Here is a 72,089-nt window from a genome sequence, read left to right on the forward strand (position 1 = left end):
GTGGAAACAAAGCTGCTTTCACACCTGCCTCATTTAGTTCAGTTGAATTGCACTAGACTCTTTCCCCGTTTGTTGCAGTTCAAGAAAATTTATAATTTGTTTGAAGTAATGCATACAAATTAACTCCCAACTAACAAGTGTTGTGTTGTCTGCTGGCTTTTCCTCTCTTTGTTTACTTTTGAGAGTTCTGTGGGAATATTTGCTCAGGTTAATTCTGACCAACTGAAAGGCAGTTTAGGAAATGACATATCTGGCCAACAAACGATGTGGATGTCGTCACATGATTGCATTCTGTTGGTTTCAACTGATTTGGACCAGAGCAATTATCAGCGTGGTGTGAAAAGAAACCAAAACTGCAGAAAACGCTACAATATATCAGTTGTTGCCCTTGGAACTAAATGAACCGAAACACAGATGTGAAAGCACATACTGCACTAACTGCCTGCTGACAACTTTCATTTTCCGACTGAAGATTGAGATGTTCTCAGGAGATTAGATGGACTTAGAAACTCGCAGTGAAACAGGCAGAACAAGTGAATATGTTATAGGATGGTACCACCAGGGGCATTGCAAATGAAAAAAAAAAAACGGTTATGGCTTGCATAGGGCCCAACTCCACAGTTAATGTGCATAAGAATCCATATCAATGCCACTGGGCACCCAAAGGCATCCAAATCACTAATCGACAAAGAATATTGGAAGAAACAATTACCAAGCTAAAAAACTCCAGAGAACTACTGGAATAATTTTTGAATTTAGGGGTTCGTTTTCAGACTACAGTGTAGATCAAGCTATATTTTCATACATTTTGATGTCACTTTTCTTAAAAAAAAAACATGCTTCATGAGTATATTGAGCACAGAATAAAAATAATTAAATGCTTTTTTATATATAATTTAAAAGAGAACATAATTACTAAATATATGAGAGAACAGACAACAAAGAGAATCTCGTATTTAATCTGTTCAGCATTTCAGCTGGAATCGCTCTCCACTTCAGCACTGAACAGAGTAAGGATATATATTTCACATACAGTGTCCCAACAGTGGACTGAAAGCCTTGCAGTAACCAAAGCTCTCATAAGCTGAAAGATTCAAGAGTTCAGTTCATTAGACTCCAACGGGAAACATTATGTTCATCATCAAACTAGGAAAGACTGAATCTAAAGTGTGTAAACAAGTCTGGAGGAGGATTAGTCATGGTTTGCTGGTGTTTTCTGCAGCAGGGATTTCCTTTACTGCTACATGGTAGTGTGTATGCAAATGTCTATCTGAAGCGACGTTCGTTTTCCTTCTCTGCATTCATCTCATTCAATCAGCCAGAATTTTTCACACAGGACAATGAAACTTTTTGATCACTGTTTTTCCACAATATAAAGGGTTTTTGTTGAAGTGACTTTGCTGCCATACTGTGGCTGCAGCAGGCACAATGATGTTACACAAATTGTAACTGGTGGTGCAAGTGTAGAGCTTGGCGCTTGGGACTATTTCAGGCGCAGTGTAATATCATGCAGCCGTGGTACAGCAGCAAACGTCATTGACTATTACATTAGAATGAGAGTATAGTTCCTAGCCATGCTGGAATTCTGCAAGTTTTAATTTTGCATCATTCTCAATACACAAAAAACATTTTCTTCTATCATGACAAATTGTTCCAAGAACAGTCAGACATGGATCCAGTTGTGTTTTCACGTGAGCCTGGAATTGCCCGGGACACACACAAACCGTTCTCAGCCTAGAATTATAGGCACGATTAGAGATGTATTTATGCAGTTAATTTTTGTTATTCAATGATGTAGATATAAGAAAAAAGCTGTCCCTAAAACTGAAATATCAGGGTATTCCCTGAGTTTTTTATATTGCTGAGTTACGTTATTAGTTATGTTTATGAAGAAAGCAAACAATAAATGTATTAGTGGTGTATACAGTGATAAAACACTGGTGTAGGGTACATATAGCTACAGAAATACTAAAGTAAAATAAAAAAAGTTTGTTATGCATTAGGTATTATGAACAAAGCATTTATAAAGTATTAATAAATATATATTTTTCTATATACAGACATGGAACATATTAAAAGATCACATTTAAGAACATTTACTAAATGACAAGATTTTTATTTTAATGTTTTAAATAATTAATTTCTTAAAATTTTAATACAGAATTTTAAGATGGTCTCTTGGTCTTTTTACAGTACGTACAGTGGTGTGAAAAAATGCTTGCCCCCTTACTGATTTCTTTTTTTTTTTTTGCATGCACTTTAATGTTTCAGATTGTCAAACAAATATAAATATAACTCAAAGATAAAACAAGTAAACATATTACATTATTTTTGTTATTCAATGATGTAGACATAAGAAAAAAGAGTCACAAAAACAGACATATCATCGTCTATATTGCTGTTAAGACTACACTTATGTTACCAAGGCAGCAACTGGCACATTTGTATTGCATTCCACAGAGTTACGTTATCAGTGACACAGCGAAAAATGAAACTGCTTCCACTGACTTTACTGATTGGACAGGATTGGTATGAAACAGAATCGTTAAGCAAACAAAACTGTTCGGCCCAACAGTGGGAAAGTGGCTAAAGCTACTAAAGTCAAGCTTTAAAAAAACGAGTATCGAAAACTCTGGAAATTTTTGAGTGAGATGCTAATGGCCCAATGCGATTGAATGGTTTATGATGAGTTAATCTAAAAGTACCCCTGCCACAGACCTTATTTTACTTATTAATTGAAGTTGCTAAAATCCTATAAGAAAATCTTAAAGGAATCGACAACATCATTCAAAACACGCATTTCAAGCTTAGCTTTGTGTATCAAGCTGAGGTGAGGAGATTTTGAGCACCGGCTGGTTATATACTTATTCAAAAATAGATTTTAAATAGTTTTAAACCAAAAAAAGTCTACCCAGGCTCATTATTGATACGTACCCCTATATACATTTCTGGAGATTGCAAAATATGTCCCAGGAGCTACATTTTTTTTTTGTAGTTTCTGTGTTCGCGAATCTACCAGAGACCGCTGTGTATGCTTTTTCAGATCTCAAATTTCTGTTGCGAGTGCCATTCGTGCCTGCTGTTCTTATGTAAATCCATCAGAGGCCGCTGTCAACTGACTGACTGACTGATCCCCCCCACCCCTTCTCTAAATCCAACTGACAGTTTTCAAAACCAATCCAAAAATGAAAAACCCTCGCAGCTGCTTCATATTTACTATGTTTTCAGATCTTACCACATTCTCACCCTGTTATTTGCATGTTTATTTTATTTTTTGCTTTTTGTCTTTGTTTTACCTTCTTACTGGAACCATTCTTCACCAGACTCGAACTCTGTTGTTGCAGTCAACTCGTTTCTGTGTCTCAAGAGCTACTAGGCAAACTGGTAACAGCAGAAAAGCCGCCCACACGGAGGTAAGCAATCAGCCAGTAGCGCAAAAGATTCAGAAGCTGTCGTCGGCATCTTACCCCCATGTAGTGTTCATTTTAAAGACGTAGCTCTGGCTACATAATTCAAGCTCTCTAAAAATGTATACGGTGGTACATTTTCACAACGAGCCTGTGTTGCAAAAAGTTACTGATTGCAGCTTGGAATATTTTTATAACCAACTGGGCAAACCCTGGCTTTGTCAGTGAAAAAGTATTAAAGTTGTGAATGCTGTGAACAACAGTATGTTGCTAATCCTGTCTTGGTCGTCTGTGACTTTGGCAGTAGAAACGGAAGAGAAAGAAGAAAAAAATGGACTGGTGCTTCTACCTTAAACCATGCATCCTAGACATTAGGAATATCTTTCTATTAACCCTCTATTAGGTGAATAGAAGACTGTGCTGCCATGGCAACATGCAGCTGGTTTTACCCAAACCTGGATAAGACTGGTGTCAGTTTTGTGCCTATGAAGAAAGTGAACAATAAATGTATTAGTGGTGCATACAGTGATAAAACACTGGTGAAGGGTAGATACATAGTTACAGAAATACTAAAGTAAAATACAAAGTTTGTTATGCATTAGGAACATTACAGGTTTTTATTATTGAGGGAAAACCAAATTTAAAACTACACAGCCCTGTGTGAAAAAAAGTGTTCCTGTGTGAAAAAAGATCCAAAGAAATTCAAAAATTGAGAAATTGAGAAAAAAAAAATTGAGATCTATCAGTCTGGAAAATGCTATAAACCCATGTGAGAGCCATTATCTACAAATGCTGAAAGCATGGAACAGTGAAGAAGCTTCCCAGTGGTCCCAACTGACCAAAATTACCCCAAAAGTGTAGCGACAACTAATCCAAAACGTCAAAGAAGACCCCACAACAATATCCAAAGAATGGCAGGCCTCACTTGCCTCACTTAAGGTGAGTGTTCATGACTCCACCATAAGAAAGAGACTAGACAAAAAGGGTTTGCATGAGTTCCAAGAAAACCACTGCTGAGCAAAAAATAACATAAAGGCTCTTCTCAGTTTTGCCAGAAAACATCTTGGTGATCCTCAAGACTGAGGATGAGACAAAAGTTGAGCTTTTTGTAAGGTGTGAGACCCATTTTGTGAGGCATAAAAGTAACACCGTATACGCTTGTTGTAGTTGATGCTGCCAAGGATGGCATGACCAGTTATAAGGTTTAGGGAGCAAAGACTTTTTGCACACAAGGCTATGTAGTTTTGTATTTTGTGTTCCCTTAATAATAAAAACCTTAATTTCAAAAGTGCATGATGTGTTTACTTGTGTTATCTTTAATTAATATTTAAATTAGTTTGATCATCTGAAACCTAAAGTGTCACAAGCATGCAAAAAAATAAGAAATCAGTGAGGAGGCGAACACTTTACTGTAGATGTATATTAATTATAAATCAATGAAAACAAGACTTTTACATAGTTTTTAAAACATTTTGAACAACAGTGTCATCTCCGTAGTGTGTAGTCAATAATTTTGCAGTTTTCTAAAAAGAAAAATGAAACCGCAGCCTTCTATTACACTACCTTAAGAGGAATATTTGCTCTGTTTCAGTCTTGAGGACCATTAATTCTTGCAGAAGAAACTCGCAAGCGCATATTCATAATCAAAACCATTTACACAATGATACCTCTGGAAGATTTGCTCAGATGTGAGGGGAAAAAAGACAATTTACACGGCGGATGCTGTTCAGAAAAGAAGACTGCGAGACAGGACTAAGAGAGAGATCTTTTTCTTCTCTTTCTCCTCTTTCAGAACAGGTCTGACACTCTAATGCACAAAAATGGGCTCTTTTCCCTCTTACTATGATATTTCATTCTCTGCACTGTTTGGATCCAGCCTCTCTGACAATACGAGTAAAACCAGTAAGCCAAGGGTCTCAGATACTGGGATGAGCTTCTATTGTTTTCCCATGATATTCTCAGTGTATTCTTCCTTTCTTTTTTTTTACAGTCTCATTCAATGCGTTTGTGTGGACCCGCTGAGAGCTTCAGAGGCCAGATGTTGTGGAAACTGAATTCTGGGACAAAATCGTAAATTTTCTTTGAGCATTGGAAGGGGAAAGGGCGTTGAATGCTGAAGGTTTTTTTTTTTTTTTTTTTTGTCCAAGCCACAGTCTCATTTTCAGGGATAAAGCTGTAATATGGCTCTTTCACAACAAGTTCCTCGAGGTCACTGACACAAAAGAATGTCTTTACAGCATAATTGTTTCTGATACTTAAAAAAAAAGGTTCAGGCAAAACTATAAACTTTTTATACAAATTATTACACAAAAAAAGGGGTTTGAGAGACTTTAAGTGAAAAGTGAAAACCATTTGAAGAAAAATTGCATAACCTAACCTAAAGTGGGTTTTCTGTATAAAAAGGAGTCTTTTTTCTGAAATAAAAACACTTTCATGAATTTTGAAAGCTCTTTGTGGAACCAAAAAACTTTTTATTTTTAACTTTTTTATTTTTAAGACATTCATAAGGGACATTCTAAGACATAAGACATAAGGGACATTCTACCAGAAACGTATATTTTTACATATAAAAAATGTGACAGGGCCTGACTTAAGCTTGTCATCCTCAAATAAATCATACAAAAACACGCATAAAATCATACAATTCAATTATAGAACGCATCATTGATAACTGTCATCTTCTCCACAGCCTCAAGCCTTAATGCTGTATTGAACGCATGTTATGTTAAATTTAATGCAAATGTGACAGGACTGACAGAAACATGAGGACAATTGTAAATTTATTTGTATTATATACAACTATTGTATTTGCATTATATTTATTTGTAGAATTTATTTATCATTTCATGTATTTAATTACAAGGACACGGACAATGACAGGGTTTGTACATTTGTAAAGGGTTTTTAATAAAGATCAAAAATCTGAGAATGAAATGAATGACATACTCCTTTACACAACAACTCACAGAAATCAATCATCAGCCCATTTTAGAAATGTTTGGGATGAATAATTTTTATTCACTGTATTTATGTTTTAATTTCAGGGCCAGATAATGTACGTTTCTGGTAGAATGTGCCTTTAGCTCAGGAGTGTCCAAACTCGGTCCTGGAGGGCCGGTGTCCTGCATATTTCAGTTCCAACCCCAATTAAACACACCTGAACTAGCGAATCAAGCTCTTTCTAGGTATACTAGAAGCTTCCAGGGAGGTGTGTTGAAGGAAGTTGGAGCTAAACTATGCAGAACACCGGCTCTCAGGACCGAGTTTGGACACCACCGCTTTAGCTGAAGATCAACAAAACATTCACAGAATGATCTAAACTCAATATAACAAAAATCATCAGTAAGTAAATGAATAAATTGTATTCCAATAAAAGTGAGTGATTTCACTTCAAACGGCCTCAATCCTTCATCAGGAACCACTGGTATTATTATAGTTTTCCCAGTACAAGTATAATTTGCTGTTGACTTGCATTTTATGAACCATCAAGGATCATGGCTGCAACTAAAAATATTTTTAATGTTCTACTGGAGGAAAAAAAGGCATATTGGAAGGACTGAGGGCGAGTAAATTAACAGCACATTTTCATTTTTCAGTGAACCATTTAAGGGAGCCCACCCAAAAATATTTGAAAATGACCTCATCCTTGATTCTCCCTCATGTGGTTTAAAACCTTTAAGAGTATCTTTCCTCCGTTGAACTCAATAGAAGATATTTTGAAGAATGCTGGTAGCTGGCGCCCATCAACTTCCATAGTAGGAAAGAAATACTGTGGAAGTCAAAGATTCTCAGCAAGCATTCATTCATTTTCCTTCGGCTTAGTCCCTTACTTATCAGAAATCGCCACAGTAGAATGAACTACCAACTATTCCAGCATGTTTTACACAGCGACGCAGTACTGGGAAACACCCATACACTCTCGCATACACACATGCACTCACTCATACAGTATGGCCAATTTAGTTTGTCCAATTCACCTATAGCACATGTGTTTTGACTGTGGGGAAAACCGGAGCACCCGAAGGAAACCCACGCAAACATGGGGAGAACATGCAAACTCCACACAGAAACATTGTATTTGAATGGCTCTGAGGTTGAGATTAGAGATTAGGTAGGTCCGGATGATATTACGGCTTCATACCACACTACTTCACATTAAAATTTACACTGCAGCAGTTCTGATGGGTAGCATACTGCGGCATCAAAATGTGCTACCTACTTTTTTAATTGAAAGGTATAGGACAACCTGACAAGGTAGGACAAATCAACACAACATCTGGACTTGTCAAGATGGACTGGTCAATTTACTATGACCTTTTATGTGAAGCTGCTTTGACGTCATCTACATTGTAAAAGCACTATACAAATAAAGGTGAATTGAACTGAATTGAACCAGCGACCTTCTTTCTGTGAGGCAACAGTGCCAACCACAGAGCCACAGTGTCACCCTCCCAGCAACGAGCATTTTTCAAAATGCCTTATTTTTTGTTCAACAAAAGAAAGAAACTAAAACAAGTGAAGTGTGAGTGGCCTAAATGACCGTCTTTTAATTGCTTTTTGGTGGACTATCATTTTAAGAGCGGTTTGACGAAAAGTTTTCTGAGGAACACAAAATAGTTCTTATATGGTACTGCTGTGAAACAACTTTAAATAGAGCATGTTTGTGTATTCTGTGCTAATCTTGCTTTCATGTTAATTCAGTAAACAAACTGAGAGATTAATTGATCATCCGAATAACAACAGAACGCCACCGCCACCTGCTGGAGCATTAAAGCATTACTACAGTATCTTTAAGAACATCGCGCTAATGTTTCGAGACGAGGGCAGCTTCCAGGAACCACTTAAAAGGGCAGATAGCTACAAACATGCTCACAGAACATAACATGTGCTGATTAACACACACACACACTCACACACACACACACACACACACACACACACACACACACACACACACACGCACACACACACACACACACACGCACACACACAAGCAGGTGCCCTTTGTTGATCAAATATCAGTGTGCTATATTTTGACGCTGCCTTGGAAATGATAATATTCGGTATTTTGATAAAGGGTATACGTTTTGGAAACTTTAAATGAACTTCAGAAAAGGTGATTAAACTTTTGGTTTCAAATACCAGAGTAGCTGAGAAAATATGAGGGAGAAATCTTTGTTGAATAAGATTATTTCATTTTCATAAGGCTAATTACATGCTTTGTTTTTTGTTCAGATTTAATAAGGTTTAAGCAAATAGACTTTAAGCCCGAGAATCTGCTAAACTAAAAAACTCATTATCAGAAATCTGTTTGCATTGCTGAAACAAAAAGTTATTAAAAATGCTAGATTTTTCTCTTTTCTTTAATTCCTGTCACATTACATTTTACCCATAACTTAACAAGTTACTTTCCATACACCACAACATTCAAAGAGTGTATTTATTTATTTATACAAATGCATTTGTCATTTTTTACATGGTGTTAAACTTTCATTCAAGTAATCCTATAGGAAAATCCATAAAAATAATAATCAGCACAAATCTTTTTAGCTTTGGTCCTCAAGAACCATTTCTTTTCTTATCGGTGTATCATCCTAAAAATGTGTGACATAAATTTCTGAGTAATGCCTCTGAATTTTAAATAATAATAATGTTGTGTTAGTCTGGTCATTCTCAGCTGGCATCTGGTATTGATGAAGCATTTTCACTCACAGAATGATAACCAAAGGATATTTTCTCTTTTTCTGATCATTGTCTGTAACCTTTAGAGATTGTGTATGAAAATCCCTGCAAATCAGCAGTTTCAGAAACACTCATGACCAATGGCAAGCTCAAATACTCTTAATGGGGTAGTTTGCCCTACAAATAAAAATGTACTCACCATTTACTCACTCTCACGTGCTTCCAAATCTTCACGAGTGTCTTTTTTCTGTTGAACACAAAAGAAGATATTTAGAAGAATGTTGGAATTCAAAAAGCAATGACACCAATAGTAGGAAAAATAAAAGTTTGTGTTAAAGGGAAAAAAGAAACTCAAAACGGTTTGTGAACACTGAGCAAATAGCAAATTTTTTTTAATTATCACTCTAAATCAACTTTTTTTTCCTATTCGCTTGTTAAGTGTGACGTCATGCGAAGCGGCTTCTGGGTTTAAGTGCTCTATCAAACTGTATGGAGAGACTCATCAAATGGTAAAAATAAACATTTACAAAGCGATGTTATACTTTCGAAAATCACACATTTCTATACGTATATCTATGCCTAATATCAGAGGACCAAAAAGTGATGTTTTCTTTTTTAATTGTTAAAATTTAGTTATTTGTGATGCAGCAACTCCAGAGATTGTTGTGTACACCATGATTTCATAAAAAAAAAATGTACTTTCATATGTGATAGGACTAAAAAGGGGCCATAAACTAATATTTTCTCAATTCAAATGAGTAGCGGCTTGGACCCGGAAACAATATTCCATATGTCACCAATACGTCACAACTTAACAAGTGGATTCTGATGCCCATTTTAAACTTTTGACATGCCTGAATTGAGTTGCATGTAATTGGCTAATTAAAATATTATTTAAACAAACATTTAATTTAGTGAACAATCTTTTTTAAATAATATATCTCAAATTTGAATCTGGGAGAAGTCAAGTAAAATAATGTTATTTTGTTATTTGTTGGTGTCATTATTATCAATAGAGTACATTTACCGATCCTACTAAGACGAAGGCCAGTCCACTGTGTCCTGTGTGACCTGAAAACCAAAAGACAAGAATGTGAAGGAAAGCTCGTACAACTACTACAGCTAAAATGTTGAGCAATTAATCTGATAAGTACCATCTAAAAGAAGAAGCCTTCTGTTTCTGTCTCAGATGGAGGCATGTTCACATATAGGACAACAGCTATAAACAAAACAATAAACATAATGCGTTTAAAATTGTTCTAAACTTAAAAGAGTAGCAGGGTTTAATGAAAAATATTGAAAAACAGCACATCTATCCTGCTTTACATTTACATTTAGTCATTTAGCAGACACTTTTATCCAAAGCGACTTACAAATGAGGACAAGGAAACAATTTACACAACTATAAGTGCAACAGTGAACAAGTGCTATAGGCAAGTTTCAGGTGTGTAAAGTCTAAGAAGCAAAGCATTAGTAATGTAATTTTTTTTTGAGTTTTTTTTTTCTTAAAAAGAATGTAAACAAATACAACAGATAGCTAATACATTGTAGGCTGCACTAATATTTATGGTAATATAGCTTAAAATGTATAATACAACAGATTATTGTTTTGTTTTTAACAGTGCCTCCATGTATGCACACATAGTACAGCTATCTTTATGGAAACATCTCATAAACGTAGAACTGTATGACTTTTATAATATAAAAACAAATTCAAAGGTACCCAGGTAGCAAAGAATCCTGGCCCAGAATTGGCATGAAGCTGGTACAGCAGGCATTCATCTGGCACTGGCATACAGCATGTGGGCCAAACATGATCTGGGTTTGGCAGAGGTGGCACTGTCTTTAAGGTGGCACACAAGATTTGGGCCAGATGTAAAATGTAGTATTTGGTCCAGATGTTAAAACTGAAATGTGGGCCACGTAAGTTTGGTCTGTCTTGACCCACAAAAAAATTCTACCAATCAAGCATGCCCATAGTGTGCTTAAAGCACAATGCTTCATAGGTTTATCAATTTTATTGCAATTGTGACACACCAGCCTATCTGGCCCAGTTTAGACCCAGTTATGTGTTATTACCTTGGTTGAGACTTGACGCAGATACTGTATGGTCCATGTTTGACCCTTGTCTGGAAGCCAGACTTGGTCCAGTCATGTACCGTAATTCACTGCGGCATGTGGGCCAGCAAAAGCTGATCGTGTGGGCCAGAGAAATTTAGCCATGTGGGTCATGCTTTACTTGTGAGAACATTTGGTCCCCACAACACACATGGATAGGAGCTAATCAACAGTAGACCTGTGTTATAAGCATTACATTTATTTAACATTAGAAATACAACATCATTAATGTCCCGCATAGCAAAATATCTCTGGCCCACACAATCAGATTTTGCTTGGCCCACACTCCGCAGTGAATTATAGTACATGACTGGACAAAGTCTGGCTTCCAAACACGGACCATATCTGAGCCAAGTCTCAGCCAAGTTAATAACCCATAACTGAGCTTGAACTGGGCCAGATATGTTGGTGTGTCACGACTGCAATGAAATTGATAAACCCATGAATCATTGCACTTTAGGCGTGCTATGAGCGTGCTTTTTCTCAAAGTGAGCTGATTGAATTTTTCTTTATTTGAAAACAATAAAAATGTATTTTAAATGTGGGTTAAAACAGGCCAAACTTACATGGCCTACATACATAATCGTTTTAACATCTGGGCCAAGTATTGTGCGCCACCTTAAAGACGGTGCCACCTCTGCTAAACTAGGGCCATGTTTAGCTCACATGCTGTATGACAGCGCTGGATGAATGTCTGCTGTACCAGATTTATGCCAAATCTGAGCCAGAATTATTTGCTACCTGGGGTTTTGCCATCATAATAAAATAAAATTCTAGTACAAAAAAAAACCCAAATAGCCCTACAAGGCAAGACAACAGAAAATTCATCAATCTTCATCGATAAATTGTTCATTTTGCAGCAATGTAAATTTATTAAATGAGAAAACACACACAGGTGGACTGCAGTATAAAACAGGGCTCACTGTTTGTCGTTTGAGCGACTTTATGATATATGTCGCCCTCTGCTGGAAAAAAGAAAAACATCAATTTAATATCTGTGAAAAAGATAGAGCTGGAATATTCTTATTTTCTAGTCAGCAGCGTTTTTGCAATCTATTATTCTTAGCTTGTAAATATTTCTCTGCCTCTTTCCAAGGTCTGAATTCCTGGAAGATGATAATCTCCAAATGTTTTGTGTCTCTAGAACAGAGAGGCCTTGAGAAGACGTTCCCAACCTTGGCGGAGCGCTGTTTTCTGTCTCTTTATCAGTTTACACGTAAAGAAATATGATGGCTCTGAAGAGACCTGGAAATCAAAATGTGAGCCACCTCTGTTATTTATAAACTACTGGTAAACTACTACAATCATGACAACAATAACATTGTAACATACATTTCTATTACATTTATCTAATAATCCATTAAGCACTTTAAATGGCATAAAGCTTTTTCCTCTATACTTACTGTGCCATTATTTGCATTTAAATAACTTTCCTTAAGATTTTAAGTACAAATTCCCACTATTAACTATTGGCTTATTACCTTCTTATTATTAAGATATTGACTGATTATTAAAGGGCACCTATGATGCAAAATCAACTTTTGGAAGCTGTTTGGACAGAATTGTGTAGGTATAAGACAATTCTAAGGGCCCCAGTACATTTAGCCATGCCTCTGTCCACAGTCATGATGGAGTGATATAAATACAAGTTATTATTTTATTTCTTCATGTTCAAACAGGATTTAAATCCCAGCCATTTGAAGAGCCAGAGCAATGTGACAAAGCAGTGTGGTTTCCCCCACCCAACTGATATTGATTGACGTGCGGAATACCATGTCTCAGTATTAACGCATGTTAAACTATTCCACAAGACAGGATTTTGCAAAGAAACTGGGATTAAAAGATCTGTTACAACTATCTGTGATCCAACTGCACTTCAAGCAATAGTAGCGCTACACTTGGTATTTTTTTATAGGATTTTGAAATCCTTTTTGAGCTACATAATTCACAAATGAAGCCAGCACAGCTGCATAGTGCACAACTCTAAACAAGAATGCCTCAATCACACAAGAGGAGTCCCGTGAAGTGGATGTTTAATTACACATCCTGTTTAATTACAGTAATTAGCTATAATGTATCTTTGAAGTTACCTATATGGTCGGTATCTTGTCACATTTTCCACAAGTTGATGAAAAAAAAACAGCATAACACGTTAATACATGAGTGTGTTGCTTTTGTTTATGTGAATGTTGTAACAGCATTTGTGTGTTGCTCATTAATCTTACAGTGGTATTTGTGACTCTGGGTCTCCGTTTCATTGTGTCATCATTTCATCCAGTTGCGGTCTGTCATTTTCTGCATTTATCCTGACAGTTAAAGAGCAAAAGAGTGGGTGGGGAGAGCCATCTCATTTTCATTTCAAGGCACAGGGGCCAAAACAGCTACAATTACACCCGACCAAGAAATGTACCTTTTTAACAGGGTAAAATAAATGATCTGATGGGTATTTTAACCTTAAACTTCACAGACACATTCTGGAGACCTGATCTTGTAAAAAGCCAACATTAGAGCGCTTTAATACTTTTAAAGTATGATCTTATTCCTACCCAAGACCTAAACCCAACCACTACCTAACTAACTATTAATTTATTGAGCTTAAAGAATTGTACCTTTAAAAAAAAGTGACTTGAAAAAGTGGTTAATGGAAACTGAAATTACAGAGATTGATTAAATTATCTGAACAATTTTTGCATTAAAATGAATAGAAAAAAATTTGTAACTGAAATATCGGACTACTTAAATAGTATATTGTTAGAAAAGTGGCTAATTCATATGATTTCCTTCGAATGAAAAGCTATGAGAGTAAAGAAAAACGTGACCCCAAACCTACCACCTACCCCCCATTGAGGAATGTGCTAAAGTTCAACTAAAATGTATAACAACAACAAAAAAGACTGAATAAATACAAATTAGCCACCAAATCAAAAAGTTACCAATTGCTGCTGATTTAACACAAGATCTCAAGTCTCAAAACGTGTTTAAATAAAAAAAAAAAGACAACACAATTACAAATGAAGGTACCTTTTATTGCAAACATTTGAGGACTTTGGCACCTGCAAGGCACAGAATACACTTCCATGAGCGTACAGAGTCGAATGGGTCTGCAAAGGAACTGGGGAAAATAATTATTTCACTTTCACATAGGGAATTCCTTTCACAGAAAGGACAAAGTCTAGCTGCAGACAAAGAGTTAACAGTACGTGGAGCCCAAGTATGATGGGTTATCATCCGACACAAGCGTTTAGTCTCCATGAACTCCAGCAGCAACCAAAATTACTGTTAAGACGGCCATTTCGAACCCACTGCTGCTTTTCAAAGGGGCAGGGATGAATGTGAAGACTGATCAGGACATCTACAGGTAATAAAGTCATGCACCTATGCAAAGAAGAGCAAAACTGCACTCATCTACTTCATGTTTAGGGTCTACCTTCCTTTGAATGGAGTGCGCACACGCTTTCTTGCTTAGATGAAAGAATAGAATGTTGCAACCTTTATATAAGGCTTCTAATACTGTCTCCCATTAACAGCTTAATACTGACAGGCAACACACCATTAAAACACACACACACACGCAGCAGTCATTCTTTAGAAAACTACATAATAAAGAAATATTAACTTCCAGTTTGACATAAAGGCAAAAGACAGATTAAGATACTGGGGAAGCCTATGAAAGACTTGATTTAGATTTTCTTTTCCCCCCTTGATTAGGCGGTTTGTGCGCAAACGTCTCTACATCAAGAGAATGAAATTCCCATCAGTCTTTCGACACACCCGGCACCAGGCCCTCTGATTATGATGCACACATGATTCAGTACCACAATCCCAAAAAGCTCATTAGGTTTAGTGTTATTCTTGGAGACGGGACTGGGGCGTTTCGTCGACAAGGCTGCTGGAAGTACAAGGGAGTGCAGAAACTTTAGTTTTATATTCAGAAAAACTGCATAGTGAATTCAAGGCACTGAGGGTTTACACACAAACACACACACTTTGGTAAGGCAGCTTTTTTCTTGGTTTTGAGCATTTTCATGATGCAAATTCCCTTGATTTTTTTTTTAATACCGATGCAAACTAAATGACCTTAAAGGGATAGTTCAACCAAAAATGAAAGATTCTGTCATCATTTATTCACTGTAATGTCATTCCAAAATCCATACCTGTATGACTTGTTTCCTTGTGGAACACAGGAGATATTTAGCAGCATGTACCTGTTGCTCTTTTCTGTAAACTACAATTAAATAGTAACTAGAACTTGTGTAAGTGTTCTCATAAAACCTATCATATCAGTGTTAAGTAGCACCTGAAATCCATAAAAGTGCTTATATGGCTTTAAAGGATTTGAATAACGATATAAAGTTTATCATGAAAAAAGATTTGAAATAATAGTCAAGAGTTGATGCCATATTGAATTTAAAGGTATAGTCAACTCAAAAATGTAAATTCAATGGGATAGTTTACCCAAAAATATTAAATCTGCCATCATTTATTCATCCTTGGCTCGTTCAAAAGCTTTTTTGTTTGATTTCTTTCTTTCTTTATACAGATATTTTGAAAGATGAAGGTAGTTGGTACCCACTGACTTTCATAGAGAAAAAAACTTGTAAAAGTTTAAAACAGGTCTCAAACTTGATTCCTGGAGAGCCGCAGCACTGCACAGTTTTGCTAATCCACCCTAATCAAACACAACTGATCCAACTAATCAAGGTGTTCAAGACTACTAAAGACTATTAAGCAGGTGCGAGTAGGGGGTGGTTGGAGCTAAACTATGCAGAGCTGCGGCCTTTCAGGAATTCCATTGGTTAAGGATGTAAGTAAAGGATGAGGTAATGTTTGTTTTTGGAAGAACTATTTCATTCAGTCATCATGTGCTCACCCTGCATGTCTTTGCTCTGTAGAACAGAAAAAGAAATACTTTGAGGAATGTTGACAACTTGAGTTTCGGTTTCCACTTGATGGACAAAAAGACACAGGAAATCAATGGTAACCAAACTATTTGGAAATCAACATTCTTCAAAAATGTATTTTTTTTTGTGCTCTGCAGACAAAAATGCCTTAATGTCTGAAAAAAACAAGGTGGCAAGTAAATGATAACAATTTTAAATATATAATGGACACACAAACTTCATAACTTAAGATTTTATAGATTCTTTTGTGCTGAAATTGCTTTTAGATGTTAATAAAACAAGAATATAATTGTATCCACATAAATAGTACATCGAGTACACACTCGTTATGTTTTAAAGCTTGTCATAAATTGACATCTTTAAAGATGATGCCACACAAGATTACGTTTATGATAGCTTTTGCATCCTTTTTTATTGTAACAGCATTGAAAAATGCAACCAGCACAGCCATCAGAATTTCTGTTCCACAAAAAGAAATTTAGGAAGGTCTCTGGAATGACATAAGAGTGAGCAGATAATCACACGATTTCCGTATTTTCCCATCCCTTCATTTGTTCTCGGGCACTTTTACAATTCTATCTGCCTTACACCACAAATTCTGGTTCTGCTTCTGTGGTCAGGTGGCCGGTGGTCAGATCTTCTCGGTCTAGATCCAGAGAGAAATACTTGCTGGTTCTCTTGATGGGGAATGCGTGCTGGTTATTCCGGATGCCAGCACACTGATCGGCAAGTCCCTGATATCCACAGCCGACCGTTCCTCCGAGGTCTGGCTCGCAGCCGAATGTATAGCTGTGTGCGGTGTCCTGGCAGAGCTCCGCCCACTGCTGACAGTCCCTCTGGAAGAGGCGAACATCATCCAGTGATTGGCTGTGCCGGTCTGTGGAGCTCTGACCCTTCCTGCCCATCGCCGTCTAATAAAACGAGACAAGAAAACAAACATCAGCACAGGGGAAATTAAAAAAGCTGCATGAAAACACAGAAACCACACTGTTGAGAAACAAAAATAATAAAAGTCAATCATAGAAATTTTAATGGAACTACATTGGCTTTATTGGACTCCTCTACTGATCATTTATTTAGTGACCTGTAAAAAAACAATAAATCCTAATGCAATGTTTACCAAAACACATTAGAAACTAGGGCTGCGCTATATTGGACATTGCAATATTTAGTTTGTCTGTGATATATATTGCGATATAAATATAATATCACAAGATGACTTACAACTGTTATATAACTTATAACATTTTACATTGATTAGAATGATTTTGTGGAGGAGGATCTGTGTCACAATCAGAAGTGATCAAGGCCTTGCAGATCGCTGGAAAACTTGCACTATCACCCGGACTACAATTCTTCCAATGAAATAAACTACGAATCCCATCATTCCCTGCACTCACACACCTGGCCCAGATCCGCTTTGATTACCCAAACTGTAAACACAGCACACATACACACATGTTTGCAGAGTCTTGTTGTTTGTAAAATTTCTAAGCGTCATTCTTGCCTTGCCCTTCTGTGTTTTGACCCAAGTTTTGTTTATCCTTCCTGTTGTTGTTGTTGTTGTTTGTTTGCTTGCTTGCTTGCCTGCTTTTGACTACGCTCTTGGATTTCCTGTATTCTCCTGTTTACCCCTGTTTTGACCATTGCTTGCCTGACTAATCTCTTAAATCAGGGGTTCTCAAACTTTTGAGCCTGCGACCCCCAAAATAACAATTCCAGTGTCTCGGGACTATCCTCCCACTATCCTCGATGGTGGTTATAAACATACAAACGTTGCACACACAGCAATAAAATCTCGGAGAGTGTTGAGCTGTACTCTCAAATGAATTTACAGATGAGAAAGGACAATGCGGTGTGGTGTAGGGTAAGTCTGCCCTAAACAAATACTGTTAAGAAAAGTGGGGTTGCCAGCGCTGTTAAAAGAGATTACAGCATTACTGGAAAAACAATGATACAGCTCGAAATGTCCTCGCTTTCACTTCAGTGGTCATGTAACAGATATAAAGTGTGTGCATGCGCATATGTGTAGGTGCACCTGAGGGAGACATTCAATGCTCTGGCCTCTCATTCTCACTACAGTCTCTGATGAGCTGGATGTGGAGGAGCTGACTTCCTTCACCACTAACCCTGAAAAAGAGAGAGCAAACACAAAATGCAACACGCAATTAAAATAGTCATTCATGAGATATTTGAAAGTTACTGATAAGTAAAAATACCAATGCTGGCTTAATATGAATTTTGGGCGATTAAAACAGTCCACATAGGGCCATGTACACTTGCACTAAATGGAGGAAAAATCCTGGAATGTTTTCCTCCAAAATCTTGATTTCTCTATGACTAAAGAAATCTACTTGGATGACCCGAGGGTGATTGCTGTTCATTATTAACAGGCAAAGAGCAACAAGCATTTTTGTAAACCATTAAAAAGACCAATTTCAAGCTATTTAATTATTCTAGAGGAAGGCTAAGGTAGAAAAAAAATCTTAATGTATTACAATCATTTCCTCAACCTTTGAAAATCCCTTTACAAATTTAAATAGTGGTACTAGACTCTAAGTTTGGAGTAAAAGGTAAGCTACAGTGCTAATCCCTGTCTGCACAGATGAAACAGCGCTAATTTACACACCTGTCAGCAACAGGCGTGGTGGATACACCTGTCCTGAACCCACTAATTAAAGGTGTATGCTGTGTATTTTAATCTTGGCACTATAAATAAACGCACACTTCACCCATCAAAACATCTATTTTTTGCTACGTAACAATATTGAACATTTTATTATGTCATACATTACAATAATAGTAATTTATTACAATAATATTTCTAATAACTGATTTATTTATCTTTGCCATGATGACAGTGCATTATATTTTACTAGATATTTTTCAAGATACTAGTATTCAGCTTACACGTGCAATTTAAAGGCTTGACATGGTTAATTAGGCAAGTCATTGCATAACGATGGTTTGTTCTGTAGACAATCTACAAAACTGCTTAAGGGTACTAATAATCTAGACCTGAAAATGGTCTGGCTTTTATTCTAGCTGAAATAAAACAAATAAAACCTTCTCCAGAAGAACAAATATTATAGGAAATTCTGTGAAAAATTCCTTGCTCTGTTAAACATCAGTTGGGAAATATAAAAAAAAAAGAAATTTACAGGAGGGCTTATAATTATGACTTCCACTGTACACACACACACACACACACACACACACACACTTCTGTGATAATACTATATTTCAACATCATTAATCCAGTCCTTAATTCCCTTGAAATCTAAATCCAATCCCCAAGCTATTATTAGGATTTTAAGAGGAGCAGCGTTTTTATTAACACATTGTTATCATTAAACAAATTCTGTCACTTTTTACCAATTGAATGAATAAATTAAATATTATTGATTTCTATTTTGTAATAATATGATATAATCCTACCGGAGCATCCGTTGTTCTGTGCAGACAGCATGTCCTCTGTGATGTGGATGCACAATTCCTGGCTGAGCTCTAAATCATCAAGATCTTCACAACTTTTAGGATCATCAACCAACATCTCGATCTCTAAAGAAACACAAACACACACAGACTCTTAATGCTGATTGCTACTGCCTGAAAATTTACTTTTCTATTCAGGAGAATCCTACACTACCAGACAAAAGTCTTGTTGCCTATCCAAGTTTTAGGAACCACAAATAATAACTTGACTTCTAGTTGATCACTTGGTATCAGAAGTGGCTTATATGAAAGGCAAAGGCCTCTAGATTATGCTTATTTTACAAAAATAAAATATGATCATGCTTTAGTTTTTTTAATGATTTAATTAGGACAGTAAGGTCTGACTTTGCTTAGACACAAGTCTTGTCACTTAATATAAATAATGTACAGTATAGAATATAAAGTCAAGGTGTAGTGTAAAAAGAATGTATATTGTGTTTGATTTTCATGAACTTGGAGCACTGCATCCATACATCTCTGTAATGACTCAAATAACTTTGATTAATAGTCATCTGGAATGGCAAAGAAAGCGTTCTTGCAGAACTCCCAGAGTTCATCAAGATTCATTGGATTCATCTTCAATGCTTCCTCCATCTTACGCCGGAAATGCTCAATAATGTTCATGTCTAGTGACTGGGCTGGCCAATCCTGAAGCACCTTGACCTTCTTTGCTTTCAGGAACTTTGATGTGGAGGCTGAAGTATGAGAAGCGCTATCCTGCCTATTCTGTGAGAATCTTGAGTCCATGCGGGTTCCAATATGTCTTCTGTAGTATTTGTGATGATTCATCAGAAAAATCAACCTTCTTCCACTTACAACTGTGATCGACGACAAGACTTTTGTCAGGTAGTGTATGTAGAACTGACTTTATATATTTATTAGATTGGTTTTTACTTTTAACTTATAAAAATGTATAAGTTGGCACCCCTAACCAGTCAGTCCATTAAAACATCACCACAACAAGATTTGATGAATGTACACACTTAAATCACATGGCATTTATTGTTCATACTGGTATTACCAATATAATAAGTAACACATTCATGCACGAGTCTCCTACCGTCTTCATCCAGGCAGTGCTCTTTGCTGCTGCTCTCGATGCCAGACGTGTGTGTGCTGGCATGACTGGTGTTGGAAGACGAGTGTGTCCTCAGCGGACGGTGGGGTGTGTTTGTAGGGGTCCGGAAACTGTCTGTGTCGACGCCGGATGTGCGGGAGCTGCCATGACTTGTGGTGGAGTGCCGTGAAAAGGGATTGGGTCGCGATGTGCTTCCCGCACTGCTGCCGCTGGCACGTGAACGCTGCTCCAAATGATCCATGTCCGCCTCCAGAGCATCACTGATATACGACTCCCGGTACTGCTTCTTTTCTGAGAACACACACACAGAGATTAATGTCAACCATATGCTTCAAGTCCTATGTGAAGCAAAACATGAAACATGAACCTTTTCTCTCTTTTTTGTTGTTGTTGTCGTTCAGTTGTTATGGTAGTAGTACAACCAAAAAAAAAAAAAAGAAAGCGAGAGAGAGCGAAGGTTCATTGTGTCATGTGTGTGAAGCTGTTAGTTGATATTTTCATGCCAAATCATTATACATTTATGCTCTGAATTAATTAGAAAATTTACTTGTACACATAGTGAATGTGTCAGCAAAACAAATTGCAAAAGTTTAAAAAATAATAATAATTTTCACTCAGAAATACAAGAAAATTTCTTAAATAACTGCACAAAATGAAAGCCAACACATCAAATTAAACTAATGCTTAATCATGAAACATTCATGCTCTGTGTTCTGTGTCAGCAATAAGTTGCATAGTTAAGTATTATTATTATTAATAATAATTAATTAATTAATTAATTAAATAATTAATTAATAATTACAATGGAAAGTAACAAATTGAACTAAATGACATTTGAATAGAAAAACCCAATAGTATTTAATTGTAAAACTGCACTAAAATGAGCTGTTTCATCCACAATTCTAACACTTAGAGTATTTTTTAGAGTGATTATGCAACTAATAGATGGTTATTTGTTTATTTTGTCTCCAATATATCAGGTGCACTTAACTAATGTGTACTTAATCATCTGATACAATTCAATATATATAACATACATGTTGATGCACTGCAATTACATGTTAACATCTTACATTTAAGTAGCACTGGTTACACAATTTTACAGTGCACATGCATAAGATATTATTTGGGTTTTATATGGCATCTACATGTGGCAGCGGGTAGCACTGTTGCCTCACAGCAAGAAGGTCGCTAGTTTGAGCCAGTTGGAATTTGTGTGCGGAGTTTGCATGTTCTCCCCATGTTCGCGTGGGTTTCCTCCACAGTCCAAAGACATGCGGTATAGGTGAATTGGGCTAGCCAAATTGTCCATAGTATATGTGTTAATTAGAGTGTATGGGTGTTTCCCAGTGATGGGTTTCAACTGGAAGGGCATCCGCTGCGTAAAACATATGCTGGATAAGTTGGCGGTTCATTCCGCTGTGGCAACCCCAGATTAATAAAGGGACGAAACTGAAAAGAAAACGAATGAATGAATAAACGGCATCTACATGGATTAAGGTAAGTTTTATTGAAATGTGACGCGTCTCAGATAACCATTTGCAGATGAACACGGCTATTATAGCATGTCAATAACAGTAAATAACACTGACTCAGCAGTAAATGTTTCAGAACAATGTGGTTACAGGAAACTCAAGGTTTTAATGTTAGTACATAGTAGTTAAGGACATATAATATAAATTGTGACCACTAGTTTTAACACCTTGCTTGATTTAAAGGAGTAGTTCACCCAAAAATAAAAATTATCCCATGATTTTCTCACCCACGAACCATCCAGCAAACACAGTCAGAATAGTTTTGAATTTTACCATAGCTCTTTCATGCTGTATAATGGTGTTGGGTAGTGGCTTTAATTTTTGAAAAATATAAAAATCAATCATAAAACTAACCTATAATCCGACAGGGGGTTGACGCATATCTTATGAATCAGACCGATGTGTTTTTGTAACAAAAATGTTTATATTTTTGAAAGTATAAACAAATCACAGACTTCCGGCTGCTGCCAAATCCACATTCTCGACTTTCTGACTCGACACATGACGTAAATCGCATTCATAGAAGAAAATTTGGTGAGAGCAGACAAATGAGGACAACTACATGCTTGTAAATAACTGAAAGTGGAAAAATGTCAGAAGATATTCTTCTGTGGTAAGCGATTCAAACAGAATGTGTCTATTGCCAGAACTTTCACTACAAATGCATCATGCACCGTGTCAAGAAGTGGGTTAGTTTGACAACAGATTTATAATTATTTCTAATTATTTCTATTTCTGTCTGAAAGAAGAAAGTCATATACACCAAGGATGGCTTGAAGGTGTGTAAATAATTGGGAAATCATCATTTATGGGTGAACTATTCCTTTAAAGATGGGTCTTAACCGTCTCTCATGTGCATTATTTCAATTATTAGCTGTTACAACAAATATGTTATGACTATTCTCCAAATACCTTCATTTTCTTCCAGCCGCCGCACCTGTTTGAGCACAGGCTGCAGGTTCATGTACAGTCGATGGCTGTTGCTGAGCAGCTGGAGGAGGTGTCGAGAGCGCAGAGGACAGCCTGTGTAGTACATCAGCTTCCTGGCAGATGGCAAACCATCAGGGAGAATCTCAAACCTTTTACCCTGTGGAAACAACATGGGGTCAACAGTTCATTCCTTTGAAAACTCTATGGGTCTCATTTATAAATGTGGTGTACACACTAAACGGGGGCGGAAATGTGAGTAAGTCACTTCCCAAAAAAGGTTGTGCTTTATAAAAAGTAAAGTTTATGGGAGAATGTGCGCAGTGGTAAGTAAATAAATTTAACCTAAATATTGACTTAATTGAACCATTTAAAGTCATTATATGAGTCATAATTATTAATAAAACAAATAATTTATTCTGGTATACACTTTTAGGAAGCTTTCTATGAAAATGTTTCATAAATGAGACCCTATAACCCTAGTAATCCCAATGACACAGAATTATACACAGCCATATCACCCTGGAGCCTGAGACCAGTTACTCACTGAAGCTAAGCAGGGCTGATCCTGGTCAGTATCTGGATGGGAGACCACATGGGAAAACTAGGCTGCTGTTGGAAGTGGTGTTAGTGAGGCCAGCAGGGGGCGCTCAACTGTGGTCATAAAAAATCCCATAGCACTTCTCGTAAAGAGTAGGGGTGTAACCCCCGTGTGTCCTGGCCAAATCCCCTCCATTGGCCCTTACCCATCATGGCCTCCCAATCATCCCTATCCACCGAATTGACTCTATCACTGTCTCTTCACTCCACCAGTAGCTGGTGTGTGGTGAGCACACTGGCGCCGTTGTCCTGTGGCTGCCGTCGCATCATCCAAGTGGATGCTGCACACTGGTGGTGGTGTGGAGAGACCCCTCTCATGATTGTGAAGTGCTTTGGGTGTATGGCTATACACAATAAGTGCGCTATATAAATACACACATTACATTACTTCTGTTCATTTACAGAAATAGTTCACCCAAAAACTAAAATTGTCCATTATACATATTCTTTACTTGTTTCATACCGGTTTGAGTTTTTTTTTTTGTTCTGTCAAACACAAAAGAAGATATTTTAAAGAATGTTGTAAACCTGCAACCATTTACTTCCATTGTAGGAAAAAACAAATGCTATGGAAGTCAATGGTAACAGCGTTTAGCATTCTTCAAAATATCTTCTTTTGTGGTCATCAGAACAAAAAAAAAACCTCACACTGGTTTAGAGCAAGTAAATGATGACAGTTTTTTTATTTTAGGGTGAACTATCCATTTAAATTCATGCCTCTAAAAAGCACCGTAATACTGACCACAAACACCAGCTTTCCTACATTGGTCCAGGGAAAATCGTACAAGAGTTGCCTGACTGTTCCCACATTCTGGAAAAAAAATATTAAGAAAAAAAGTAATTATAATCAAAAATATAAATAATAAAATATTTATACAATATATAAAAGCTGTATTTTATACATTTTCTCCACTAAATAAGTGTTCTAAAGAGCAAACCTGAAAAATCTGAATCCCACGTAAGGTCAGTCCCAGAGTTAAAGAGGCATCCAGCTCTTTCTTATCCTGACAGAAAGAAAATATCACATGTATTTTAAAACTGTCTGAATGAGCACTCTCAAATACAGTCAAAAGTTCTTCACTGACCTTGTAAAGGCGGTAATAATGAACAGCCACATCATCTAAGAGTGCTGCTTCCTTTATGTACTTAAGCTGAGCCTCTGAGGCTGTACAGGCAAACTGTTCCTTGTGCATGTTGGGAATATGGCGAAGAATATAGTCACATCCTCTCTTTGCAATGACCTAAAAAAGACAAAAGCGGTATAATAAAACCTCACATTCTGACTGTTATTCTGGATTGCTGCATTTATATATTATTTCATGGAGACTGGAGCAGTTTAAAGCAGAATCTTTTTTTTTTTCGTTTGATTTCACCTGAACCTGAAGTTTACATCTACACTATATTCAATATTAGTGTTTTCATAGCCTTTTTGTGTGTAGTTCTACAAGCAGCAATTTACACTATTTATTTAACAATTTTAGTTTATCTGTGTTATTTTAGTAGTCTTATTCATATTTGTCAGTTTTTTTATTTTTATTCTTTGTGTTTTAATTTAATTTAGGTTTGTTTTAATAATTTTTAAGGCTATTGTAACAATGTTTTGTTTTTGTTGTTTTTTTTTTTTAAATGTAAGTTATTGCAAAGAGATACAATTCATCATCAACATCAGTAGACATTTGTCACTTTACCAGTTTAAATTTCCTAATCAGGGATAAAACACTAATGTCTTCATGACAGTAACAAAACAACATATCACATTGCATTTTCTTACATCATTCATACCAAAATTATTTACAGAAAAAAAGTGTGGAAGCCATATTTACGGTGAAAATATATCCAAATAGTTCGATAACAAAAAGACATTAGGTTGAATTGGAGTAATGTATTGAATGCAACTGGACCAGAAGTAAACAAATGTATTTTTTTGGTAATGCACACAGCATGTCATTTTCTCATTAATGAACATATTTTTCAAAATGTCAACCCAATCTTGCATTTGTGGCCCCTCAATCCAATCTTGCATTGGGTTTATTCCAGCATCTAGTAATAGCCTTTTTTTACTTGAAACAAGGATGATTCTTTATATATATTTGTTTTTCATGTTTTTTAAAGATATCCAATGACGACTTACCCAAATAAAGTACCTCAAAGCTGAAATCAGTTGAAGTATTTAAGATCTTTTCTAAAATGCGAAGACAAGTAAACCTTTCCAAAAACTTCTAATATTGAGACGTGAAATGAAAATTTGTTTATTTTTTATGTTTGTATAGTTAATTTATAATTTTTTTTTTAAAGGAAACAAGGAGACATTTTTTAAATGTACATTTATGTTTATATGAATGTACACTCACCGGCCACTTTATTAGGTACACCTGTCCAACTGCTCATTAATGCAAATGTCTAATCAGCCAATCACATAGCAGCAGCTCAATGCATTTAGGCATGTAGACATGGTCAAGACGATCTACTGCAGTTCAAATTAAGCATCAGAACCTTGAGGGGGATGGGCTACAGCAGCAGAAGACCACAATGGGTGCCACTCCTTTCAGCTAAGAACAGGAAACTAAGGCTATAAAAAATTGCTCACCAATCATTGCTAAGGCTCACCAAAATTGGACAATGGAAGATTGGAAAAATGTTGCCTGGTCTGATGGGTCTCGATTTCTGCAGCAACATTCAGATGGTAGGGTCAGAATTTGGCGTCAACAACATGAAAGCATGAATCCATCCTGCCTTGTATCAGCGGTTCAGGCTAGTGGTGGTGGTGTAATGGTGTGGAGGATATTTTTTGGCACACTCTGGCCCCATTAGTACCAATTGAGCATCGTGCCAAATACAGCCTACCCGAGTATTATTGCTGACCATGTCCATAAAGCCTGAATCATCTTAGACTGGTTTCTTGAATATGACTGAGTTCACTGTACTCAAATGGCCTCAACAGTCACCAGATCCCAATCCAATAGAGCACCTTTTGGATGTGGTGGAACAGGAGATTCACATCATGGACGTGCAGCCGACAAATCTGCAGCAACTGCGTGATGCTATCATGTCAAAATGGACCAAAATCTCAGAGGAATATTTCCAGTACCTTCTTGAATTTATGCCACGAAGGATTAGGGCAGTTCTGAAGGCAAAAGTGGGTCCAGCCCGGTACTGGTAAGGTGTACCTAATAAAGTGGCCGGTGAGTGTATGTGTGCATGCTCATTTAAATCACAAAGAACTGTTTTGGAGTACATTTTACCGGTCAGCTGTGACAATATACTCATTTTGGCACATTACCAGACACCACCATTATTTTTGTTTGTTTTTTTACAGAAGCAATTAGAACTGCTTGTAAAAAAAGACAGACATACTGCAGATATAATCATAGTTGTCATCCTTGGCTATGGTAATGTCCCTGAACACTTAACATAAAAAACTGTAATCTGTTCACCAGCTCAGTCTGCACCATCCTGCATCTTTCTCCACATGAATCCAGATGATAGCAGAGCTCAGCAAGCCTGGAGCTAAAGCACCTACAAGATTCTCTTAAAAGCTTCTGACTATTTTTAACATCAATCCTCTCCATGCACTGATAAATAATGTCCTTTTTTATACAAAAGGCTCAGTTAAATGTTGCTGAAGCATTGAAGAACAGCACAGTGTGGGGCATAAAGCACACACACACACAGAGTGGTGGAAGCGTGTGCACATTTAACAGGCTTGATCAGCATAATGATTCATCAGGAAGCAGTTTAATGGGGTGCAGCGCAGACTCACCCAGGAGGGAAAATAAGCTTCCGGCTGGAAATAGGCACCAAAGTGTTTGTTCCGTTTGAAGTTTCCTAGGTCAGCCTGAAGCGCAAACGCAGCCAGAAGGAAATAAGCCTCCTCTCTCTGGATGCACTGAGACTGCAGGACCTGCTTCCGCAAGTGCCAGTAATAATAATACCGTGCAACGCGGTCGCTAAAACAGAAATACAACATATACAGCAATCTTAGTATTGACGTTTTGCATGTACACACTGGAGTTAAAAAGTTTGAGGTCAGTTCATTTATTTTTTCATTTCTGAAGTTTTAAAGATTCAAAAATTCCAAATATTATCACAAATGAAAACAGCTGCTTTTTAACTGTAATACATTTTAAAAAGTGATTTATTTCTAATAATTCCAGCATCATTACTCCAGTTTTCAGTGTCATCTTTCATATATGTTAATATGTTTCTAAAGAGACGTTTTATTATCATCATCAAGGTTAAAGTGGATTAATATATCTGTGGAAAGCACAAAACTTTTTAAAGATTCTTTGACCAAAGAAAATTAAACAGATCAAAATTAGGCAGGAAAAAAATCTGCACTGTCACTTTTTTATGAATTTTATGGCAAATTACAATTTAAATTTTAAGACAAAAACAATTATATTTTAAAAAGTATAAATAGCATCAACTTAAGCACATACCATGAAATAAAAAAACATACCAACAAATAAAAAGGTAAATAATAATGCGGCTTAGCAAAAACTACAATCATACAATCTGAAGCACACAATACTTTCTACTTCGAACTTAGAAAAGGCAAATAATACATTTTCTGGAACAAGATCACAGTCTATATCTGACAATAAAACTGATTCTTGGATATATTTCCTAAATGGGGTCCATATTTTCTTAAACTGGTTAGATGAACGTCTAGAAAGTCTAAATTTTTCCAACTTTAGGAAGAAAAGGACATCACAGAGTTGGAGGTTTCTGATCCTTCCACCTAAGCAATATTAGTTATTTGGCCAGGAGCAGAACAAAAGCTTTGCAATCAGATTGTATCTTTGTAAGATAATATGACATGGGAAAAATCCCAAAAATGGCAATCAGGGGGCAAGGGGAGATTGATATACCTAAAAAAAACAGATACAGTTTTAAGAATAGTGTCCCAAAAGCAGCTAAGCTTTATAACGGACCAAAACATGTGCGCGTGAGTGGCAGCACTGTTACTTTTAATTCTTTTATTGTGTCTTCCCTTTTGATGTGCATGTGTCTCACCTGATAAGTCTGCCATTTTCAACATAATACTGTGCTCTGAAGTGAACAATCATTGGAGGTCCAAACTGGTCAATACCCTGCAAAATGTCAAGAATTCAGTCGAAATGTACTACATTAAACAAGCAAAAATTCCATGGAGATCAAAGTATGCATGTGTGATACCTTGCTGGCTTCCCGTTTCCACTCTTTTGGACAGTATTTAGACAGTTTCTGTCCCAGTTCCATGTATATGTGTTCATTGTCTAAAGGAAAAAAGCACAAAGAACTCATGAGCTTAGGTCTATAATGTTTATCTGTGTAATGGATAATGGGGGAAATTACAAGCATAACTGCGGTAAGTGCCGCAAAATAAACCCTGACAGAATGATTAAAACCTCGAATCAAAGCATAAAATTTGATAATAACCAACAAAGCATACATTATTCCTCTAGCTACATGGCTACTTAAAAAAATAGATGGACGTAGTTTTAATATTTAAGTTGAAATGATTTTCAACTGATAATCATGATGATTACATAAGAATGAAGACAGTAGAGTGACACATAAGAACTGAATGCATAAGACAACAATCAATATAGTTTAACATCCTATAATTATATATACAGTGCTCAGCATAAATGAGTAAACCCCCCTTTTGAAAATGAATATTTTTAACTATTTCTCAGTAATTTCACTATGCATTTTGGTGCATTTGAACAAAACCGTTTCATTAAACAGCTATATCCATTAAAATAAGGGCCGTGTCTAACATGACCAGATTTTTTGATACATTGAATCCCTTTAATACCCACTAAATCATTTTCAATATTTTTATTAAGCATTCCTAACTTTAATTGCTAAAGTATCCACTTTTCTTGTTTTTTAATAGTAATTTTGGCACAAACTGTTATTTTTTTACAGTAGTTGTTTTTCGTTATAATGAAATTGTCTATATTTAGTGGATGGTGAAGAGATATTATCTGGATTTCTAAACATTAGACTATCAGAAGCATAAAATTGTATTATGTTAAAAAAAAACTGCACTACAATATATTATAGACCAATACTAAACTTTAGATATCAGATCAGTTGAAAGCAAAATTATTAATCTTGACGTAAATTTTTTTCCTATCAAATATTTCACAATTGATGTTAAACCTTTTCCTAATATCCGAATTTCCAGTATTACGTAAACTACTTTTACTTGTGGAAAATTTCCTGTAGAAAATTTCCTGTAGATCTTTAAAGGTCCCATGAAATTAAAATAATGGGTTTTTTTTAGATGGTAGAATCAGTTTTGTTTGTTTTTAGGATATCTATAATCTAGTGTGCTCCAAAACAGTGACAAACTTTGTGTTTAGAAGATAAAAAACTGATATAAACATGTAAAGCTTGTAGTTTGTCACTTCCGCCTAAATGGAGCAATGTTTTTTCCCCATCACCTCATACTTTCTCATCAAATCGTGACCAATCAAATGCTCTCTAGTTTTTGATATGCCCAGTCGCCTTTAAGACGCTTCACATTTGATGCGCTTGAGAGCAACCACTCACTAGCAGAGCAGTGATAAAGCAAAACACAACCGGCTGTTTTAAAAAAAATGGAGGAGCTACACTATGTCCCACCCTCTGTTCGTGTTTGGGTTGAGATTACGAATAAAAATGCACATTTCAAAGCACTTCAAGGGACCTTTAAATGCATAAGAAAGATGTGTGAGTTCATGTGTATGTGGCAGTGTTTTTGTGCCTTACTCTGAATAACACTGAGGCCAAACAGATGGCAGTCCTTCAACCTGAGCAGATCACAGACCTGCACCAACAACTCCTGACACACGGTCTTAACCTGAGAAAACAACAGAAAACATTACAAAGAACCCAATTCAGCTGTAATATACAATTCTGATATACGATTCTGTGATATACAAATCTCAAATCTTACTTCAAGTCCCAAAATATTCAAATAATTAATGAGCAGAACCCAAAATGTCATGTTTACAACCTAATGTGTGATATTTGTCATTTACAATAGTTTTATGTAGGTGCGAACTGACTTGCAGTGACCTACTAAAATACTGAGATATCGGGGTTTTTTTGTCGTTAACACACACCCCTCATTGGTGTGTCAGACATAGAGTGCATGGTGTCATACTCACACTGACTATTACATTGAGCGTTTCATCATTCGGGAGGAACACACACACACACCGGCGGTCCTGCATCATCTTGTTATTGTGGAAAGTCAGTTTGCTCATGTTTGAGAGGCTGCAGCCTGTAGATTTGTGCCCCTCACTGGAGCTCCACCCCTGAGCGCCGCCCAGTCACGATTGGATCAGATCATACGGACACGCATGAAAACAAATATATGCACAAACACAATCGGACACTGCGATCTGAGAAACTCAACCTCAGTCTCAAATCAAATTTCTCCTAGTTCAACACACAATCACAGCAGCCCCACTGCAGACTCTGAAACACAAAAAAAGACAAACAAAATGTATTAATTCAACAATAATACAATAGGAAAACATTCCTGATGAGCACAATTTGACAGGTAGACTCCAGAGTCTTAAACAATTTATTGGATATTGGAGGAAATGTGAAAACACATCACTGAAACTCTTGTTTAGGGAAAAAAAAATGTAATAAACAAGCTAAAATGATGTAGTTAAGCAATGCATAGTTGTGTTTATGGATGTTTAACACAGATTATCTGATTATATACATGTAGAAATATGCAGTAATTACTTCTTTCAGTCCTTGTTTATATTGAACACTGCAGACACAAGTAAAAAAATCAATAATTGCTATAATTAGCTTATATTTAAAATAATACAACTTATGTTATACAATTAATGCTATACTTTGTCCTGCTTATTACACGTACATTAAATATTTTAAATCTAATACAAACAGTTCATAGCAATATTGAAAACCTTCTGTGTAATGACAAACTACAAAAAAAATGTATTAAATATTATTTTTCATCTGCAAGTCAAGTCATATTTTTAAGAATTAGTAGTTAGCTACAATTTTTAACCTGGTCATTTTAGGCTAAAGCTTTTATTATCGTTTCATTTTCTCCTCTGTAGACTAATGCAAGTCTTCTACTAAACCCTTGAATTCCGGTTTAAACAAGTACATTTTAAAGAAATGTGTCATGTTTATGGCCGCACAATTGTGGCAAAATATGTGATAAGCTATAATGTTGTTGAGTATTGCGATAATGATATTTCTTATGATATAACTAACTAGCAAAAAGTTATTTTATCAGCAACAAAGAAAAACATTTTATTCATTAGAAAAACATTTCTAAATTAGTTCTGAAAAATATCTATGTCAAGGTGGAAAAGTGTAGACTTTAAAACACCAAAAATTATTAAAAACTTAAATAAAAAAGCTGATTCTTATTGGCTGTTTTCATTTTCCACTCTTGTCTTCCAGCATTAGTATTAATTTTAATCTCTAGGTTCACCTAGCAGCACATACTGGAGAGGTGGGGATGAAGATGGTAAAGGCCCTATCTGATTGTTCAGATTTGTATAAACAACTTATGCACACAAATGCTTGGCCCATTAAACTAATTTAATTTATTACACTTCCCTGCTATATGGATATTGTACATACTATTACGCAATAACAATTTTATACAATAGATTGTGCAGCCCTACCTTACGTTGACAAGAATACAATCCAACCGATTAACCAAGCCAATGTCCTAATACACAAACATTAAAAGGGACCTATTATGCCCCTTTTTTACAAGGTCTGAAAGTCTCTGATTTCCCTAATGTGTGTGTGTGAAGTTTGAGATCAAAATAAAATCACAAATAATGTTTTATAACTCTATAAAACGGCCCCTTTAAGCTTTGATCCTAATAGTGCCATTTTTGGTGACTGTCGCTTTAAATTCAAATTAGAGATTGGGCTCTTTTTGAGAAAATTCATAAAAAGGGAGTAAAGTGATAACTGACACAGGTAGGTCACATGATCATGACAAAATGGCCGATGTAGTACATCTGAGTTCCATTCATACTACTCACATACTGTATAGAATGTACTTTTCTAATGGTCGAGTAGTAAATTTAAATTCAAATGCAGTACCTACTGAGTAGCAAGCAATTTCGGATGCAGCCTGTGTGTCAGCATAGTGGCAGATCCAAAAACAAGACTAACATCCTATGATAATGAGGAAGAGATTGTCACTAATGGGCGGGGCTTTCCCCCTCTGATGACACCTACAAAAGGAGAGTGTCAATCAGTGTTTCTGCAGACTGTTTTATTTATTTATTTTTTTTTTACAAAGTGTGATTATAAAAAATAATAATGTTTTTACCATTAGACACTGGTTATATTCACAGACTGTAGTCACGCAACTGTGTTAAACCTCTTATGTAAGTGATTTTTGCATAGGTCCCCTTTAATATACATTTTTGAAGATATACTCAAGTTAAACAGCTGTCATTGGGGTGATACCTTTTCAAAAGATTTCTAATGGCATCTTAAAAGGCACAAATTTGTATCTAAAGTACACAAATTATTAGCGTTTGAACTTCAGCAATGGCTTTTGTGCCTTTTTTTCAGGGAACACTGAAGCGCCATGTTTATGTTAGCTTAAAACATCAAGAGTGGATTACACCACCCTTTTTCAAAGCTAATTAGCACTTATGTCATTTTCCCCATCTCGATCTGCCTCTTCACTCTATTTATAACCAAGGGCCAAACACAGAAATACAAAAACAAATCTTAGAAGAAAATCAGTTTGATACGGTTTCAGTTTTAAAACATGACTAAATTAAACTCAAATTGTTGATTACTTGCTTGCCTTGCCACAGATGCAAAAATAAAATCCCATAAACACAAATGAAGTGAAACTAACTCAATACCGTCAAAAGACTTTAACTTATTTTCCACCACAACAACAACGTGTATTTTGTTTTCCTCAAGGCATATTTCTCCATGAATTAGCATTAAAATATTCTGTGGTTTGCAGAACTTTGCTCCTACAACATTTTCTCAGCTTTGTCGGCTGGTCTTTAATGAAGTTAGTACTACTGTAATAGTGCAATAAATAAACATAGGATCACACATTTGGAGGGGGGGGGGGGTCAAGAAAAATGCAAAATGGAGTGTGGAGAAGACTTTGCATGAGAGAAAGACAGAGAAGAGGAAAATGTGCAGCAGTCAGGAGAATTCCACCCAACATCTGCTTCTCATTCAAACAATAGAGGCCTTTGATTCTCTCTCACACACACACACACGTACTACAGATGTGTAACATTCATATGCATACATAAGATGACAATGACGTAGATTTTGGCTTTTCGTATTACTGTCAGAAGTTCATAAGGGACTGATTTGAAGTAACAGATTGCCTACACTAACAGTTAAGAGGCATGAAGTCAAACAGCCTAAATGACCTCAAAAGCATATGACCCTGGACTAAAATTGACACTTATTTTGTAATTGTAAGCTTTATACACTGTGTAAACCCATTGCGTTTAAAATGATTAGTTGACTTTACTTTAAAAAGTGAGTAAACCTATTGTCTTAAAAGTATTAAGTAAATAAATTATGTGCTGTTAGGTCCCGTGTGGGACCTGTTTGTTGTGGTTCTTTTTTTGCGATTTGCAGAGCCTGCATGGTTGCTGATTTGTAGGTGGGTCATCTCACCTGAGACATTATGTGGTGCCTATAAAGAGTCCAACATTTGACATGAGAAGAGAGCTCGGTTAGCTGGACCTCCCTGCCTGGCGTTTTTGATTATTTTAGTTTGATTTGGATCATGAGCTCAGTTCACTAACAAGCACATGCTTTTCACTACTGACTTCCATTTATACTGACTTTGATTGCTTTAAATACTTTAGTTAATTATGCACTTTTGTTAATAAATAATTTCTCTTTTCAATTTACCTGGTCCGCAATGTCTCTCCTATATTACAATTTAGAGACGGTTGTAACAGTGCATAATAATAAAAATTAAATCCACTTAACCATTGCAAGTTACAATGGATTTACTCACTTTTTTAAAGTAAAGTAACTAAATCGCTTTTTACAGTGTACATTTAGGGCTGGGCGATTTGGCCTAAAATCAAAATCTCGATTAATTGAATATTTTAACTCATTAACATGTTAACTAGTTCATTAATTACAATTAATGAACGATAATTTTATTTATTTTTTTGCCCTCATTGTTCACTGACAAGTTTTGTAAAGTAAATATGCTAACATATTACACGTGAGAGATTTCTGAATGAAGGGTACATTACTTTATTTTAAAATAATTGAAGAAAACACACACTACATACTATCGATGATTATTCATTGAACATCAACACTGAACAATTGAAATTAAAACACACATTGTCTAAAACCAATAGTCAATTTTTTTTGCAAAATAAATAACTTCAGCATTTGCATCAGCCACAGCGAGGTGTATGCGATTGCGCGAACGTTGTGCTGGGTCATGCATGCGCGCTCGACGCAGAAGTATAACCAGAGCCAGGTCGTGTGACTCCAACCACTGTAGGGAAAATAATTGAAAAAAATTAGATCAATTATAGGTTCTGAATGCCGATTTCCATTACTTTTCGATTAATTGCCCAGCCCCAGTGTACATCAAGTCTGTGGGTTAAATAATCGTTCAGTTAATATTTGGTTTGTTAGCATTAATGGCCTGTTTCCACTGAGTGGTACGGTATTGTACAGTACACATCGCTACAGGTCACTTTTATCAATGGTACCCTTTTGGTGAACGTGGTGTACAAAAAAGTTTCAGTCGACGTCATTCTCGCTTTAGGAAATGTCAAAATAAAGCTGTATGGGTCGTTCATATATCATATGAGAAGCACTTCTCACAAAACAGATGCTTTATACACATAAATACCTGTGTAAAAATGTTCATTACTAACCTTTGTATGAACATGATTTGATTATAACTGCAGATCAATGATCTGCGAAAATACAGTAGTGAAATAGCCAACTGTAACGTCTGCAATTACATAAAATGAAATAAATGCAACATATGAACACATACAGCCCCTACAGTCTCCGATGTTATCAATTAGAGAAAAACTACCCACAGCATACACTTAGTCCTTATTTGACTTCAAAAACAACAGAAGCACCTCAATAATCAAGCGCACGTTTTTATCATCAGCTCAAGAAGTTCACTATTTCAAATATAGATGCGCACGTGAGCTCTCTCAAGAAAGTGAAACCGATCGCGCTTTAGACGGCCTTGTAAATAACAACGGTGCACAGGGTAAATTCTGCTCTTCTTCTTGGCTTTGTGGCTGTTCATCAAGATGACGAAAAGGTTTGTTTGAGCTCATGTCGACCACGGCTCATTATTATTTGTATATAGTATTACTGTGTAATGTCTCGGCTGTGTATTTAAAAATCTCACTTCTAAAAGGGTACCCAAAAAGTGGTACGGTACAGTTAATTTTTGCTACCTTTTGACAGTGGAAATGGCCATAAAAGCATATCGAACCACTCAGTGGAATCAGGCCATAAGACTTCTTAGCAAATCATATTACTAATCAATTTTTAAATAGAAAATTTATAAAATATCTTCATTGAACACAATCTTTACCTAAAATAGTTTTTTTTTTTTGCCTATTTATTTATTGCAACATCAGTAACTTATGGCTATTTCATGACAATATCAATACACATAAAATCATTACATGATGAGAAAAACATATTTCAACAAGAGATGACACACAAACAAATAAATAAATAAATACAACTGACAAAAAAAAAACGTATATTAAAAGTTAAATGATTTTTCAATTCAATATTTGATAAATAAAACAAAATTCTAAAAATTAATCAGTATTACTTAATAAACTAATAATTTTTAGAAATAAAGGAAAATCAATTTACACCCATACAATGCATTTATTTTTAGTAATTGCTAACAAAACCTGTGCAACATAAGATACATATACATAACATTAGGAATGGGCCAGTATAAGATTCTGACAGTATTATAACCTTGGATAAAAATATCACAGTTTCACGGTATTGTGATTATTCATATATTCATTTTCTTTTCGGTTTAGTCCCTCTATCAATCCGGGGTCGCCACAGCGGAATGAACCGTCAACTTATCCAGCACGTTTTTATGCGGCGGATGTTATATGATTTTATATGTCTTTAGACTGTGGGAGAAAGTGGAGCACCCGGAGGAAACCCACGCAAACGCGGGGAGAACATGCAAACTCCACACAGAAACGCCCACTGACCCAGCCGAGGCTGAACCAGCGACCTTCTTGCTGTGAGACGACAGCACTCCCTGCTGCGCCACCGCGTCACAGTATTGTGATTACTGCTCTAAAATATATTCTTTTTAAATGTCTGAGTAAAAAACAAAAACCTTTTTCCCCTTTGACCACAATAAATTTTATTTTGAGAATCTTTTAAAATATTTTGGAAAAGAAAACATTTCAAGCGGCTAAATAATTCAAATGCATCATTGACTTCTGCTGTCCTCAGTTTCAAAAACACTGATTTCATTACAATTTAAAACAGAATCTTTGGATATATTTTCTGCTGGAGAAACGGTTGTCCTAAAGAACTTAAAACAAAACGTAAAAAAATAAAAAAAAAAACATCTTACACATACCTTAGGAACAGTATAGCAGAAAATTTTGGTTTTAAAACCTTGACTTTTTCAAACCGCGGTATACCTTGAAAACGGTTATCGTCTCATGCCTACAAAACATATAATCTATGACACGACTAATTCAATTTACATTTTGACACCCTTTTAATCAGAGCTTGATGAAACCAAGTGAAACAGGATTGCATAATTCCTTTTTTTAGTATGCGTGACATTTGGTGCGGTATTTCTGTGTTCTTCAAAACCAGAGAAATTTGCTGGATTATTTTGTGAGACCAGTAAAGCCCACATATAAAATCCCAGTCACAGACAGTTATCTGCTACGGTATTAAGGTCTATGTTACGCCTGTCATCCAGCTCTACCGCCTCCTTTTGCCTTAAGGGATCAAATCTTACCTTATCTTAAATGACGACTGCTGAAGTGCCCGGGTATAGCTTTTATAAACCGCCTTACATCATCCCCTCCATTTTTACCTCTCAGAACAAAAAACACTTGAAGCCAAGCAAACAGAAAAACCTTCCAGCTGTATGGAGGAAAATTTACAAAGAAATTTCTAGAAAAAAACAAACAAGCATGAAAGAATGAGAGGCAAGGAAATGCCACTGATAGGTGGAATCAGCATGTCCAGACCTGCTCAGACACGGTCGGTCCACAGTTATTTAGTGTGATTCTAATCCCAGACACATTCCCCTTTTGACATGCACTCAACTGTTTCTTTATGCTGTGCTAGAAGACACAAGAGGAGGAGAACTTGAACACTTTTGTACACCTGTTATTAAAGCCATTGTATATGGTTCATTAATTCGTGAAAGGAAGCAGATAAGTTCTCCTTGTACAAAAGATTTGGAAGAGCCCTTGGCAAGGGAGTAGAGCTATGCAATATGACGATGTATAAGGTATTGAAATGTAATATCATTTCATATTATGCTCTCGTTAGTTTGAGGGTGTTGAAAAAAATAAATTGTTTTGGGATTTTTTTTTACATAACGTCACAGGGATGCACACAAAAACATGAATAGTTGTAAGCTTTCCTTTACAGTACATTTTATTTAGCGATATTCAGGGTTCTCAATCTAAGTCAAATGTCTAACTCCCTGACTTAAGCCGAATTTCCATGACACAGATTTCCTGCGAATTTTGGCCACACTGTAAATGGTTTCCTGTATTTTGTAAAACATGTTTTTAATTTTTTTTATTCATTCATACATGCTTTAGAATTGCATTATGGGACCTTAATCTTGAAGAACAAAGACTAGTAATTTTGTGTATATTCATTCATTCATTTTCTTTTCGGCTTAGTCCCTCCATTAATCCGGGGTCGACACAGCGGAATGAACCGCCAACTTATCCAGCACATGTTTTACGCAGCGGATGCCCTTCCAGCCACAACCCGTCGCTGGGAAACATCCATACACACTCACTCACACACTACGGACAATTTAGCTTATTCAATTCACCTGTGCCAAATGTATTTGGACTGTGGGGGAAACCGGAGCACCCGGAGGAAACTCACGCAAACACAGGGAGAACATGCAAACTCCACACAGAAACGCCAACTGACCCAGTTGAGGCTTGAACCAGCGAAGAAATTGTGTAAATAAACATTGGCACACATAAGTATTAACAATTTAAAAAAAAAAAAAAAAACTTATGAGTCATTTTATGCTGCAAAAATCACGAGATGTTGCGCAAAATCTAGAAGGAACTGGCTGACACAGACAGTAATTTTTTAACAGATAGAGCCTGGTGACTGCATTTAATTGTCTGTTGCCAAGTGGGAAAAGAAATAAAATGGCAGTAAAAAAGCTTAAACAGAACAACAGACAAAACACATAAAACAACATGATAAAAACAGAGAAAAAAAAAACAATAAATGGGAAGTAAATACATATTAAAATGACAAACAAAAAAAAACCTTGATATTCCATGACTTTGGAAATAGCAAATATTAAAATTCCCTGACTTTCAATGTCTGGAATAGACTTTTCAAAATTCCATGATATTGCAGAAAATCCCATGACTATGTGAACCCTGGATATTTAGGTGAGTTTTCAAAAATAGTTGTAAATTACATTAATTATTATTGCTTCTACAAACTTAATTCAAACATTTGCCCAGAAGTTCTAAATAAAGTGAGGGAAAAAAATACACATACGAATGAGTAAAGTTTTGAGTATTTAAAGATGTAAAAAAAAAAAAAAAAGAAACCTCCTCTATCCTTATGGGCCCTGTGGTCAATATACTAAACTATTATTATTAAACTATTAATTGATCAAATTCACAGAAAAGGTTTTATGTATATATATATATATATATATATATATATATATATATAGAAGACTTATAAAAGAATATAAAAATATAATACAGAGGAATCTAGAATCTATTAAACAGGTATAATTAGTGGTCATCTGATACACTGTGCTATGATACAGCCAACTGTTATTATTAATAACAATACCATTTTAAGAAAAAATCAGGACAAATCTATTGCAGCTATGTAATTCTCTTTAGGGCAAATATTAAGAAAGTATAATTAACCCTGATACACAAACACACACACCCACCCACACACACACAAACACATATAAATACATACACACAGATACATCAGATACTGTATATAGACATACATCAGATGGATGTGAAGTCTTTATAATATCAAGCAGCTTTCAAATGGAAGTGTTTGATCTTTGGATAAATCAGCTGTGGTCAGAATGGGGTAAACACACAGATGACTCTCAATGCCCATGACCTAATTTGATGCTAATGCGTTCTCAACCACACCTGTCTGAAAGATTACTGGGACATTTTTGTCTCTGAGCACCGAGGCTCTTTTTAAAAGTCACTATAAAAAGCAGACTTTGTCCCCACTTTAATGTATTCAACAACAACAATAATAATGATGATGATGATTATATCAAATCAAATATAATGGTTTGAAAACACTGACAAAATACTTCTTTACACAAAACATTTAGAAAGTGTTTTGCTATTTTAATGAAAATAATTTTTTTCATGGCAAGGTTGACAAATAAAAATATAGAGAACATAAAAAATCTGAAACTACATGTAATCACCACACAATTGGTATTAGACAAATAATATGATCTTGGAAAAGATATTTACATTTATTCAGCAAGGATGCATGAAACTGATAAAAAAAAATGGCAGTAAAGACATTTCAGTTTTCAGACCCTTCAATCCATCAATAATACTTAAAAATCTAGATATTCAGGCCTAAATCATTATGTTAGATTTTTTTCTGAAGATTGTGTGATACTGAAGACGGATGGCGAAAATGTAGCTTTGCAATTACAGGAATAAATGACATTTACAAAAGTATATTAAATTGGAATAAGACTTCCTAATACTGCCTTTTTTACTATATTGTTGTTGTTGCTTTTTAAAAATGCAGTTTTGGTGAATCTTATTTCTAAAACATGAAAAACCCTCACAATACAATTAATGCTAATTAATTGCGTAACTAAAAATACATTGATATGGATCAATCCATTCACATCCCTAACATTTTTATGTATGAATGTTTATTAACAGTTATGTATTATCCTTTATCTAGAGTTATGATTCCTCATAATTGCACATTATTAAACTATTGTCCTTGTTTGATCATTACCATTATTTTATACTACAATTGCAAGGTTTACCGGTACTATGGTGGTATCATGATACTATGGTTCCAAAATACTGGTGGTGCCACTGTAGTATCATTAACGTTCTATCTACAATGCATAATGTTGCATGTGGAAAGTCACTAAAATGCTGACACGTTTGTGTAACAATAGTCCATTTCATTTAATTAGTCTACAGACCCCTCTAAGGTTGCAAAACTGTGTAGCCTATTATGGTAGCCTATTGCATGTTTTCTGACGCTACAGTTTGAATCTGAATCAGTTCATTTCAATATGAATTAGTAGCTACAACAACCGTGACAATCTCTTATAGAGAACGACTCACAAAGTGAAATTTTGAATTACTTTGGATTCTCACCTGATAAGACAACAACAACAGATACAGGAAACATTAAAACAATTTTGACCACTTCATTAAGCCTAATTTGGTTGGAAAAATGCTGTTTTTGTAACTTTTTTCATTCTGTATAATTTTCATTCGGTATAAAAGAACAAATACATTTTAGGTGAAGTGACGTGCAAATACTTTTTTCAATAATAAGGGAATTTTTTTTTTCACAATTCCTTTTTATATTTTTATATTATAGTATATTTTTACATGTACATACACATTTCCATGTGTCAGATCCAACACAAACCAACAAACAAGCGAACAAACAAAACAAAAGCATTTTGCATTTTTTTCTCAGCATTTTACATCAGAATGCAATATCGCCTCTGTTACTAATCTTCTAGCTTAACATTTCCAAATCCAGCACCTTTTAAAAACAGCGTAAAAGGTCCCCAAACTCCATCAAAAATTCTGTATTTATTTCTTATCATACAAGTTATTTTTTCCATTGTCATGTTTGTTACCATCTCTTTCAGCCAACAGCCTATTTGGTGCACATATACTTTTCCAATTTAAAGAAATAAGCCGTTTCGCTTGTAGAATACATATATTCATAAATATATGCTCCATCTTTTTTTTAACTTGATCTCTTTGGGATATAAATTAAATAAAAAATTTAAGGAGACATTGGTATATTAACCTCAAGAATATTTTCTATAATTTCTTTCACACCTTTCCAAGTTCTGTATTCCTTTACATTCCCATATACAGTGATACAATGTTCCTTTATGGTCCCTGCATCTCAAGCAAGTATTTGGAATATTTTCATTATATTTATGCAATAAAACAGGAGTTATGTAAATCCTCATGAACCATTTATATCGTAACAGTTTCAGACGACTGTTCAATGTTAGTGATTGAGCTTCCTCGCATGTCTTCATCCAGTCCTCTGTAGAAATATCCTCCTTAAGATCTAATCTCCAAGCTTCCAATTTACAATTTGAAGATAAGGGAATTTTTAATTCAATTCAAGTAGGCCTATTATAACAAAGATATAGTACTTCTGACAATTTCCTTTATTTAATGGATTTGAGTTTTGAATTACAGCATTGCAATACTACTTGGTATCAGGATACTTCAGCTGGTATAGTAACGTAACATTAATTAATGGTATAGTGACAACCCTATTTTATACAACCTCTTTCTTTACTATAATTCTGAACAAATCATTCTTCAAAAGACAAAAATCCTATCCAAGCAAATAACATCAGCTGAGAAGATTTTACACAAACTACTGTTTCACGACACATCCTTCTAATTAGTCAGAACAAAATCTGACATACTAAGACACCATAATGACTATTGTTTGCTTCTCTCTGACAGTTGTGTTATAAATGTGACACAAAGACCTACACAAACACACACACACTACATTAAAAGGACTAGAATGCTACACATGCAATAACAAACCTACAAACAATAGCCATGTAGGTTTAACCTGTCCAAGCAACGAGGAAGCTAATCCATTCCACACTGCCACTGAGACAGCCAATCAGAGTGCATGCTTTCTTTTAAATTGTAAAAAAGAGATGAGACAGTTCCTTCATATTACATTGCATGTTCATGAAGTTATGATGCACCCTAATTTGCCTGTATGCTATGCTCAGTCTGAAAATCTGAACTGTTTTATGAAATAAAAAACAACATACTTTAGCAGTGTGTAGCAGGAGTAGGCAAATCTTTAGTCAAACAACTATCATAATTGAACCCTTAAACCACTTGTCAAGTCATGCATCCTGTGATTATTTAAACTGCCCTGTCATTGATTCACTTTAATTTACTCATCAGTTCAGCACATTTGCAACATTCATAGCCTTTTAACACTTTTTATTGTAGTTGGGTCAAAGCAACCAATTTGGTACTTTGGACAAAAAGGTCATTTTAAATACATAGAAAAGAACTGTGGAAGGTTTTAAACCGTTTTGGTGAAAAATAAAATGGTAAAAATATAGGTCAAATACTGTTCCATCATCATTCAACATAACAGGTACATGACATGCTCTTTCTGATTGGACTTATAGCAATATAACAATATTATATATAATATATTATAACTTTTATGCATAAAAGTGAGAGCTAAATGTTTTTATATTTAAATAATTATAAAAGGTTTTGTGACAAATAGGTAAAAATCTGAATAACAGTGGCAAAGAGAAAAGTATTTTTATTTTGTGGCTTTTGCTGTAATCTTTAAATAGAGTCTTTTGATGTCTAATGATTGTTGTTTTAAATATGCCTGACTACATTTTTTGGGAACTATACTTTTTAGGAAACTATTCCTAGACTAAACATTTAGGAGTCATCTATGAATCACGGTAAGGATTGGTTTTGATCAGTAAAAAAAAAAAAAAAAAAAAATGCAAACGGGATATCTATTCTAATGAATGGAGAAGGAATAACACTAACTAGGAATTATATATATATATATATATATATATATATATATATATATATATATATATATATATATATATATATATATATATATATATATATATATATACATACATACATGCAAATTAGGGCTGCATGATATTGGAACAATCTGACATTGCGATATTTAGTTTTGGTGCAATATATATTGCAATATGAATACAATTTCACCAGATGGCTTGAATAGCTCTATTGGCGGGAAAAAAAAAACATTAGTTTAGATTGGTTGGATTGATTTTGTAAGCTTGTGAATCATGTATAAAATTGCAAGAATAATTACAATAGAGCAAAGAGCGAAAAAAAAAAAAAAAAGGAAAATAAACAGCTTTTTATGGTTTTCCAAAGTCAAACAGCACTCAGATACAGAAATTTAATAGTGTAATGTAAAATAACACTGTATAGTATTAATTGTATTACTAAATCAGTAAAATTCCTCTTCATTAAAGTTACAAATGTTTTACATTATTGTGCCCAAATGTTTTACACTTTCATGAAATGTCTTTAAAACACATGCAAAAGATAAAAAAACGCTGCAAAGACTCCACAAACCTCATGTATTCTCAATTGTTGATCGACTGTAATCCCAACTTAACATTGCACATCCTGACTATTGCGGTCACACATTGCGATATCGATGCTGACGCGATATATTGTGCAGCCGTAATGCAAATGATATATAGTCTGTCAAGAACATAAATTCAGTTTTAAACAAGGATAAATAGTTAAATGTACATGTTAAAAACATCCCACCTGTGACAGTGACAAAAAAAAATTTTTTTTTGACTGTAGAACATATTTGACACTGACTGTATTCGCATCCAATGTCCAATGAGTTATAATGATAACAATGCAATCAGTTACGAGACAAGTTATAATAACTTATGCGCAATATTAGACTTTAGTGTCCGAAGATCTGCACTTTTATTTCCAGATAAAAGACCATCCTTGTATCTGTCAAATAAATCAACAAGCTTAAATTTAAGACACTGATTATATATATATTTTAATTAGGGCCGATAAACTATATTATATTGAATCGAGATAAAATTGATGTCAATAACAATGATAAACTCTGGACTTTTTTACTCTATATTGATCTAAAAGCCAATAATACAGCAGAAAAGTGCAACACTAGGAATCTAAAAGTGTGTTGATATTGCCCTACTTTAAGTACAGTCTGGGAAGGGCTTTTTTTTTACCTCCTTTTCCCCCAATGCATCTAATAATTTACATATTTTTTAATGCTACCTCTCGACTGACCGGTCTTCCCCTGAAATGTGTGATGTTTGTATATGGTTGGAGGGGTCCAGTTTCACTGCATGTAACAGTGTTGTGACAAATGAAGGCTCTTTAACATATTTGAGATGTATTGAATTTTCAGCCGAAAATAGGTTATGTCATTTTAATAGAACCTCAAATTTTTTTTAGTTCAGTCATTGTTGGGGTACTCTTAAATCTGGAAGCATTAACAACTTGTATTGAAATATAACTGTTATTGTTTAATATGGAAAATAATTAGAGGTTGCATTTTCGCCATTTCACCCAGTCCTAATTTTACTACATTTTAATATAGTAAATGTGAAAAGAATTGGATCTATTTTGAATGGGAAATGGTTGACACAATATTTCAACAATCATCTGTGTACTTCTCAAAACCACAATTTAGATGTCCATATCAGATTCATCTTAAATAATGCATAATTATTAAACATTTTTAAAGACAAAACAGCATAAAGAAAAAAGCCATTTTCTCCAGAATCGCTTAATCACACACACACACACACACACACACACACACACACACACACACACACACACACACACACACACACACACACACACACACACACACACGTTACACCAGAGATGGCAGAGGAATCTTTACTCTCTTGGGAGAAATCTTTTTTTGAACATCTATTCTAGCTGCCTTCAAGGCAAATAAGACTTCAGGAACACACCCACAAACACACGCGCACATTAAAACGCACACAAATGGAGGGCATCCTGAACATCCTGAGGTTAAAAAAAGAAAATGGAAAGGAAACAAAAGAAGAGCAGAAAATGCTTCCTGGTACCCAACCGCCACAAACAAAAACACAAAAAGCTAAAATTTAACACTATGCCTGGCTAAATTCTTCAGGGCATGACATGTTAACACACACAGGATGTGACTACAGGCCGACTCAGGCAAACCCGCATCCAAGTAAACACACTGACGAGTCTCCAATGAGGGAGTTGATTCGACACGTATGACTGGAAAGATGGAATCCAAATCTGGGCAAAATCACAAACACTTTAAGACTCAGGAGACACAAAAATGTTTAACTAGCATTAGAGCTTTCATCCAGTTTTTATGTTGTTAAAGAAGTAAACTATGGGTCATAATATACAACTGATCAATAACTTTTTTAACAAACCTAAAATGAATTAAAATCTCTCAAAAAGTTATTGTTGGGGCCAACAGAAGCAATCCCCCTAGTGGAAAGAGAGCACACAACATTTCTGAAACCTACACTTTGACCTTACAAACCCATCAATCTGGCAAACGCATTAAAGAATTTGAGCGCTTAGAGAAAATCGCTGTAACATAAGAGAGGATAAATGTGAGACCCTTAAACACCGGGTGGTTTAGAGTTGCACTAGGCTAATATTAAACCCGCCCTGACCGCAAAGAGGAAATTGTGATCATTCCAGAATCCAGAAGAGACAAGGAGAGAAAATGAGAATGAATCTTTTCCGATTTGTGTGGTTTTGTGGTACAATTAACCTGCATGTTCTGTTGAGAATGAATGACATCACTTCCTGTATGTTTGAGATCATTCTGTTACACATGAAACAGCAATTGAGAAATCAATCGAAGTAATTGTTTTCAGCAAACATCCTATTTATGTAACACACCGATGAAAATGGAACAATGAAAATTAAATGTACTTTAAAACGTACACCAATCACCCAAATTTTATATTTAAATATATAATTTAACATTAAAAAATAGGTTTTGCTTACAATTAGTTCAATACAAGTTATTTATATCATGTGTATTGTACTAATGATTATTAATTACATAATAAAGATTTATATTTCAAAATTAATTAACATTTTTGTGTATTAAAAGTGATTTTTGGTCGTCCAGAACATATACAGAATAAGGTCTCTCTCTGATGCTCCAAAATGATCTCTAAGTGGGCAGCACATCACATTTTGAGACATCCAAAGGATCCTATTACAGCAAACCTTAATTTGAACAAACCCCATATAACCCCAATGTTATGTGGGTCATTGGGCTGAATGGGTGCTATAAAACAACCCAAGTATCAACACATTACTCCAAAAATAGCCAGCAGATGTCAGAAAGGTCTAAACTTGTCTAAGGGTCTAAACCTTTTTTTAAGAAAAACTTTGCAAACTCCTTACAAAAATTCAGCTAAAATAACATTATCAGCGTATAATACTATCTTCGAACAATATAAGAAACTTTTAGAAGCGTGTCATTGTTTCTTTTTATATGAAAGCAATAGTAAATCGCCACGGTTTTACTATAGTAAAAAATAAACTCAACAAAAATGACTGGCAACTAAAGGTTCCTCTAAAATACCATGATCAGCATGAAATACCACTGTGGAACAATGTAAGAAACTTTCAGAACTGTGCCATTTTTAGATAAAGGCAATGGGAAGTCGCCACGGTTTTACTATAGTAACGTTAAAATTAAAAGTATCCACTGGATTCTAGTGTAAACAATCGTTTCCATTTTAAATCTGCAAGGTAGAAAATGCACAATGTTTTGGTCAAGCCCCGTCGTGTCCAGTGCGCGCGCGTGTGTATATGTGATTCTGCGGGCCAGCGTTGCCACGTAGAATAAGTTATTTGGGAAATACAAGGTCACTAAATCCTCTCTAAACACTGACCACCACACAAACGAAATAATAAAGTTAAAAGAACAAAACTCACCCTCTCAGAGGCGATAATTCCGCGTATTCCCAAAGTATTCCTAATCACACTTTCCTCCATGGAACTCTCGGCAGTCTAGTGCATAATCCCGAGCTGCGAACTCAACCCCATCGGGCTCCCCAACACTCACAAACCACTATACATGTGGAGGGAATTTCCCAAACGTGTGTAGGAGGGGTGACAAACACAAAAGGAATCGGCCGGAAACCAGTCTGCTACACGGCGCCTCTTTCCCCTAATTTTTAAAAGCAACGGAGCGGCTGTGCTATCTTTGTGCGGTCGAGGTGTTTACATTTAACCGAGCGTGTCCGAAAGACCACCCCTCTGCAGCTGACGTTGGTAGTGTCCACGGCTGCTCAACATACCTTTCCCGAGAAACGACGAATCACGATACTAAAGCGAGGGCTTCCAATGTGAATATTTATGAGGCTCTGCATGCGTTGCTTAGTAACCCTCCTGGAGCGTCTAGTCGTTTAGACCATTTAATATTTATGAGCAAACCATCTGCATGAGGATTCGCAAGGAGTCGAGCGCCCTTCTTTGAATTGCAGCCAATCCTTTTGAGCGTTTTAGGAAAACGTCAAGTTACTTGATTAATATTTATAACCCAAACCTTCGCCGTAGTACAGTTGGTACTTTCGCAGTCTGGTGAGAATTGGAGAGAGGAAACTGCCGTCGCTTTTGCGCATGTACTGAAATTTGGGGAATGCAGTAGCTGAAGTCGAAAGTGGACGGGAATAACCTTGTTTTCAAATCATAGACAAGCATGACTTAATTTTAACATGGTATTGTGTTTTTAGTAATTAAATACAATGTTTATTATTAAATTTAGTACATTTTTTGGCACTTTGGGGAAAAAAGAGCACAACGATCAGGTTCCAGGTTCCATATGTAAAAACTCCTTTTCTCTGTCAACTCTTGAGCTCTGAGATTTTGTGTAACCTGTTTAGTCTGTTTTGCATTAACATCAAGTGGACACATTTATGCATAAAAACTACATTACCCACAATACTGTACAGAAAGTCCAACCAATCAGAGAACTGCAGCGAGAAAAAATGGACAACAAAATATTTCGCCCCTCCCACTTCCATGAAGTTCAATAAATGACGTATTTGAGTTTGTCCATCTATGCTCTCAATGCAATTGAGCATATTTTTTAATCAACCGTAAATACATAATTAGCGATTCGAAATAAGTAGTTTTATTCTGTCATTTTTTTATTTGACTCTGGTATTTGCAGTGCTTCATGGGATTGTCTTTGACCTTTGTTTTTCCAATTTTTGTTTACTTCTTTGCTACCTTGCATTTTGTTGGTTTATGGCTTATAATGCTTTAACAAAGACTTTCTTTGCAACAACTCAACTGGAAAATACGACCAGGTATAAATAATGTAGGGAGGAACTAAACACACACTATATAATTTTATAAATTATTTGAGTGGAAAAAAATTTGTTAAGTGCAGAACGATGGTATAACGATGGTTTGTTCTGTAGTAGACTACTGAAAATAAGCTTAAAGGGGCTAACAATTTTGACCTTAAAATGGTTCATAAAAATTTAAAGCTGCTTTTATTCTAGCCGAAATAACAAATAAGACTTTCTCCAGAAGAAAAAATATTATCAGACATACTGTGAAAATTTCCTTGCTCTGTTAAACATCATTTGGGAAATATAAAAAAGAATTCTGCCTTCAACTGTATGTGATAATGTGATAATTCTATTAATGTGCGATTAACGCAGCACGTTACTTGTTTGGCCCTTGCCTTTTCCCGTAGTTAAAAATAAAAATACACAGCCAGTAAAGAATGCAGCACCTCTTGGAAATTCTGAATGAAAAGTACAAATGGTAAAAAAACCCAGAAGAAACATGTTTAGTATTCTGTTTTCACCCAATTACCTCAGGCAAGAATTTTCATTTCGGTGCATCCCTACACTGTAAAACCCAAAAGTTAAGGTAACTCAAACCATTTGAGGAAACCTATTGCAACAAACAGCACTGTGAACATAACCCATTTGAGTAAACAGAGCAATTTTGAGCACAGTAAAACCCAATAAATGAAGAGAACTCAAACCAACTGAGTACTGTAAAACCCAATAAGTTAAGGCAACTCAGATCGTTTGAGGAAACTGATTGCTACAAACTAATCTATATAAGTACTGTGAACTTACACCATTTAAGTTGAAGTAATGAGGTATTTAGTTAACTCATTACCTTCAACACTGAGTTAACTACTCTCATTTAATTTGATAAAGTTGACTGTTGGGTTTTACAGTGTGTAAAACAATGTTATGCTTTAGTTTCTTATATGTGTGCACTCAAACCCCTCATGTAGTTATGTAGTTACAAAATGCAGCATTATATTATTTTAAGGTATATTTAGAGCAGATAAAATGTGTAATTAATGTGTGATTAATCACAAGTTAACTCATGGTTGTCATGTGATTAATCGTGATTAAATATTTGAATCGATTGACAGCCCTAATATATATATATGTAGTGGATGTGTTGGGTTGTGTTTGGATCGGTATTGAAGAGTTTATTATTTACAGTAGAGTTAATATACACCTTTGGCAAGTGAGAGGGGGTGAAGGAGAAATTAAATTTTTAAAACATGGTCAAATGGAGACGGTTTCAGGTCATGACCCTGTGTGAGATTCTCAAGAGTGTGAGAGCACACAGACTCACTGCTGGAGTGTGTGTTTGTCTTCATCTGAGCTGTGTGAATGTGAGGCCCCGAACATGTTGTTATGAGATTCCTCATGATGAGGCCTTGATGTTAAACACAATCACCCTGTGAACTGCACTCAGACACTTAAAACAATAAAAGCATCAGAGGACAAGAAAATAATTCACATACAAAACAGTTCTGGGTGTCACGGTGGTGCAGTGGGTAGCACGATTGCCCCATAGCAAGAAGGTCACTGGTTCAAGCCCCGACTGGGTCTTCTGTGTGGAGTTTGCATGTTCTCCCTCGTGTTCACTTGGGTTTCCTCCGGGTGCTCCGGTTTCTATAAAAAAAAACTCAGGAATTGTATTATTTCAGCTCATTTTAAATAAGCAGTTTGAACAAACAGCAAATGTAATTTTTTGAGTGCACTGTAAAACCCAACAGTCAACTTAATCAAATGAGTGTAGTTAACTCAAATTAACTGAAAGTTAATTCTACTAATTTGAATAGAGTTTTGAACTCAGTGTTGAAGATAAATAGTTCATTAAATACCTCATTACTCCAATTACTTCAAACAGAGTAAGTTGACAGTACTCATATAGATTAGTTTATTAACTCTTATGGTTTGTTGCAATCGGTTTCCTCAAATGATTTGAGTTGACTTAACTTATTGGGTTTTACAATACGCAGATGGATTAAGTTCATATACTCATATAGATTCGTTTTTGAACTTAAATGGTTTGTTGTAAAAGATTTTCTCAAACGGTTCGAGTTACCTTAACTTTTTGGGTGTTACAGTGTTTAATTTGTCTTTCTAAAACAGAAAGGACGAGGAACTGATTAATTTTTGGCAGCAATACTGATAGTTTATCATAAATCAGATCATATTCTGATGTTAAAGAGATCTAATGTCTTGGAGATTCAGATTCGTGTACTGCCCTCAGTCTAATGGGGATTTGAATGCTATTTATAGTTACCTTTGTCTGGACACCTTTTTTTTAAACCAGGTATTTATAACAGGAAAAGTGGGTTGATTTTCTAGTATATATTAGAGTGGGAAACAGAAGATTTAAGTAAATATTTGGTCCTGTTTGGGTTTCTGTGTGCAGTCCGGAGTCCAGAGACATTACAGTTTCCTATTTAGTTTCAGTGAAGACAAAGCATACTGTAGTCAGACATGAAGGTCAAAGACATGTGCTTGGTTTTGGTCATGTGGTCTGCACAATTTTTAATAATCCTCATATACAAAACTAACAATTAAAATGAATTAATCTCTAGTTAAAAACGAGTCATTTTTAATAACCTTTCCACTCAGTGCAGATATAATGACCTTTTTGTGATTTCTCCTCTAATAACTTTAATCTTTTAAGTCACACTTTTGTTGGTGAAGATCAAGCAGATCAGTTTTTTAGTATACGCAAAACAGCTTTTATTTTAATGCTATACCCCTAACCTGCTTAAAGATGCTTATCGACTGTCTAGCGTCTAAGATTTAATGCTGTGTGTATGTGTGACCTGAATTCCTGCCTGTTTGTATCATCCCTGATGAGCTGGATAAAAACAGGTCTCTTGTTCTTTAGGGAAACGCATTCATATTTTTTAGGAAATGTATTTAGGGCATGGTTTATGTATTTTCAAATTAAGGAGTATAAAAGGCGTTTATTTCATTTTTTTTAAATAGATTTGAATGTGTCTTTACTTTCTTCTTAGCAAAATGTAACTAAATTACTTACTAATGAATAGATATTTTGTGAATCTTTATACACTGTGGAATTTTTTATGACAAACATCAAGACAATAAATATTTATATGTTGCTTTAACTTTTGATAAGTTAATCAGCTTATTAAAGCTTATTTAATTCAACTAAATGTTTTAAGTTATAAAACCTTTAACTTGATATTTTAGACTGATGCAAGTTGAGATGACTAAATATAAACAATTAAATATATACAATCACACTGTAAAAAATGCAGGGTTCCACACAATTCCTTCAGGTTGTCCCAACACAAATCGATCAAGTTAACATTTTACAAATTTAAGTGGATTGAACATAACACAATTAAGTTGTCCCAAAAGAAACCTAATAGTTGTGTTGATTCAGCTCATTTTAAATAAGTAGTTTGAACAAGCAGCAAAAATAATTTTTGAGTGTATTTCAGCCATGTACTTTTTTTTTATTTTACAAAAGTTATTTCAACCCCACAGTGAACATTTTATTTGCATTTAATATGCTTTCTACGTAAAATTACTTTTGTAAATTTTATGCAGACATCAAAATGCTCTGTCTTTTGACCCATCAAGTTTGGATTTGACGATAATAACAACTACATTTTAAAATTTTCTGAATGCAGTTAACCTAAGTACAAACAATAAAACTGATAATAAAAGTATTTTAGCTTTAGTCCACTGTAAAAAAAAATTCTGGGTTGCACACAATCCCTTCATGTCGTCCCAACGCAAAACCCGTAAGTTAACTTAATGGTTTTTACAAATTTAAGCTGACTGAATATAAAAAAAATTAAGCTGTCCCAAAAAACCTTAAAGAATTTAGTTCATTTTAAATAAGTAGTTACAACAAACTACACTGTAAAATGTATAAACATTTCTGGAGAGAGCAAAATACGTACCAGGAGCGAGTTTTTGTTTTCGCGAAACCACCAGAGGCCGCTTTGTATTTCAGATTTCAAATTTCTCTCGCTAGTGTCATTCGCACCTGCCTGTCTCACGTAAATCCCCTAGAGGCCACTGTCGACTGACAGACCCACTTAACTTTACCAAATTTACCAATCGACTGACCCACCCTCTCCCTTCCCTAAACCCAACCAATAGTGTTTTTAAAAGCACTGATTGACCCGACCACCATCTTCCCAAAACCATGCGTTGTTTTAAAAAGCAATCCAGAAAAAGAAAAGCCCCCTGATTTTTACTAGATGTTCAGATTTAACTACATTCTCACGATGTTATTTACTTGTTTATTTACTTGTTGTCCCAGTCAACTCCGTTCTGTGTCTCAAATTCGCCGACGTACATGTCGAGCTACCGAACAAACTGGTAACTGCGGAAAGCTGTTTATATGGAGGTAAGAGGTCAGCTAGTAAGCGAGAAAAGGAATGGTGTCATACCGCCCCATAGCGATCGTTTTAAAGATGAAATACATGTTGTCTCAACACAAATCGATTAAGTTAGCTTTAATTGTTTTTCCAAATTTTAGGTGGATTGAATATAAACAATTAAGTTGTCCTCAAAAACTTACTTATTTAAGTTGATTCCGCTCAATTTAACTAAGTAGTTTGAAAAGCCATAGCCTGTTGTTCTGAATACATCTTTAGATGCTGAGGCTATTTTCAAAAACTCTAATGTCAGCAACCCTTTCACAGCACTTACACAGTTTATTGCAGAGATTATGTGTGATCGTTTGCTGAATTTGCTGACTTAATCAAATACTAATCCCAATACAAATAGTCCTGCAAATAGGCAGACAGGTCAGACAGCATACAAAACTCCTTCTGGATCTGTGCATTATCATCAAAAAGAGTTTCTCATTGAAAGAATATATTATTCATAAGCAATATATGTTTAAAAGTGCACTGCTTACTTAAAATGAATTTAGTTTTTTTGCAAATGCCTATAAAATAGTAGCTATTTGTTAATGCATAGCTTTGAAGTCTGTCTAATCTGTCATAGTTATTTTTGCACTATTGATGGACGTTTATTAGTTTTTACTAGTTTTTATTACTGACAGACCAAATTTAGCCATGTTTTAGTTATGACTTTTATGACTTTTTTTTATTGCACAACACAAAACCCCATCCGTGCACTTAAGGGAAAATGCTGACATCACAAATTATAATGGCATAATATCTATTATCACCACGGGTGAATTGAGACCCTTTGGAGCTTATTTTGCAACCTCTTGTTTCAATGTATACATTTAAGCAACATGTAACTAACCATTACATAAATTATTAAATATGTTTAATACATTTTTTTTTATCTTGACACATTAATTAAACAATGTGATGAGTGGTGAACAATAGGATCAACAGCTGGTGTTTAGAAAACAGACAGGTGTGAAATAAAAGGCATATTGTCACAACCAACATTGATCTTGCAGTTGTAGATCGCTGGAGAACTACAAATCTGCCACTGAAATGAACTACACATCCCATCATGCACCTCACACACACCAGTTCCACATCATACTTGACTAATCACACACAGCTGGAAACTGATTACCATACACACACACACATTGCTGAGTCTTGTTTACCTGTAACTTTACGAAGTGTTCCTTGTCCAGTCTTGCCGTGTTTCCTTGTTGTGTTTTTTGTTTATTCTGTTTGCTGTCTGCACCGACCTCTGCCTGTGACAATGACTACGCTTTTGGAGTGATGCTGTTTGTTCCTGTTGACCATTGCCTGCTTGATTAAGTTGTAAATAAACTGTGTTTAGACCCTCAACTCTGTTGTAACCCGACTCCATTGTTACAAATCTAAAAAAAGGTTGTAATTACACTAAAAATGCTGGGTTCAACTCAATTCCTTTATGTTGTCTCAACATATTAAGTTAACTAAAGGATTTTTACTAATTTAACTGGGTTGAACATAAAACTATTAAGTTGTTGTTAAGAATTGAGCTGATTCAGCTCATTTTAAATAAGTACTTTAAACAAGCACTGTTTAAACAATCATTGTTTCAGTTCAGGCAGTACATCAGCATGGCTTAGCATTGTTGTGACTGAGCTAATGGTGTTGAGAAAACGCATACCATGCTGCAACATGAGTTGACATTGGCAAAATACTCCAGCGTCATGTTATGTATGCTTCAGTTTGAAACCATCACCTGATCTTTTCTTTATGCTACAATCAAACATTCATTGGTGAACCTTCAGCTTTCTGAAGAGCGATAAAGATGACACAGCATGCTGACACACACTGGTGCTGCCCTCTCCCCTAGTGCTACCATGCTCAGGAAGAACAGTGAAAGCTCAGTGGAGAACAGCATTGTTTTGCCTTGAACAATCGTGACTGTTAGAGCCTACAACAGTTTAGTTATTCACAAACGGCCTCAATGCAGAACACTTCTCATGGTTAGTGTTGGTCAGCGCTTGACCTTCCAGTATCCCAAAAGCCCACAGTCATGTGAGGGCCTAATCAGCATAGTGACACTGCTTATTTTGCTAAATAAGACATGGGCGAGACCCTCAACATGGAATAAAATCAGACTCATGTCAAAATCTGCATATGACAGTATGTGCAATTTTCAAGCCATATTTTAAATTATATGTTGCATATATAATATATAGAGTACTGAGCAAAAGTCCTAAGCAGTATGCCAGTTTTGTTGGACTGTGACACAATTTATAATCAATAAGTCTCTTTATTATAAACAAACAGATAATATAGGAAATACGTACAAAAAACAACAACAGTACAACATTTCCTCTTTAAGTAAAATTCTATGTTTAATGTAGCTTCCCTTGACATCAAGCACAGCTTGAACTGATTTGTGCTATAGGCTTATTCTGAAAACGTAGCCCTATATACATTTCTGGAGATCGTTAATTATGTAGCCCAAAGTACGTATGGCTGCATTTTATCTTGAAAATTAATGCTACGGGGCGGTATGACGCCGTTCCAGTTCGCGCTTACCAGCTGACAGCTTACCTCCATGTGGTTTCTTTTATCATTTCATGCTGCTACCAGTTTTTCCAGTTAGCTTGCCATATACGTCAGCGGACTTGAGGCGCAGAGAGGAGTTGACTACGACGATGGGGTTCGAGTGCAGTAAAGAATGGTTCCAGAAAGCGGGTAAGACAAAAACAGAAGCCAAAAAAATTAAATAAACAAGTAAATAACAGGGTGAGAACGTGGAAGAATCTGAAAACATAGTAAAAATCAAGCGAGAGCTTTTCTTTTTCTGGATTGCTTTTTAAAACCGTCGGTTGGGTGTAGGGAAGTGGGTGGGTGCTGGTCAATTGGTGCTTTTGAAAACACTATTGGTTGGGTTTAGGGAAGGAGGAGGGTGGGTCAGTCAATCGGTCAGTCAGTCATTCAGTTAGTCAGTAGTCGACAGCGGCCTCTGGTGGATTTATGTGAGAACAGCAGGCACGAATAACAAGAAAAATTTGAGATATCAAAATGCGTACAGGCTTCGTTTAGCACTTTCCAGAGTTCTTCTTTAGGTTTACAGTGTCATGTCTTTTTTTTGTCTGTCCAGGTCTCATACAGCCTCATACAGCCTCTATAATATTCACATCTGGACCCCGTAGAGGCCATTTCATGCCTGTCTGTGTTTCATCACCAGTTTTCTTTCTCCAAATAGGATTTTACTGCAATTAGTGGATAATTATCATGCTGAAAATTAAAACTATTACCACTGAAGTCCTTTCCAGTAGCTGGAAGGAATGGCATAATGGATTAAAACTTATCTGTACTTTTCAACATTCAAAATTCCATCAATTTAGACAATATTGCTAACAACACTGGTAGAAATGCAACTCAAACCAGGACAGCTCAAACAGCCTCTCTCAAACAAACGTCTTTCACATATCCTAAACAATTAAACCTAAATAATTCAAACTCTAACCTAACTCATATCCTGACAATGTCATAAATGTAATTTGCATATATTCCCAATGTATCAGATTTCTATATGGGGACACCAGTGCAGGAAACTCAAAGGAAACAACTTCCTTTCCCAGTGTTTCCTCCCTTTCTGTGCTTAAGTGCAGTGAGATGAAATCTAACCCGCTTCATTTTGCCGTAAACAATCCGAAAGGTTTGTTTAACAGAACTACGCGTTCACTGAGAATCTACATAACATAACTTTTAATGCCTCTGAGCCCAAGCCGTACTGTATAGCCGAGCAGAGCGAAAGACTAAATACATCCAGATGTTCTTGCCGTTTGTAACTGGAGACACTGGACCTAAACAGATCACTCAGACCTATAACATACCGGGCCAAAAACCCAGACTTTATGGGACAACCTTTACCTTTACTGAATGCATTCGCTTCGGCTTCTATTCCATGCATTTTTCACCAAAATAGCACATGCAAAAATGCAAACGTGTCTGTCATGCATTACTGAAGATTTGTGCTCTCACTGTTTGTTTGTCTCTTGCATTTTTTTCTGTAATCATATGTTTCGCAGCACACACAATGCCGCAGGTCCAGAGAAAAATCACAGCATGCTAGTGGTTTTCATTTCAAACTTTCTCAAAGTAAAAATTATGAGCATGTGTGTGTTTGTATATATGTGTGTGTGTATTGTGAGGCCTTCTCAGGAAATGGGTTTGGGTGGGGTGGTAATATGGGGTTGGAGAGACAGAAAAAGTTCTAAATTGGGCAGTGACAAGCACAATGAATTTACTGCTTCTCCGCGGTAAACACTCTGAGCGGAGCAACTGCTGTTTATTTTAATATATAAAAGGTCATATGTTGAGTTTATGTAAAGTGTAATATATAAAGTGCATATGGATATGATACGATCTAGATCAGATCCATTTCTTAGAGCAAGTTTTAGGGATTTTCCTTTTAATGGCATGGAAAAGGAATAGCTTTCAATCAGCAAGCAGTATGACTTATGGTATGATTCAATTCTAAATGAAGTGGAACAGATATAGAGCCATGCAGACAGCACTTGCACCAGTGCCAGCTCTCTTCTGACGTCAGAATTTAATAAAGACGCACAGCGAAAGTGAAAGGCTTGGACACAGGGATTTTTATGGCGGACATGATTGCGTACAGTATGCTTAGGAGTTTCCTTTTCAGACATAACGTTTATGCGAGGAGAGCTAATAAAGCTAATTTGTGGTGACCACTTTAACTGATATTTGAAATGTTATTTGATGTCCACAAAAAGTGTCTTGCCTATGTTGTTGAGTGATTACCCATCATTCGGCTCTGGTTGTTTGCATCCTAATTTGTGCAGGTTTATGCAGTGCATTAGACATTATGAGAATTAGCTGTGGACTGCCTGTCAGTAGATCACTTGCAAAATGTTTCACTCCTAAAAGCACTTTTATGGGATTGTGCTCACTTGGGATTGTGCTCATATAATTTGCCCTATGGTTCAAAAACTATAGTATGGTTTAGTAAATCTGGCCTTTAAAATATAAAAGAGAGAAAACAGGAAACGCCATTATTTATTTATTTTTTAATCTTAACATCTCTTTGTAATAGTGTAAAGTTTGTATATTTCTGGTACAGGTCTTTCGGTTCAGTACTCATGTGTACCAAATAAATCTCCAACCAAGTGTTGTTCTATCCACTGCATGTGCAGAATTTAACTATAGAAAATTCAAGTTATTTATCTTCATTTTAACAAGTCTCATCTTTATCAATTTAGGTCAGTATCAATTCTTAAATCCAATAGTCTTGTTGTTTCTGATGTGTGATTAAAACTTTTCTAGATGTTCTATATGTGTCCAGATGTTTCTGTGTTGTATAATGTTTCTGTATATGTTTCAAGATGTCCATTAATCACAAGAAGTGGCATGTTTTGTTATTTTCCATTTTTTAAAAAAAGTAATCTTTTAAATTCTGTCTATTTATTAAGAAAATTCTAAAAACAGTGGAGTTGCGAGTTTAAAATATAAAAAATATAAAATGGAAAGCAGCCAAAACAAATGCTATACAATGTTGTCCGTCTTGCCAATGCTGGCCACATGACTGAAATACATTCATTATAATTTTCAAAGGATCATATTCTTCCGCTTTGAAGTCTTAAAGTGGAAGGAAGGCCAAAAGGCAGAGAAAAGGATTGCATTAAAACCATGATTCATTTTAAAAAAAGGGGTGTGGAAAAGGCCTTGAATCAAACAAGTCCCTCCTCTTTATTACTTTTTATAGCACTAAATAAGCATAAATGCAAGACCTAACAGGTTTTAAACATTATGTCAGTAGCATTGAATTTACCTCAGTCAAGCCATTCAGTGTCCACTTTACAGAAAGCAAGGTACTGTATGTACCATCATTGCTGTGTAACATTAAATTTACCATTAAATGAAAAAGGTTACGTTTTTTTTATTATCATTTATTCATGCTCTCTATACTCTATATTATTTCTTATGCATTATATTATTTCAATCGAGTGAAATAAAAAAGGCACTTTGTTAAACTGTAGAGTTTAATTTTTTTTAACATCAAAAGTCAACAAAGCAGATACATCAAGGTCCCATAATGTTAATTCACAACCGTAAATAAACGAAAAACACTTTTTATGGAAATGTGGAGACTGTTAATTAACAGATTTTCTTATAGTGTAGTTTATTTATATAGTTCATTAGTTATTTAATATTCGTGATCTACCAACACAAGACATATCTGTTCCAATCTTGTTTTTCCATTTACTGACTGTATGATCTGCCACTGTATGTGTTATGTGATGGACGCTGGACAAGAGGACAACAAGAGGACAACAAGAGGACAACAAGAGGATCCAAATGAAGTTTATTATGAGGATGATCAGGCAGGAAAGGTCAACAGGGTCAAACGAATACATACAGGTAATCCAAAATCGTGGTCACAAACCCGGTGAATGGACAGTACAGGCACCAACGAATCAAAACAAGAGAACAAGGCAAAGGTTCAAAACCCAGCTAGGCTTAACAAGGGAACTGCATCGTAATGTTCACAAACAGTATAACAAGACTCAGCAATGTGTGTGGAAATGAGAGGTGTCTTTATAGTCCAGGTAATGAATCAATGATGAGCTTCAGCTGTGTGTCTGTGAGTGTGTCATCAGGGAAAACTAGAACAGGTGTGTGTGTGTGAGGTGCATGACATGATTTGTAGTCCATTTGCTGGCAGATTTGTAGTTCTCCAGCGATCCGCAGTAACTAGATCGCTGGTGACTGTGACAGAATGATTTCATGTTTACCTGTACCCGTTTTCCTGTCTCTGTTTATTACCTGTACTGTACCTTGTCTATTCAGTCTATGTTGTTTATTTGTACTTTGTAAAGCGACCTTGAGTCTGCAGAATATCAAACAAACATATTATTAGGAGTTGTAGTATTTAATTGTATTTCATTTAATTATTATTATAATTTTTTAACTCTATATAACATGTTGTTCAAATTGTATATTTGAGTCTTGTTTGTAATGAAGAACTGTATTTTTGTTAGTTTTAGGCCTATAACATCTGCAAAAGGGTCTAACAATAAAAACTAGCCTTTGGGCTAATATGGCTATGTTTATATGCTTGTGTACTGTTGATTAATGTACACGATCCCTTTTGTTGTCAAATAAATAAACCCAAAATAAAAATCTAAACAACCGTTTTCCATAACAAGGAATCTTTTATGCAATTAAAAGTCTCTATGGATGTTAAAGGCTCTTTACAGAACCATCAATGTCAATAAAAACCTTTTAAGAGTGTATGTAAATGCCAAGGCAAGCAGAAGAATAAGAAAATCTGCTAATTAACTGAACTGAGCCTCCCGATTGCACTCATTCAATGATTATTTCAAATGATTGTAGCATACAAGACTCTGACTGAACACATTTATCCATCAGTGTGTGTTTTAGAAAAATAAAACAGACTCAACCACATTCCAGGCTGGAACATTGTGACTTTCCTGCACCTGCTGGTCGAATCTCTGTTCTCCTGCAGAGCTTCACACACATTGAATGAAGAGCTGCTTTGGTTTTGACTGTAAGTTGGGTTGCTAAACACAAAGGGAACGTGGACTCTGATGCTGAGCCTAAAATAATACTTATTTCCTGCTTCCCTTCAGAGACGTCTTTGAGCTGCCTCACGTTGCTCTGTGCGTACTGAGAATTACAGTAATTACCTCTAATGACAGTCAGCGTGGAAAGAGAACCTTCGCTGTAAACAACACATACTGTACGATTCTGAGCACGAAATCAGCATTTAGCTCCTTCCAAGCTGTGATGACTCGGGCATACATTCAGTATCATTTATTCAGTATTGCATTAATGTTAATATTATGTACACCAATAATATAAATAGTCAAGTCAAGCTTTATTGTCAATGCTGCTCGCATGTGTGTACATAAAGCAGAATGAAATATCGTGTCTTGCAGGACCACGGTGCTACATAAATATGAACACAACACTGGATGTAAGAGCTATTTTAAACCATAACGAACATATCGGTTAATAATTTAACTATACTAACTACTTAGTATATTATAAATACTTAACATAATCTAAGACAGACTCTACACATACATTTACATAATATAGATCAATCTAGTTTAAATAGTATAGTCAAAATAGTTTAAAGAGCACCTTTACCCCTTTTTCAACATTTAAGATAAGTCTTTTGTGTCTCAAGAATGTGTCTGTAAGGTTTCAGCTCAAAACATCCATCAGATTATTTATTAGCTTTCAGAATATTAGAATTTTCTGCTCTGAACACATTGTAGCTGTTTTGTGGCCTGTGCCTTTAATGCTAGTTCTCTTCGCCCACCGTTTCCACATGCCTCCATCTCCATCTGCTAAACAGCACAGTGACAGACATGAAGGAAGCAGATCTCACGTAACGTTTGTGAGAAATACTACAGTAAGAACTTTCCCAATGATTATTTGATGTGTTTGTTGTGAGGTAAATTCAAGCCTTTCTGCAACGATGAGTCACACACAATGCTGTTGCGAAGTTCGCACGCGCACACACTCAGACACACACACAGCGTGCGAGTTTAACTTTGCGCTGTTTTTGCATGGCAAATGTGAAAGGATACATTTTAATATCCACTGCTGTATGGATGTCCGTTATATTAATGTACACAATAAAACTGATTTAACGTCCACAAACCAGGATTGAAGCTTCTTCTTTACAATTGTATAATTATAATTGTAAAGACGGTGAAATCGCTGTAATTCATTACAAACATACCCTGTTTTAAAAACGTTTAAACTTGTAAAACTCATTCTTGATCACATTTGATGATGATTGATGATCACAGAAATCTGAACAGATCTTTTAATCCCAGTTGCTTTTCCCACATCCTGCCTTGTTGATATGATTATACGCGTTAGTATGAAGATATGTTAATACGCAGCTGTCAATCAATTTGGTGGGCGGGGAAACCGCACTCCTACGTCACGTTGTGGTCGGCCTCAAAAGGGGAGGGATTTGGATCCTATTTTAACATCAGAAAATTTAAAAAAAAGAAACTTATTGTTTTTCTATCACTCCAATATGACTGTGGACACACTATACCTGCATACAGTTCTGTCCAAACAGCTTACAAAAGATGATTTTCATCATAGGTGCCCTTTAGGTAAAGTGTCTGGTGCATATAGAGCAGTGTTTCCCAACCCCGTTCCTGGTAGCACACCAACAGTACATATTTTTGGATGTCTCCTTTATCTGATCCATTCATTTCAGATTTTGGAGTCTCCTCTAATGTTCTGATGCGTTGATTCAGAGGTGTTTGATTATGAAGTGGTTTATAAATGTGTGCTGTTGGTGTGCCATCAGAGACAGGGTTGGGAAACACTGATATAGAGAGAAGAGTGTTTCTACATATGTGGCTATAGAAAAATAGCAATACACCATACACATGAAAAATACGATAGTAACTTACAGTGCTTCCCATAGGTTTGAAACCACTTGCGGTGGTAGCTGGATTGAAACACACCTTTTACCTATGGCACATGGTTACCTACATGCGACAAAAAACTGATTTTTAACAATATTTGTATTTATTATACACTGTTTCTCTTCAATTTGTTGAAGGTTTTTTTTAAGACTGTTAAAATAAAAAAAGAAATCCACTATTTGTTTTACTTTTATTTTATTCAGCAGCATGTGCACCCACTGACAGGTAAAATCTGCTGCTGATATTTTGTACAGTATTGCCAAAGCATGTAAGATATGTATAAAATATGTAATATATCATCATCATCAAATAAAAAAATACAGCAAAAATGAGAAATAAATGACATAAAGGAAATCTAAAAAGTACAACAATTACAAGAATAAATAAGGCAAATGAGTTAATTAAACATTTCTAATGGTGTACATATATTTTTCAGCCAGATTAGATGTAATTTCGTCCTCTCTGAGTAAATAAAAAAGTTTATCTGAGTCGTTTAGATCAAATAATGAATTATATAATGTTTCTCTCGGTCTTGTGGCTGTGCACGCGCTGTCAGCTGCGAAGCCAAGCAAAAGTAAATCACGTTTAAAATAAAAATGAGACAGCTTAGAAAGCAAAACCAAAAGCTGAATCCCGGACATTTTAGAACATTTAGAAACCTCGCACAGACGCATTTTTTAGTCCTAAAAAGGCATGTCTCTGTGGGTCTTTGCAGAGCATGTGAGATTGTCTGTGGAAGTCTGTGTGACAGTTCTTGCGCACACACAGCGAGAAGTAGGAAACGTGCAGGGCGAGAGGAGATTTTCCACTAGTTAATTGATCGCGGATGTTTGGCTATTGGGCGATACAAAAAAAGTGTAAAAGGATGATAATAATGAAAAATTAAATGTCACCAAAATATACTTGAGCAGCCGTTAATATATCCAGGTGGCCCGCCCAAGTAAAGTCTAAGTGTGGGAAGTACTGAACTTATAGTAAACACTATGGTGTTTTTTTTAACCACACTATAGTAAAGTACTTGAATTAAATTGTGTTGGAAATTCTATAGTTGCTATGCTAATACAAGAACTCTATAGTAATATAAACAAATTACCCACTACTGTGCAGCTTTCTGCAACTGGCCTACAGAGTATAAAGGGTATATAGGGTAATATCATGCAAATTGGGCCATCAGGTAAAATGGGCCATTTAGGGCTGAAGTGTCTTATCTCTTTAAAAGTTAACAGCCAATGACTGCAAAGATTTTCAAACTGTTGCCTAAGCAGTACTTGACATTCATTCATTTTTCTTCAGGTTAGTCCGTTTATTAATCAGAGGTCGCCACAGCAGAATGAACCACCAACTTATCCAGCATATGTTTTATGCAGCAGATGCCTTTCCAGCCACAACCCATCACTGGGAAACACCCATACACCCTTGCATTCACACTCAAACACTACGGCCAATTTAGCTTATTTAATTTACTTACAGCACATGTCTTTGGATTGTGGGGGAAACCGAAGAATCTGGAGGAAACCCACACGAACACGGGGAGAACATGCAAACTCCACACAGAAACGCCAACTGACGCTTTCGGGGCTCGAACTAGCAATAATACACTTTCGATTGGTTTAAAAACACTGTAGTACTACAAACTACTATAGTATTTTTTCGCATGTGGCAAATACAAATGTTTAACTCAAGAAGTGTTAAAAAATCAATACTTGTTTCAATCACAATCAACTTTTTTATTTTGACCAATTGTCATTTTGGGGGAGGGGGGGGGGAGCAAGTTATGAACAACTGTTAAAGAAATAGTTTCATTTACTATAACATCATTTACTCACCATTTACTTGTTCCAAACCGGTTTGAGTTTCTTTCTGTTGAACAAGAAGTTATTTTGAAATATGTTGGACACCTGTAACCATTGACTTCCAAAGTATTTGTCTTTCCTACGTTGGAAGTCAGTGCTTGTACCTTACTTATTTCAGAATATCTTTTTTTGTGTTAAACAGAGGGCGGCATGGTGGCTCAGTGGTTAGCGCTGTCACCTCACAGCAAGGTCACTGGTTTGAGTGCCGACTAGACCAGTTGGTATTTCTGTGTGAAGTTGGCTTGTTCGCATGGGTTTCCTCCGGGTGCTCCGGTTTCCTCGCTGTCCAATGACATGCGCTATAGGTGAATTGGATTAACTAAATTGGCCATTGTGTATGAGTGTGTGTGAATGTGAGAGTGTATGGGTGTTTCCCAGTATGCATGACTACATTTCATCTTTAAAACGAATGCTACAGGGTGGTATGATGCCATTCCCTTTTGAGCTAGCAGCTGACCACTCACCTTCGTATGGGCGGCTTCCAGCCAAATCGGCGGACTTGAGACGCAGAGAAGAGCTGACCACGACGACGGGTTTGAGTCTGGCGAAGAATGGTTCCAAAAGTCAAAAAATAAAATAAACAAGTAAATAACAGGATGAGAATGTGGTAAAAATCAGGGGGGTTTCTTTATCTAGATTGCCTTTCAAAACATAGTCGGCTGGGTTTAGAGAAGTGGGTGGGCACTGGTCAGTCTGTGCTTTTTAAAACACTATTGGTTGGGTTTAGGGGAGGGTGATGAGTGGGGGCATCAGTTGATTGGTCAGTCAGTCAGTCAAAAGCAGCCTATGGTGGATTCGTGAAAAGAAAAATTAAAAAAAAAAAATTACCTCCTGGGACATATTTGGCGCTCTCCAGAAATGTATTTCAAGAGTTCACACTAAACTGAAGATTGATTATAAAGCTAGTTTGGCATGCTGTCCCAGGAGAGAGCCTTGAGCTCATAAGACCCTCGAGCTTGGGGCTCTCTCCCGTTGCAGGGCGAGGGGGGAATTTGAGCTCAGGTAGATCTCGAGAACTCCCGTCATGGTGGCTGAAGAGCAGATAGTAGTTGCTCTTTAAAGAGATAAGTACTTGGTAGGAGCATGTCTATGATGTTGATTTGGATTAGTTAATAAACTTAGGTTGCATGTTTTTAAATGGTGGGAGGAAACCGGGGGACCCGTGAGAAATCCATGTTAGCATGGGGAGAACGTGCAAACTCCGCACAGAAACGTCAGCTGGTTTGATAAAGACTGGAACCAGAGACGTTCTTGCTGTGAGGCAACAGTGCTAAGCACTGGGCCACCGTGCCACCCATCTAGGAAGGAGGAGGAGGAGTAGGGGTGAAAGGGGGGATTCTTCAATATGAAGATAGCTGTGATACATAACCTAGGATATTTATAGTAGCTTAGGAATCGTCTGATTGGTGCATTTAAAATTGGATAATGCGGGTCCGCAAGCAATCATAAGCACGTGATCCTCTCGAAATGAGTTCATGAATAAACTTCACATTTTCAGAATGAGCCTGGGTCATTTTTCAGAATATCTTCATTTGTGTTCAACAGAAGAAAGAAACTTGAGAGACATTAAATAATGAGTAAATTATAATTTTTGGATCAACTTTCCCTTTAATTAACAGATATGTTTTGTGTGCTAATGGTGTTTCCTTATCCGTAGCCATTGCAATGTAACACAATCTCTTGTTGTAACTCAGCACTACAGTCATCTTGATCCGACTAAAATTTGACTTTTTTATTTTCACAATACTGAGATCAGTGTCTCGGCTCTGGCGGATCATATGCACCGTTTGTATCAGTGAACGACAGCAGTCTGTTGTGTCAACATGAGGACTTCAGATGTTGTAGATGAAGTAACATTATCCATAGACATGCACCGTTTGAAGGAAGTGTTTGGTTGCACAGTCACATGACTGAAACATTAGACGTCTTACACCTTTTCAAATAAGAAGAAAACTCCTCTACACTTTCCAGATATTACCGTTTGTCCGCTGGGATTTCAAGGTTGTGCCAATGATTTTCAGATCGTCAACATGCACAAAAAATGTGGAGAAGCATAATCAAAGTAGAGCATCTGAAAAGGAGGTTAACATATCCCTGAGGACAGGCGAGAAGGGTAAAGCTTTTCTTTTGTGTGTGAGAGACAGAGCTTCAATATCAGGCAATGTCATTGGTTATGCAACTGCAGGCACAAGTTAATAGCAAAGAGGGCCTCCAGCAATCCGCATCCATCTATCTGACAATGAGTACTTCTTTTGAATTTCATCATCATTGAACAATGTGCATAACACAAACAGACAGGTTGGGCAAACAAGATACTTCCATGGAAGATAAAGCACTAGCGTGTGGAGTTTCACATGGATGCAAAGAGTTTATATTGCTTACATGTAACTTTATATTGCTTATGTATATTTTTATAGGAAAATGTGATATTACACTTTTGTCTTTAAACAGTTTATATTTTTTAATAGTGTAAGTAGTGAGATGTAAATTCAAAATGAACTTTGAATTGCTCAAAATTCTGAGATTGCTATATATACTTATTTATACTTTTATTTTACTTATTTATACATATTTTATTTGTATAATTTGCAGAGATGTATAGTAACGAAGTAGAACTACTTCACTACTGTACTTAAGTACTAAAAGGCAGTATCTGTACTTTACTGGAGTATTGTTTTTTTCTCCTACTTCCACTTTTACTTAAGTACATATTTTCGATGAGTTTAATACTTTTACTCCGATAGATTTTTTATGAGCTGCATCGTTACTCGTTACTAGAGGTGTCAAAATGGTCGATATCGGTTGAGTAATAGATCATAACGGGTTATTACGTACTGACGTCATTTATCTCCTATGTGCGGTGTCGCAATACTATGGCGAAGGACGGAGGCGCGAGGGCGAGTGAAGGCGGCACAGCACACGAGCCGCTATTTCACTACTACAGAGAAATGTTGTGGGACATTTGACCCGCTGGTGTGTTTGTGAGGTAACTTTTCATCTCCTCTTGGCTGTTAAAGCGATACTTGTGGATCCAGACCTGGGCGTGTATGAGGTGCAAGTTTTCTCCACTGTGTCTATTATAGATTACCTGTGATAACCGCGTATTATACATACATAGACTGTAACCGCGGCTGTTCTTCCCGCCATCAGTGAACAACGCTTTAATTTCTAAAGCCGATAGCAGCCCTTTCTGTTGAGAAGGTGAAGACAATAACCAATCAAAGGGGTGTAAGACCTCGCCTGTCAGCGTTTAAAAAGCAGGCAGGAGAATATTTACATTAGTTTATTTGCTATAAATGCTCATGCTGTCTTCTGTGCATGAGTTTTGTTTGATACATTCAGAAAGAGTGTTTTCTTTGAGCGGGTCAAATTAAGGGTACAGTTCATATATATTACTGCTGTATTAAAGGACACAATTTTATTACAAGTAACCATTTAACTGTCACACCAAGAAAAAACCAATAGAATTTTTTTATTTATTGCATTTCTTAATTCCTAATGTCGCTAGTTAACACAATCAATACATTTTCCCCCAACACATCCCATAATTTCTAAAATATCAGCCTCTACCAAATGGTTGAGATGTTGGTTTATGGTAAAAGTACCAGAATGAATAAATATACTAAAAAAATATGAAGTTTAAGACCAATTTAATTAAAACATAATCAAAATGAAACATTTTTGAATACTAAATCATAGCCATAAGCCATAAAATATTTCAGATTTTCATTTAACACAGTAATATACACGTTTTCTTTTTTTTACAATAAAATCAAAATCAAGTGAATTAGAACGTTCGTTTACAGCGTTTACAACCAGTAAATTGTGCTCCGAAAATGGGTTTCAATAGCGTTTTGAGTGGATTATGGACTGTTTTTGTGACACACAACTTTGAAAGGTGTGTGTTAAAGCTGTTATAATCTGTCAGATCTGTGGTTCAAGCGTGAGAGAAAAACAGTATTGTAAGTCATGTTTCTTTTCGTTCTGCTTAATGACGTGCCCCCAAAAAAGAGATTTAAAATAAACAAAACAATATGATGTCTTTTGACTGCATTCTTTAATAACTACATTACACAATACTTGTACTTTTACTTTCAGTACTTGAGTAGTAAATTTTGAAATAAACTACTTGCAATACTTAAGTACAAAAAATGTTGAATACTTTAGTACTTCCACTTAAGTATGGTGCTTAAAGAGCACTTTTACTTCTACTCAAGTCACTTTTTGATAGAGTACTTGTACTTTTACTTAAGTCTGGGTCTCTAGTACTTTATACATCTCTGATAATTTGTATAAATTGTGTATATACTGTATACAGGGCTCAGCATATATTAGTACACCCCTCACAAATCTATCTTCTAAATTCCTATTTCTAATAGGAAGCTATACAATATTATATTTGTGCATATACATTAGATTAGTCAGTACTGAAGCCAAATCTGGAGCTTATCTAACAAAATAACCTACAATAACAGTCAAAAACCAGAACACCCAAATGTATGTTATAGAAAAATATTAAATACAAATTTAAAAAAGCAAACAACAGAAAGATTTAGTTGAAATCTTTATATATATATATATATATATATATATATATATATATATATATATATATATATATATATATATATATATATATATATTTTATATATATATATTTTAAATTTTTTATTTTATTTTTTTTTTTGCTTGAACTTAATTGTATTATCTTTAAATTTCTAAAGATGTTCTGTGACTAAGATATAATTTTAATAAATGTATCAGTTTAATAAATATGTTTTGTTCAAATGCACCAAAATATGTTGCCTATATTCACTGAGAAATGGATAAAAATATTAATTTTCAAAATGGGGTACTTATTTATGCTGAGCACTGTATATGCACATACAGTGCTCAGCAAAAATGAGTATACCCCTTACAAATCTCTCTTTTAGTTAAATAATTAATCTCTCTTTTATTTAATTGATTAATATTATCTATAGGATGCTTTACCAGATATTTATTATATATACAGTTGAAGTCAGAATTATTAGCCACCCTTTGAATTTTTTTTTCTTTTTTAAGTAATTCCCAAATGATTTTTAACAGAGCAAGGACATTTTCACAGTATGTCTGATAATATATTTTTTTCTGGAGAAAATCTGATTTGTTTTATTTTGGCTAGAATAAAAGCAGTTCTTATTTTTTTAAAAACCCTTTTATAGACAAAACTATTAGCCCCTTAAAGCTATATATTTTTTCGAATATTGTCTACAGAACAAATAATCGTTTTACAATAACTTGCCTAATTACCCTAACCTGCCTAATTAACCTAATTACCCTAGTTAAGCCTTTAAATGTCACTTTGAGCTGTATAGAAGTGTCTTAAAAAATATCTAGTCAAATATTATTTACTGTCATCATGGCAAAGATAAAATAAATCAGTTATTAGAGATGAGTTATTAAAACTATTATATTTAGAAATGTGTTAAAAAAAAATCTCTCCGTTAAACAGAAATTGGGGAAGAAAATAAACAGGGGGGCTAATAATTCTGACTGTATATACTTTACAATTATTTTTGTGCATATACAATGTTCAGTACTGAAGCCAAATCTGGAGATAATCTAACAAAATAACTTATGAACAGTGCAAAAATTAGTAGCCAAAATTTGTCATATCTATTTTATATTTTATATAATATGTAATATTATTTGTTGTAATATTATTAAAATATTCAATAAAACACTTTTGTGGGGAAATATCCACACTCACTCACACTCATACACTACGGACAATTTAGCCTACCCAATTCACCTATACTGCATGTCTTTGGACTGTGGGGAAAACCGGACCACCCGGAGGAAACCCACGCAAACGCATTGAAAACTTGCACACTCCACACAGAAACGCCAACTGGCCCAGACAAGGCTCGAACCAGCGACCTTCTTGCTGTGAGGCAAGACTACCTACTGCGTCACCGCGTCGCAGTTTAAAGTATAATAAAATAAAAATAAAATCAAAGTATTGTTAAAAAATGTTTGAGCAATATTTCACACGAAGTTAAATGTTTTATTTTTCTATTTGTAAAGATGTTCTGTGACTTAAATATTATTTTAATAAATATACAGTGCTCAGCATTATTGAGTTCACCAGTTTTGAAAATGAACATTTTTCTCCATTTCTCAGTAAATATAGGCAATGTATTTAGGTGCATTTGAACAAAGCAGATTTATTAAACAGATATATTTATTAAAATAATATTTTAGTCACCAAACATATTTAGAAATTGAAAGATCATACAATTAAATTCAAGCAAAATTTTGCAAAAAAAAATTACAACCTACAAAATTTTAACTAAATTTTTCTATTGTTTGCTTCTCTTGATTTTTCCTCTTTTTTAAATTTTGTATTTAATATTTTTCTATAACATATAAACTTGGGTGAGTTCATTTGTTAGATAAGTTATTATCTAACAAATAGATCATTTATTTTTTAAGTTATTTTGTTAGATAAGCTCCAGATTTGGCTTCATTACTGCCTAATCTAATGTATATGCACAAATATAATATTGTAAACATTCCTATTAAAAATAGGAATTTAAAAGATAGATTCGTGAGGGGTGTACTTATATATGCTGATCACAAGTATACAAGTTTTGTATATGTAACTTTATAGTGAAAACATCAAATAGTAATCTAGTATCAAAACATGACAATAAAAGCTGATGATTTTATACAATGAAGCCAGACTGTTTTATGTTTTTACTCACATAGCAAAATATCTCTTGCCCAGCTCTGGCCCACATGGTGAATTACAGTACATGACTGGACCAAGTCTGGCTTCCAGACAAGAGCCAACATGGACCATATCTGGGCCAAGTTAACTGAGCCTGAACTGGGCCAGATATGTTGGTGTGTCACGACTGCAATGAAATTGGTAAACCCATGAAGCATTGCCCTTTAGGTGTTCTATGGGTGTGCTTTTCCTCGAAGTGACCTGATTGGTAGAATTTTTTTGCCTTTATTCAAAAATAATAAAAATGTATCAAGATAGGCCAAACTTAAACGGCTCATATATCCATTACTAGCATCGGGGTCAAATGCTACATTTGCAATCTGGCCCAAGTATTGTGTGCCGCCTTAAAGACGATGCCATCTCTGAGAAAACCCGAGCCCTGTTTGACTCACATGCTATATTCCATCGCCTGATGAACGCATGCTGTG

At 35.5% G+C, this 72,089-nt stretch overlaps 1 protein-coding gene across 1 annotated transcript; it reads right to left on the reverse strand.

Moving 5' to 3' along the window:
• Window positions 1-14,212: 14,212 nt before the first annotated feature.
• On the reverse strand, window positions 14,213-48,094 carry frmd6 (FERM domain containing 6). The gene is made up of 14 exons (XM_056470735.1): window positions 47,791-48,094; window positions 30,889-31,201; window positions 30,488-30,578; window positions 28,922-29,001; window positions 28,760-28,836; window positions 27,504-27,690; window positions 24,829-24,984; window positions 24,682-24,747; window positions 24,486-24,554; window positions 23,129-23,303; window positions 20,664-20,972; window positions 19,547-19,669; window positions 18,147-18,238; window positions 14,213-17,019 (listed from the first exon to the last, which is right to left on the reverse strand). The coding sequence occupies exons 2-14, from the start codon at window positions 30,985-30,987 to the stop codon at window positions 16,693-16,695; spliced, it is 1,851 nt and encodes a 616-aa protein (XP_056326710.1). The 5' UTR covers window positions 30,988-31,201; window positions 47,791-48,094; the 3' UTR covers window positions 14,213-16,692.
• Between the last annotated feature and the right edge of the window lie 23,995 nt (window positions 48,095-72,089).

This window comes from Danio aesculapii, chromosome 13, assembly GCF_903798145.1.
Source record: "Danio aesculapii chromosome 13, fDanAes4.1, whole genome shotgun sequence".
Classification (NCBI taxonomy): domain Eukaryota; kingdom Metazoa; phylum Chordata; class Actinopteri; order Cypriniformes; family Danionidae; genus Danio; species Danio aesculapii.

Bases quoted from the DNA above. Each gene is read 5' to 3' on its own strand.
- frmd6 (XM_056470735.1), bottom strand. From the start codon at position 30,987: ATGAGCAAACTGACTTTCCACAATAACAAGATGATGCAGGACCGCCGG. The intron at 28,837-28,921 runs GTATCACACATG...GACATTTTGCAG, and splicing joins GGAAACGGGAAGCCAGCAAG to GGTATTGACCAGTTTGGACC. The intron at 18,239-19,546 runs GTAGGATTATAT...TCTCTTTTTCAG, and splicing joins ACAGAACAACGGATGCTCCG to GGTTAGTGGTGAAGGAAGTC.